We start from the raw sequence: 56,384 nt of genomic DNA on the forward strand, positions 1-56,384 counted from the left end.
ATGGTAAATGGGAGTGTTTCCTTAATTTCTCTTTGAGATTTTTCATCATTAGTGTATAGAAAAGCAAGAGATTTCTGTGCATAAATTTTGTATACTGCAACTTTACCAGATGCATTGATTAGCTCAAGTAGTTTTCTGGTAGCTTCTTTAGAATTCTCTATGTATAGTATCATGTCATCTGCAAACTGACAGTTTTACTTCTTTCCTTATTTGGATTCCTTTTATTTCTTTTTCTTCTCTGATTGCTGTGGCTAAAACTTCCAGTAGTGAGAGTGGGCAACCTTGTCTTGTACCTGATCTTAGAGGAAATGCTTTCAGTTTTTCAGCTTTGAGAATGATGTTTGCTGTGGGTTTTTCTTATATGGTCTTTATTATGTTGAGGTAGGTTCCCTCTATGCCTACTTTCTGGAGAGATTTTTTTTTTAACATAAATGGGTGTTGAATTTTGTCAAAAGCTTTTTCTGCATCTATTGAGATTATCATACAGTTTTTATCCTTCAATTTGTTAATATGGTGTATCACATTGATTGATTTGCATATATTGAAGAATCCTTGCATTCCTGGGATAAACCCCACTTGATCATGGTGTATGATCCTTTTAATGTGCTGTTGGATTCTGTTTGCTAGTATTTTGTTGAGGATTTTTGCATCTATGTTCATCAGTGATATTGGCCTGTAGATTTCTTTTTTTGTGACCTCTTTGTCTGATTTTGGTATCAGGGTGATGGTGGCCTCGTAGAATGAGTTTGGGAGTGTTCTTCCCTCTGCTACATTTTGGAAGAGTTTGAGAAGAATAGGTGTTAGCTCTTCTCTACATGTTTGATAGAATTTGCCTGTGAAGCCATCTGGTCCTGGGCTTTTGTTTATTGGAAGATTTTTAATCACAGTTTCAATTTCAATGCTTGTGATTGGTCTGTTCATTTTTCTATTTTTTTCCTGGTTCAGTCTTGGTAGGTTGTGCTTTTCTAAGAATTTGTCCATTTGTTCCAGGTTGTCCATTTTATCGGCATATAGTTGCTTGTAGTAATCTCTCATGAACCTTTGTATTTCTGCAGTGTCAGTTGTTACTTCTTTTCCATTTCTAATTCTGCTGATTTGAGTCTTGTCCCTTTTTTTCTTGATGAGTCTGGCTAATGGTTTATCAATGTTGTTTGTCTTCTCAAAGAACCACCTTTCAGTTTTATGGATCTTTGTTATTGTTTCCTTCATTTCTTTTTCATTTATTTCTGATCTGATCTTTATAATTTATTTCCTTCTGCTAACTTTGGGGTTTTTTTGTTCTTCTTTCTCTAATTGCTTTAGATGTAAAGTTAGACCGTTTATTTGAGATTTTTCTTGTTTCTTAAGGTAAGGTTGTATTGCTATAAATTTCCTCTTAGATCTGCTTTTGCTGCCTCCATAGGTTTCGGGTCATCATGTTTTCATTGTCATTTGTTTCTAAGTATTTTTTTATTTCCTCTTTGATTTCTTCAGTGATCTCTTGGTTATTTAGTAGCATATAGTTTAGCCTCCATGTGTTTGTATTTTTTAGTTTTTTTCCTGTACTTGATATCTAGTCTCATAGCGTTGTGGTCAGAAAAGATACTTGATATGATTTCAATTTTCTTAAATTTACCAAGGATTCATTTGTGACCCAAGATATGATCTATCCTGGAGCATGTTCCCTGAGCACTTGAGAAGGAAGTGTATTCTGCTGTTTTGGGATGGCATGTCCTATAAATATCAATTAAGTCCATCTTATCTAATGTGTCATTTAAAGCTTGTGTTTCCTTATTTATTTTCATTTTGGATGATCTGTCCACTGGTGAAAGGGGGGTGTTAAAGTCCCCTACTATGATTGTGTTACTGTCGATTTCCCCTTTTATGGCTGTTAGCATTTGCCTCATATATTGAGGTGCTCCTATGCTGGATGCATAAATATTTACATTTGTTATATCTTCTTCTTGGATTGATCCCTTGATCATTATGTAGTGTCCTTCTCTGTCTCTTGTAATAGTCTTTATTTTAAAGTGTATTTTGTCTGATATGAGAATTACTACTCCAGCTTTCTTTTGGTTTCCATTTGCATGGAATATCTTTTTCCAACCCCTCACTTTGTCTGTATGCATCCCTAGGTCTGAAGTGGGTCTCTTGTAGACAGCATATATATGGGTCTTGTTTTTATATTCATTCAGCCAGTCTATGTGTTTTGGTTGGAGCATTTAATCCATTTACATTTAAGAGAGTTATCGATATGTATGTTCCTATTACCATTTTCTTAATTGTTTTGTGTTTGTTATTGTAGGTCTCTTCCTTCTCTTGTGTTTCTTGCCTAGAGAAGTTTCTTTAGCATTTGTTGTAGAGCTGGTTTGGTGGTGCTGAATTCTCTTAGCTTTTGCTTGTCTGTAAAGGTTTTAATTTCTCTGTCAAATCTGAATGAGATCCTTGTGGGGTAGTCTTGGTTGTAGGTTTTTCCTTTTCATCACTTTAAATATGTCCTGCCACTCCCTTCTGGCTTGCAGAGTTTCTGCTGAAAGATCAGCTGTTAACCTTATGGGGATTCCCTTGTATGTTATTTGTTGCTTTCCCCTTGCTGCTTTTAATGTTTTCTTTGTATTTAATTTTTGATAGTTTGATATGTGTCTTGGCATGTTTCTCCTTGGATTTATGCTGTATGGAACTCTCTGTGCTTCCTGGACTTGATTGACTATTTCCTTTCCCATGTCAGGGAAGTTTTCAACTATAGTCTCTTCAAATATTTTCTCAGTCCCTTTCTTTTTCTCTTCTTCTCCCAGGACCCCTATAATTCAAATGTTGGTGCGTTTAACATTGTTCCAGAGGTCTCTGAGACTCTCAGTTCTTTTCATTCTTTTTTCTTTATTCTGCTGTGCAGCCGTTATTTCCACTATTATATCTTTCAGGTCACTTATCCGTTCTTCTGCCTCAGTTATTCTGCTATTGATTCCTTCTGGAGAATTTTAAATTTCATTTACTGTGTTGTTCATCATTGTTTGTTTGCTCTTTAGTTCTTCTAGGTCCTTGTTAAACGTTTCTTGTGTTTTCTGTATTCTATTTCCAAGATTTTGGATCATCTTTACTAACACTATTCTGAATTCTTTTTCAGGTAGACTGCCTATTACCTCTTCATTTGTTTGGTATGGTGGGTTTTTACCTTGCTCATTCATCTACTGCATATTTCTCTGTCTTCTCATTTTGTTTAACTTACTGTGTTTGGGGTCTCCTTTTTGGAGGCTGCAAGTTCGTAGTTCCCATTGTTTTTGGTGTCTGCCCCCAGTGGTTGAGGCTGGTTCAGTGGCTTGTGTAGTCTTCCTTGTGGAGGGTACTGGTGCTTGTGTTCTGCTAGGTGGGACTGGATCTTGTCTTTCTGGTTGGCAGGGCCATGTCTGGTGGTGTGTTTTGGGGTGTTTGTGAACTTAGTATGATTTTAGGCAGCCTCTCTGCTAATGGGTGTGGTTGTGTTCCTGTCTTGCTAGCTGTTTGGCATGGGGCATCCAGCACTGGAGCCTGCTGGCCATCGGGTGGAGCTCTTAGTTTTGAGACGGAGATCTCTGGGAGAGCTCTTGTTGATTGATATTACGTGGGCTGGGGGGTCTCTGGTGGTCCAATGTCCTGGACTTGGCTCTCCCACCTTGGAAGCTCAGGCCTGACACCAGGCCAGAGCACCAAGACCCTGTCAGCCACACAGCTAAGAAGAAAAGGAAGAAAAATAATAATAAAATAAAGTAAATAAAATAAAATAATTTTTTAAAGAAAAAAAGAGAGCAGCCAAACCGATAAAGAAATCCACCAATGCTAACAAGCATTAAAAACTAAGATAAACATAAAAATCAGAAACAAATTAGTTGCAGACAGCAAACCCCAAGTCTACAGTTGCTCCCAAAATCCACTGCCTCAAATTTGGGAACATTCGTTGTCTATTCAGGTATTCCACAGATGCAGGGTTTATCTAGTTGATTGTGGGGATGTAATCCGCTGCTCCTGAGGCTGCTGGGAGAAATTTCTTTCTCTTCTTTGTTTACACAGCTCCTGGGGTTTAGCTTTTGTTTTGGCCCCACCTCTGCATGTAGGTCACCCTCAGGCATCTGTTCCCTGCCCAGACAGGAGGGGGTTAAAGCAGTGGCTGATCAGGGGGCTCTTGCTCTCTCAGGCCAGAGAGAGGGAGGGGTACGGTAGTCATAATTGGAATGCAGCACAAGCCTGCGGTGGCAGGGGCCAGCGTGACTGTGCAACAGCCTGAGGCGCGCCATGTATTCTCCTGGGGAAGTTGTCCCTGGATCTTGGGACCCTGGCAGTGGCATGCTTCACAGGCTCCTGGGGGTGTGTGTGCATGTGTGTGTGTGTGTAGTGACCTGTACTTGCACACAGGATTCTTTGTGGCAGCGGCAGCAGCGTTAGTGGTTCATGCCCGTCTCTGGGGCCTGAGCTGATAGCCATGGCTCACACCCCTCTGGAGCTTGCTTAGGCAGTGCTCTGCCTTCTGTGGGCACACAGTGCAGGAACCCCCTCTCCTCACGCACCCCAAAACGATGGTCTCTTTCCTCTTCAGCAGGTCCAGACTGTTTCCCAGACTCCCTCCCGGGTAGCTGTGGTACACTAGCCCCCTTCAGGATGTCTTCACACAGCCAACCCCAGTCCTCTTCCTGGGATCTGACCTCCAAAGCCTGAGCCTCAGCTCCCAGCCCCCACCTGCCCCGGTGGGTGAGCAAACCTCTCGGGCTGGTGAGTGCTGGTTGGCACTGATCCTCTGTGCAGGCATCTCTCCGCTTTGCCCCCTGCAGCCCTGCTGCTGCACTCTCCTCTGTGGCTCTGAAGCTTCCCCCCTTTGCCTCCCCCCATCTCCGCCAGTGAAGGGGCTTCCTAGTGTGTGGAAACTTTTCCTCCTTCACAGCTCCCTCCCAGAGGTGCAGGTCCCATCCCTATTCTTTTGTCTCTGTTTTTTTTTCTTTTGCCCTACCCAGGTACGTGGGGGGTTTCCTGCCTTTTGGGAAGTCTGAGGTCTTCTGCCAGCGTTCAGCAGGTATTCTGTAGGAGTTGTTCCACATGTAGATGTAGTTTGGATGTATTTGTGGGGAGGAAGATGATCTCCACATCTTACTCCTCTGCCATCTTGAAGGTCTCCCCAAGTCTTTGGGTTTTTCAAATGTGCTCTGTACTGCCTCCATCCATTTCCCAATTCCTACCATAACAGTGGAAAATGTAATCTTGATTTTCTCTTTCTGTAACTATAGAAGGTCTGAATGTCGAGGGGGAAAGTCTTTCACTTGATATTCCCGTGGGAAGGAATTTAGGTCCTCACTTCCATAAACGCTGTGAATTCCTCTAATGGAGAACAGGACGATGTGGTGGTACCAAAAAAATGGTCAGACTACTTAACATAATACTGCTTAATAAGATTAGAACTTAAAAAAGGAGGGAGGACAGAGACTAGTTTGATTACTACTAAGACCTTTGAGGAAGCTTCCCTCACCCCATAAATTATATCCTTTCTTTTCTATTAGCTACACAGTATTAGGAATCTAAGGAAACTGACACTCATAATTGAAGTTATGGAATTAAGAGCACTAAGACATCCAGTGCATGCATAACTTGAAATACTTTTGAGCTCATTCGTCCCTTCAATACCTACCTTTACTGGGACCCTCAAAAAGAGGGAAATAAATTATACGGTAATGGCAAAATGGCTAGCTGGTCAAGCAATTGGTTACCCTGTCTTCCCAGGGACATAGTTGGACACATTTCCCAGAATCTCTTCCAGTTAGATAGGCCATACAACTAAGTTTTGTCCAGAGAAACATGGGCAAGGGATATGTACAACTATCCTGGCCTGACCCATACAAATTTTCCATATGCACTTTCCCCTCTTCCCCTACAGGCTCCTTCAACAGAGAAGACGCTGTAAACTGAGAGAACGGCAGAGCTCTCAGGTGGAAGGAGCCTGGGTCTCAGATGACTGTGGAAAACTGTCCATTGACCTGAAACATCCACACTGGACTTTACATGAGAGAGAAATAACCTTGAAAAGTTACACAACTGGGTCCCATTGTCCTTATGTCAAGGACTTTCAACAGTGCCTGATCCAGAGTAAAAGCTCAATAAATATTAGCTTTCATTTTTATGAGAAACAAAGTTTACTTCTTAATTTCCTTCTTTCTCTTGGGCAGAGTGGAGCACAGGGACCACGGGGATTAGTGAAAAGCACTTAGCTGCACTGAACCAGTTACAAAATACTAACTGGTATACTGGTATGTTTAAGTAAAGCAACACTGTAACAGGAACTCAAACAGAAACAACATTTTCTTCTGGATTCCAAGCATTAACTTTTATGACTGGTCTCTTGCTAAAACACTCAAATCTAACAAAAGATGTGAAATATAAAAAGACAGTGATACTCCCTCCTCTCTTTCTCCCCTTGATATCAAACATTTGGAGATATTCTAAAAGTTCTGACAACCACATCATTTCTGTGGTTTCAGATTGACATAAAATTTGTAAAGAATACTTTGTGCTGTTACATTACTTAACTGATACACTTTAATAATAGTCATAATCAACTTTTATTGATTTTACATAAACAGCTTAGAGATGCCTTTGGAAACCATGTTTTCCCAACATATTTATGTTATAACACATGACATTTCTTTATGAAAGTATTTGTTAAATATTTTTGCAGAGGGAGTGGGGAAAAATGAAGAAAGAGGAGGGGAAATAGGATTTCAAAACTAATCTTCAGTGATAGGCCTAAATATTTGGCAATTATTTCCTTTTATAGAAAATCACAGGATTGTAACTTTGAAACATACCAAAAGTGCAGTGCATCAATTTAATTAAAAAAACCAGAGGTGTCTAATATATTATTTGGGCATAAAATTTCCCTTTCTAAATATAATCAGGGTCATATAATTTTACACTTATTAAATAATGGTTGAAAACAATAACCATCAAAATCTTTAAATAATCCCAGATCTGGATTAAATCATGGTAGTATTAATATTTTCTAAAATTCCAATTTATTTGTTCATCAGTAAAATGTAACAGTTGACAATGTCTCCAGAAAATAAGTTTTCTATGTGTAGGAAGACAATAATCTTATAACACCTGCGATTAATCAGGTCACTGAGCTACTAATACATTATATCACGATATTTTTTCACACTGATTTTTCCACTTCAACAAAGTACAAGTAGTTGTTATCATACCAATTCTGAGTACTTAATCACTCCTGAAACAAGAAATCATCTTCATATTAGTACTTCTTTTGTTATGGTGTTTAGTTTTGATATCACTAAGCACAATGAATTTTACTTAATGAATATGGATGAATTAAGGCAAAAGGACATAACCTAGTCCCCTCAATAATTTATCCTCTACCTTTTAAAAAACTTTGTTGAAGCTATACAAATTACAGATCTACTGGCTGGAAAGACACAACTTCTCCCTTAGACCAACATTCAGTATTTTGAGCACGAGGTTAAAGTCATGGTGTTCACGGCATGTTCCCTTGTTCTACCATTATGGTCGTTCCTCACCTGTACCCACAATACTGATTTTCAAATGATACTGTTCACTTGCTATGCGTCCTGGCTGTAGATTATTTTCCTTGATTAAAAATATTTAATAATTGGGCAATAATCTATTCAGTCTTTGTAAACTCTCCATTGAATAATTTTTCATTTTTACAACCACTTACTGCATGGCTGTTGCGCTTTTCTTCTGTCATCTTCTTCACATAATTAAGTGGTCCGTTCCCTTCAAAGGAGGAGGGATTTTTGAATGAGCCTCCAATTCTATCCCACAATGTGAAATACTGTCCATAGTTATAGTCAAAGAGCATGTGGTGGTCTGTATGATGAGCTGAGCCATTAATAAATGGCCTGAAGATATGGGGAACACGAAAATCACCATCATGAATAGAAATTGTCCAGATATTGACCAAGACATACAAACCTAAATAAACTACCTTGTGTAATGGGAAGACAAATGGGTATATGTGGTAAGGTAGACTCTGAAGGAAGCCATCCAGAGGATGAAAAGCATGACTTGCAAATGGAGTTGGAATCTTCCAGATATGATGAGGTTTGTGTAAGTGCTACAGAAGAAAAGAAGACCACATTAATGCCACAGACTTTACCCAGTGCAACAACTGACTTAGCTTTTCATACTCATGGTGTGAGAAATGACCTAACTAAAAAAATCCCTTTGAATTTAGCAAATTACTTTATAAAATTCCCTCCCCTTCTTTACCCCAAGACAGTAAGATTTTAACACAGCCCCTCCAGACCCGTAAAGAAGGATACAAACAAAATGTACCTTGTACCTGTCATGACTAAGGCTACTTAGGTATTTAATAAGTTAGAGGAAATTCTTGAAAATAGAGACAGGATTTATAATTATACATTGCTGAAATGTGTATTTTCTCTCTTCTCCTACAAATGACTCTACCTTATTACCTTATATACAAGTCTATGATGAAGGCCTCTGTGAATCCAGTAGATCAGCATGTCAGTGAAAAAGAGAAAGGACAGTACACTAGCAATGAATCGAAACCAGCCTACAAGAGACAACAGGATACGGCAGGATCAAGATTCAGCTCCCAGGATCAGTTGGTTAATTCAGTACATCACAACCTCCATCTCCCTTGACTCTCTGGGATCTGCTCATTTCCCTCTCATAAAAACCTGAAGTGTCCCACCTACAATATTTCTTCATTAAACTATGAGGATATTTATGAAACAGAAAGAGTAAACCCCTATGGCATCTTTATCATTTAAATGCTGGAGAATAATGCTATTTATTTTTTCTTCATACTAATCATCATAAAACATATCTTTACATATTAACTCCCCTTATTAGAATCTTATTTTCCCTTGAAATACTGTAAGCCTAGCATTTACTCCATAACCCAACCCCTTCTGATCTTTCCAACCTCATATGCTCGTGTACTAACCAGGCTGGTTCACTCAATATCCTCCCAACACCTTCAAAGTCTTACCTCTATACTTTTATTCAAACTATCTAGAATGCCCTCTCTCCTTTTATTTTTATTCATATTTTGATCCATTTTCCAAGGTCGAGCCAATTCAGCACACTGGTGTGTAATTTTTGTTCCCTCCTTTAAATAACTAACCTCTTACTTAGAGAGCAGGGGTGGTGACACCAGCAAGCTTGGATTCCAGTCCCAGATCCACCACTTATTTGTTAAGTGAGCTTGGCAAGTTACTGAAATTCTCTGTACACTTAATTTACTCACCTATAAAAGGAGCATCGTTAATAGTGCCTACCTCATAGAATTAATAGAATAAAATGGATTGGTAACATGTGAAAAGCTTAGAACTGAAGCTGGTACATATCAACAATAAATGTTAACTATGATTCTTACTTTCTAATACTAGATACTAGAAATGTATCTTGATGAAATAATTCCAGAATTTCACAAAATTTTAGTTTAGTCACTGTAGTACTGTTTATAATAGAAAACCAAGAACAATCTAAAGGTCTAAAAATTATGGATCATTTAAATAAACTATGGATATCTATACAATGCAATACTATAAATATATACTGTATAATGTCAATATTTATTGACATGAAAATATGGGCATAAACACTGCTAAGAGAAAAAAATCAGAGTTCAAACCAGTATGCATAGTAAGGGTTTCAATTTTGTAACGTAAATAACGAAGTATTACAGGCATAGAAAAGAGAAAGAATATACATCAAAAGAGTTACAGTTTCCAGGTAGCAGAATGATGGATTTTTTTAAAAAATCGGTTTTCTGATTTTTTATAAATATCATGTACTACTTGAGCTTTTTTTTCAGATGTTTGAATTCAATAAAGATAATAGGAAACAAATTCAAGGCTGTAGCTCTGATCATGCCAGTCTTTCCCTGGGCACAATTTCATCTACAACAAAGACTTTAAAGAAGCAGATTTGGTTCTTTAGAGAAACCCATCTGTTCCCAAATTTACACTATACACTCACCGTATGGAAACTCCTCTATGCTGTCATATAGTTTGCTGTAACCTCTCACCTCTAGCAGGAACACTGAGACCGTGGGGATGCTTATCCATGGCATTGACTGGACAGAATGCATAATCTCTCGATAGACTTGGTTCTGAAAATGAAGTTTCCAATACTTACAAACCATAAAATCTATGGTAAAGAAAACTAGCATAAAATTGTTCTGGATTGGATTTTTAAAATCTCTTTTATATGAAGGAGCTCACCTCCAAATTGCTTCTACTGAAGTGTTACTAAGTGGGCGTGGGTGTGTAAGAAAAACATTTCTTTTGTATGAAGGAAATGCAACAAATATTTTAAATTCTGCAACATTTTTTCCTTCCCACAAAATCTCTATTCCAAAGTTCTATTTACAGAATAATCATTTCTTTCATAGTTAACTTTCATACCTAACCCTCTCTATTTTTTTTAAGTCCTTGTAGTGACTGACAAATACAAATCACTGAAATAGAAAAGTGATTGTAAACAAGTCTGAATCTACTGAGTTTGGATTATCTGGTCAAAAAATATATACATAGTAAAAGCATATTTCAGTTTGTGTAAGTCAAATATCAAAACAATTACACAAATGTATACATTTATTTATTCATCACTATCAGCAAAGAAATTCTTGTCTATGTATCTAGCAAGACCAGGCTTACAGTTAAAAAAAAAAAAAAAAAAAAAAAAAGTAGGGGCTTCCCTGGTGGCGCAGTGGTTAAGAATCCGCCTGCCAATTCACGGGACACAAGTTCGAGCCCTGGTCTGGGAAGATCCCACATGCCGCGGAGCAACTAAGGCCATGCGCCACAACTACTGAGGCTAAGCTCTAGAGCCCGCAAGCCACAACTACTGAGCCCGTGTGCCACAACTACCAAAGCCCACGCACCTAGAGCCCGTGCTCCGCAACAAGAGAAGCCACCACAATGAGAAGCCAGCGCACCGCAACTAACAGTAGCCCCCGCTCACCGCAACTAGAGAAAGCCCGTGCACAGCAACAAAGACCCGATGCAGCCAAAAATAAATAAATTTTTTAAAAAACACCCCCAAAAAAACTTTAAAAAAAATTACAACTTACTTATCTGTTTAAATTAAAGAAAAGAGAGAAGGGATTAGCCTTTCCAAAAATATCTAACCCATTTGGGGCTGTTTTCAGAAACTCTAAAAAGATTAAAACCAGTTTAATCTGAAAATCTCACAAATACATATTGTTATTTTTACTGTAATAATTAAAAAATAGGTAAGAAAATCACTTACCTTTAAAAATTGTGGGTGTTTCATTAATGAATGATCATAGACAAAATAATAACTCAGCGTTGCGAATAAGAAATAAAGGATATAAGCACCGAGATTTGTTATAATCAGGAGACTGACAGCTTGTCGGAAGATGCTGTCCTCTGGCCATGTGGCTGGATATACGTATGGCGTAAAAAAATAATAATCTGCAGCATTGAGTACAAGATCCATCTTAGCCCCTAAAGGATAAACAGGTACAACAATTATTTACCCATGTTGACACTTCTCAAAGCAAAAATTTTCAGGAAAACTATATATGAAGTTCCTGCCTTCATAAGTATATGCAATACAAGTCTGCTGCTACCAGAATTCACTAAATGGCACCTTTAGAGCCAGAAGGATCTTCAATGTCATCTCTAGTTCAGTCTCTTGATATAATACATAGTGACACTGAAGTTCAGTTAGAGAAACTGAGGCCCATGAAGTTTCTTCTCCAAGGTCAAGCTGAAAGGTGGCATAAGTCCAGATCTAATTGCACCTTAGTGTTCTCTTCCACTATGTCCTATTGCCATAGGACATGGCAAGAGTAAACATGGCAAACAGTAAAGATGTGGAACACAGGTCACTAGGTACTCAGGCAAATGGTTTACTCCTTCAGCTGCAAGTTTCAGCAGCATCTTTCTCCTAAAAGGACTCATATTTCAGGGATTTTTGCTTCAATGCTGAGACTTAAGATGAATTCCCAGAAGGTATCTATTCTGTGACTGTAACCAAAGAAGTCAGGGACTATCTACTCTCGTGACTAACCCTAACTCTCATTGACAGAACAAAGGGAGATGTATTCTTGGCAGTGACAACTAGAATACATTTATTCCTCACCTCCCCCTCCTCCTCACCACAGTCAGGGGCTGGCAAACTGTGGCCCATGGGCCAGACCCAGGGCCTGTTTCTGTAAAGAAGCTTTGTTGGAACACAGCTATGTCCAGATGTGTCTATGCTGTCTATGGCTGCTTCTCTGTACTACAAAGTCAAGGCTGAGTCACAGCAATAGACAGCATGGCTCACAAAGCCTAAAACATTTATTATCTAGCCCTTTAAAAGGAAAGTTTGCCAACTCCTGTTCCAGATGCTTAAACTTTGAAAAACTTTAGTCGATTCTATATTCATGATCCTGAGTCTAGTTCAACAACTTCATGGTCAGCTTCTGTGAGCTGACCACTGACTCTATCATTTATGATCTACTTTCTCCTTCTTCACTGCACTGTTTGTAGTGGGAAATGTGTCCTGTATTCCAAACACCTCTCATCTATAATTAAAACCTTTGAACAACAACAACAATAACAAAAAACCAGTCTGAAAATTGCCACTGGGTTTTTAGTCTCTTAAAATCAAATTCTAGAAGCTCTTTATTTATTAGGGTGTTTAGCCCCTTGTTTGTGCTATGAGTTGCAAGCATTTTTTCTCACATTGACATGGAAAGAAATTTTTAATCAACTAATGCAGATATTGACATACATCCTTCATCATATATTGCTAATTCACTCAAACAACAATTAAGTATCAAGCACCGCACTAGGTGATGAGAATACAAAGATTAAAAAGATATAGTCTAAATCCACCTTCAAGGTTAGGCAACTACAGAAATGAATAGTTACATCAATATGACAAGTGCTGTAATAAAGGTATATATATGCAAATTGTGTGAAATCAGAAAAGACAACACAACTACCTCAGCTTACAACAGAAGGCTGTATAGTGAAGAATTTTGATTTGGGCTTTGAAGGACATTACCAGAAAAAAAAAAAAAAAGGTTAGGAATAGCTATTTCAAGTAGAATAACAACTGCAAAGGCATGGAAAGGTCATGGTCCATTCATGGTTCAAGGGATGTGGCCCATTAGGAATATATCGTACTGATGAGAAGCAGGGAGACTAGGTTGCTCCTGAGGTAGACTAACCTTGAGAAGATGACCGCCTGACCTCAGGCAATAGCTGTGAGAATAGACACATTCATCAGAGACTTAGCAAGTAAGATAACCCATGGGACTTGATAACCGATTAGATACTGGAGTGTGAAAGAAGAAAAAATCTAGTGGGAATTTGGCACTAGCAGATGCAAACTATTATATATAGAATGGATAAACAACAAGCTCCTACTGTATAGCACAGGGAACTATATTCAATATCCTGTAATAAACCATAATGGAAAAGAATATGAAAAAGAATATACATATGTATAACTAAATCACTTTGCTATACACCAGAAACTAACAAAACATTGTAAATCAACTATACTTCAATTTAAAAAAAAAAGAAAGAATCTATGTTGATTGTGAGATTTTACCTTGCCTGAATGGATGGTGATGCTATGATAATCAAAATAGGGAATACTGTGGAGCTAGAAGACTTGGGTGCAACAGGGACTTTGGGGATGCGAGGAATGATGGGTTCAGTTTGGGTCTTTTTAAAAATAATTTAATTAATTAATTAATTTTGGCTGAGTTGGGTCTTCGTTGCTGCGCGCAGGCTTTCTTCAGTTGCGGCGAGCGGGAGCTACTCTTCATTGTGGTGCACGGGCTTATCATTGAGGTGGCTTCTCCTGTTGTGGAGCAGGGGCTCCAGGTGCGTGGGCTTCAACAGTTGTGGCACGTGGGCTCAGTAGTTGTGGTGCACAGGCTTAGCTGCTCCGCAGTCTGTGGGATCTTCCCTGACCAGGGCTCGAACCCGTGTCCCATGCATTGGCAGGCGGATCCTTAACCACTGTGCCACCAGGGAAGTCCCTAGTTTGGGTCTTAAGCCTAACTGCTGTGGCTCATCTGGGCTCCTAGGCGAAAGCAGCAGACTACATGCAAATATGAATCTGAAGTTCAAAAGGGAGCCTAGTAGTATCGCAACAGTTGAAGCCATAAAGGATGGAGCAGCAGGTCAAGTACATAAAGTACTACCAGAAACATAAACAATGAAGAAGAACCCAACAATTCAAAAGAATATTGCCATACCACTAAAGGTTGGTAAGAGTTGGTGAACTAGTCTTGCATGTTACCTATAGTGCCAACAGCCATAATTCCATATAGTATTTGGGACAGCACCGTGTAGCCCAAAATCACTCCAGCATTAACCATGAATCTTCTTTCTTCAACCTTTAATATCCGACGTAAGTGAAAACTTCAATAAGATCGCAGTCCTTAATTATAAAAACACTCTTTAATTTTGCTTTTAACTGAAGGCCACGCGAGTTGTGTTGATTTGTATGTGCCCCGTACATAACTGCTGTCACAGTAAACCAGCAGCAGAAGGGAGGAGGGGATGAACCTCCGTCCATCTGAAGGCAGCTGAGGTACTGTGAGATGAAACCCGTTTTTAAGTGTTGTCAGAGTTTGGTTTCAATTAATTCTATTTGTGGGATGCAGTGATGAGGTATTCACAAATATACTGCTGTAATTTCTGACATCTAACATCAAAAAAGTTTGAAATCACTAACAATTACGATCTCAAAACTGCAATTCTATTTTGAAGTTTATATTCAAACCCACATCTGTGAAATGGAGAAAGCGTATCTACTTTATAGAATTGTTCTAAGATTTAATTTTTTTTTTTTTTTTTTTTTTTTTTTTGCGGTACGTGGGCCTCTCACTGCTGTGGCCTCTCCCATTGCGGAGGACAGGCCCCGGACGCGCAGGCTCAGCGGCCATGGCTCACGGGCCCAGCCGCTCCACGACATGTGGGATCTTCCCGGACCGGGGCACGAACCCATGTCCCCTGCATCGGCAGGCAGACTCTCAACCACTGCGCCACCAGGGAAGCCCTGTTCTAAGATTTAGAGATGAAGTACATAGTGGTGTGGTACTATCTGACACGGGGAAGCTCATCAACAAATAGGAGCTATTATTACTACTGTTACAGGAACCAAAGCTAGGCCAAAATCACTTTAACCTATAGTAGAAAAAGATGTCATTTGATGTTTTAAAGAAATAACTGTTCATTTCTAATACCAATATTTACTGTACATGAGGTACTGTAAATATTAACTCATTTAACCCTCTCAAGATATACCCTAAAAGTCAGGTGCTAGTATTATTCTTGTCTTATAAGAAAGCTGGACACAGAAAATTCCCAGACACAGAAAATTCCCAGAGTCATCAAGTAAACAAATGCTGGAGAAGGGATTCAGTCACTCCCTGGCTGGTTGCAAAATCCACAGACTTGAACCAAGTTCTACTGCTTCTTCATTAGTATCTCTTCAGGTCCTTAAATTTTTAAATTCTCAGTGACTCTACAAGCTCACATACTTCTGCACAGAATTTTTTTTTTTTAATTTTTAATTTTTTGGCTGCGTCGGGTCTTCGTTGCTGTGCGTGGGCTTTCTCTAGTTGCGGTTAGCGGGGGCTACTCTTTGTTGCAGTGCTCGGGTTTTGCATTGTGGTGGCTTCTCTTGTGGTTGTGGAGCACGGGCTGTAGGTGCATGGGCTTCAGTAGTTGCAGCATGTGGGCTTAGTAGTTGTGGCACGCAGGCCCTAGAGCGCGCAGGCTTCAGTAGTTGAGGTGCGTGGGCTCAGTAGTTGTGGCTCGTGGGCTCTAGAGCGCGGGCTCACTAGTTGTGGCTCATGGGCTCTAGAGCGCAGGCTCAGCAGTTGTGGCACATGGGCTTAGTTGCTCCACAGTATGTGGGATCTTCTGGGACCAGGGCTCGAACCTGTGTCCCCTGCATTGGCAGGCGGATTCTCAACCACTGCGCCACTAGGGAAGCCCATTTTGCACGTAATTTTAAGGGGTTTATATCCACTAAAGTCAGGGGCTCTACAGACCCTAAGTTAAGTACCCCTAACAAATAGAAACTTACTTTATTTTACTTTGGCTGAAACAAAGAAACCTTTTCTTAAAACAGTTATCAACAAAACACAATTAGGCTTAAAATGACTTGAGTCATTCTGCTGCAATAAAAACTTTTAGGGCTTCCCTGGTGGTGCAGTGGTTGAGAGTCCGCCTGCCGATGCAGGGGACACGGGTTCGTGCCCCGGTCCGGGAGGATCCCACATGCCGCGGAGCGGCTGGGCCCCTGAGCCATGGCCGCTGAGCCTGCGCGTGCGGAGCCTGTGCTCCGCAACGGGAGAGGCCACAACAGTGAGAGGCCCGCGTACCGCAAAAAAAAAAAAAAATTTAAATTAAAAATTTAAAAAATTTTATTTACTTTTTATTGGAGTAGAGTTGATTTACAATGTTGTGTTACTTTCTGCTGTACAGCAAAGTGAATCAGTTATACATATACATATATCCTATATACGAAAGTATAGATAATATACTGTTAGTATAATAGCTAACGTTTATTGAAAACCAGATATTACTTAAAAAGCACTTTTTATGTATCACCTCGCTTGATTCTCACAACTCTATGAGGTAGATACTTCTATAACCCCCATTTTAAAGATAGGGAAAATGAAGGCAGGAATATTTAAATAAGTTGTTAACTAATGTAACAATAACAAATAACAAGTAACAGCTGGGATGTATATTCCAGAGCCTGTTCTCCTAGCTACTACATTGTAATATCTAGGTGTAGGCATGCAGATGGGGAATTCTGATTATCCCATGTTAATTATATTACATAATGAATGGGAAAGCACTCTGTAAATGAGCAAGGGTCATGTATTTATTTTTAGGTGCTTATCATTAGAAACTTAAAAAGAAAAAAAAATCAATGGTGATATAAAGACAGGTAGGTGGTTGGCTGCCACAAACTTTCTAGTTTGGAAACTATCTCCTATACCACCTCCAAATTTGTTCTGCTGTTACACAGGGATGCTAGCAGACATGATTCTTCCTCTTAGGATGCTAAACTAATAGACTGTTTCCCTTTCCTTCTTGTCTTCTCAAACCGTGGATTGTTGTCCCTCCATCCTAATTACACTGCCGTAACTGGGGCTTGCTTCAACCTAATTCCTTTGCTGCTTGAAAGAAAAAAAAAAATCCCCCCAAGAACAGAGGGAAATCCGTCGCAAAATGCTTTATTAGTGTTCAGTGGTCAAACTTGCCTTGGATAAGAGATCCCCCATTTCATTTTTTTCAGGCCCATCCACATGTCTGTTTCTTTCACCTCTCCCTGTGCCCTGACATACCCCGCCTCTGTCCGGGCAGAGGCCCCTAATCTGGAGGTCTCTGGCGGCAACCAGCCTCCCGCCAGCCCCGGCCAGCGCGCGTGCCCTGCGTCCCGCACGCTTCCCATCACAGCCGCCGCCTAGCCGATTGTTTTCAGGACACCCGGCTACCTGGCCGTCTCTGCTAACGGTCAGCGCAGGAGTCCTCAGGTCAAGTTTCGCAGACAGAACCCCAGAGTCTGCCTAGTGCTTTATATCCAGGAGGCAGTCAACGAACGCCTGCGGAAAGCTGAAGAAGGGGGCAGACGCACTCTCAACTTCCCCACCTGGGTCTTGCCTTAGTCTCTCCACCCCCTTTTCCTCCTCTTCTCTCGCTTCCACCTCAGGTGTATTCCCTCCTTTCCCCGCCCCGCTGTCATCCCTACCTAGAGAGGGTCCGCCGCCGGCTGCCAATTCGGTTCCTGCGGAGCCCCGGTTGCTCCAGCTACTATACCGCGTCTGTCAGCAAGCAGGCAAGCTCTGGAAGGGCGTAGCCTGACCCCACGCTCGGGGCGACCGGCGCCGCCAACCAATCAGAGGCCGGCGGCATAAGCCGATATGACGGCAGATCGCGTGACTTGGCTGCGAGGGGCTCTCAGCGGTCACATGGGCGCCGCGCGCTCCGACACGCCCCCTTTGTGCCCAGGGACTGAAGGGAGGAGAGGACCTGATTTAGGTACTAAGGTGGTGGAGGGTGGAGTTTCAGGTTGTATTTGTTTCTTTGCTTTTTCACTGGCGCTGGTGTGTGTAGCTTAAAGTCTTGTACGGAGCAGGTTTACGTTATTTATGCAAACAATCCTTGTTCTGCCTTGAGGGAACTAGGTGATACTTCTTTTGAAATGCATTTTGGAAGCATTTTCTACTTAAGAGAAGGAGGCGCAAATACTTGTTAGACAACTTGGTAATACGTATTTCTCAACCCCAGCCTGCTCTTTTCTATAACACTGAATGGCTAGAATTTGGCTGAACCAGTTTAGGTAGGTGTTGAAATGCCAGAAACCTTTTCGTAGTACAGATAAAGCAGATCTATGCAGACTAAACGGGAGGATCTGTAGATTCCTAGAGGTTTGCTTTTGCGCGCGTGTGTGGTTTTTATTTTTGTCGTTGTTAGCATTTCTAAATATGAATTGCAGCGGTCACACTTGTAAATAAACCTTTCTGGAAGCCTCAGAGGAGTGGTTCTCAAAGTCCAACCAGCAGTGTCTAACAACTTTAGAGTTTCGTGGAAACACAAGTTCTTGGGAGCCACCTCAGACCTGCTAGATTAGAAACTCTGGGAGGACCCCAGGAAGCTGGGTTTAACAAACCCAGGATTGATTCCCATGTTTGATAAAGTTTGGGAACCACAGTTCTAGTGAATTTGACCATCAGAAGAAAATCCGAAGAAAGTCCTTTGATTTTGTTCCCTCTAGAGTGATAGGTAGAAGAAAATCCCGTAAAGTGAGAGATGACTAACTTTAGAAAAGAACATTTGTTTCCTTATAGGATCATCTGAAGTGCTGCAGTGTAAGGAGAGAAATTATTAGACTCTAATCATGAAAACCTTCTATATGAGTATTGTTTTAAATATCTGTGGCTTGCCTCCTACTTTCTTTTTTTAAATTAACATATATTAGTTTCAGATGTACAATATAATGGCTTGATATTTGTATATATTGTAAAATTACCTCCTTTCTAATTCACATTTCTTCACTTTTGTTTCCTTTGTTATTGTTCTTATTTCATCCTTTAATTTTTGAGATTAAGATTTTTACGTTCATTTCTGGGGAAAATTATAATGTGGTTTAAAGGTGTTTACCTAGTACAAAGTTTCCAGATTTGTGATTGCTGTAGGGTAAAGCTTGCCTGTGTGGTTGGTTAGTCTACAAGTATATTTATCCCCTTTACTTGAATTAACTTCAGATTAAAAAAAATAACAGACTTCTCTTGAAAGATTGGGAAATTATGTTACATAAATTATAGATTTATGAAAGGTTGGGAAATTAAATTACATAAATTGATAAAATTTGAGTCTGCCAAGAAAAAGAATTGTTGTTTCTATGAAAAACTAAGAAGAATGCTTCAGAAAGACCAGATAAGGATGAATGCTAATAAAATACACATCAGATTGGGTGTGGGTCAGGTGGTTATAAAAGTCTAGAGAAATTTTTAAAGATATGTGCATTTTGTTGTATATTTATTTCCTTCTCAATTTTAGAAGTGTCTTCGTCACCTTATCCAGGCATGTTTAAATTTTACATTAAGTATTTATCTCCCCCTCCTCAGTAAAATACTTGTTGGTTTTCTGATCGTACTACTACTATTTCCTTTACTAACAGTTAAGATAAACATTCCAGAGTGGTTTTTTGATTAAATATTTAAAAATTATCTCACATGTAAGGGATTGAGAGGTATAAACTATTATGTATAAAATAAGCTACAAGGATATATTGTACAATGCAAGGAATACAGCCAATATTTATAACAACTATAAATGAAGTATAACCTTTAAAAATCACGAATCACAATATTGTACACCTATAACATATAATATTGTACATCAACTGTACTTCAATTAAAAAAATAAAGAAATACATTATATGCATAGAATCACATTAATTATAAGTAACCCAGAACTGTTGACAAGAAATTAATATTAAAATTAACTAAATTTAGACCTTAAAAAATTATCTCCCATAATAGGAATTCTACTGCCTCATAATTTTTAGCATCAGATACACAGAACATATATCTTCTAGTTATCGAAATATCTCATCATATTAGGAAGACATTTCTTGTACGTTTTTTTTTCCCTCTGACTTCTGTTGTCCACAGTGGAGAGTATGCCTCAATTTCGTTTTTTTACTGAAATGTTTTTGCCTAATTAGAAACTGAAACTAGAGAGTTACTTATTGAGTCAATCTTTTTCTCAGGTGTTGTCTTCTTAGATTTTTATTGTCAAAAGCATTCCTTGCATGCCTGCTAAGAAAAGACCTTTGTACTCAATGCTCCGTGAAGTACTACTGCAGAGCATATTGAAAGCTCTGGAATGCTTAGGATAATATGTACCATGGCTTCTCATATTTCTGCGCTGTGGTATCCCTTATGCCTAAGAAGAAGGTGTAAAGGAAGAACAGCGGCAGCAACAACAATTACAGTAATATTAGCAGCAGTAAGCATATGTATAGAATTGTTTAGTACAAAAACATGGATAGAATGATTGGTAAACAAGTAAAGTCAGTGACATTAAGTTTACTTTTGGTTGTGCAAGCTTAGTTTTGATAAGATTTAATCATCCTAATCTAAGAGGAAAAGGAACCATTATTCCCCTGAGAGCCTCCCTATGATGATATTTTTTTCCTAGACCTTCTAGTGTTGTGATGTCAAATATGGTAGAGGCTAGCTATGTGTGGTTAAATTTAAATAAGTTAAAAAATAACAAATTCAGTTTCTCAGTTGCACTAGGCAGATTTCGAGGGCTCACTGGCCACTTGTGGCTCTTGGCTATCATACTGGATCCTGTAGGAATCGAACATTTCCATCATCATTGAAAATTCTATTGGGCAGCACTGTTTATCTTCCATGTCTCTACTTTACCTTTCTTTTGTGTGTGTGTCTGTTATAGTTATAATGACTACTTTAATATTCTTGTTTGCTAATTCTAACCCTTTTGTCAACTCTTTTTTTTTAATTGAGATGCAGTTGATTTATAATATTATAGTGGTTTACATCAGCTCTGCTGGTGTAGTGGTAACATGCAAGAGCCCCAATATTATTATATTAACTTCAGGTATACAACATGACGATTCAAAATTTTTATAGATTATACCCCATTTAAAGTTATGAGAGGGCTTCCCTGGTGGCGCAGTGGTTGAGAGTCCGCCTGCTGATGCAGGGGACACGGGTTCGTGCCCCGGTCTGGGAAGATCCCACATGCCGCGGAGCGGCTGGGCCCCTGAGCCATGGCCATTGAGCCTGCGCGTCTGGAGCCTGTGCTCCGCAACGGGAGAGGCCACAACAGTGAGAGGCCCACATGCCGCAAAAAAAAATAAAATAAAATAAAAAAATAAAGTTATGAGAAATATTGGCTATATTACCTGTGCTGTACAATATATCCCTGTAGCTTCTTTATTTGGTACATAGTATTTTGTACCTCTTAATTCCATACTGCTATCTTGCCCCTCTTTCTTCTCCCCATTGGTAACCACTAGTTTGTTCCCTATAACAGTCTGTTTCTTTTTTTGTGATATCCACTAGTTTGTTTTATTTTTTAGATTCCATATATAAGTGATAACATATAATATTTGTCTTTTTCTGGCTTATTTCATTAAGCATAATACCCTTCAGGTCCATCCATGTTGTTGCAAATGGGAAAATTTCTTTTTTTTATGGCTGAGTAGTATTCCATTGTGTGTGTGTGTGTGTGTGTGTGTGTTTCATATCTTCTTTATCCATTCATCTGTTGATGGACACTTAGATTGCCTCCATATCTTGGCTGTTGTAAATAATGCTTCTGTGAACATTGGGATACATATATTTTTTCTAATTAGTATTTTTGTTTTCTTCAGATTTATACCCAGGAGTAGAATTGCTGGATGGTATGGTGGTTCTATTTCTAGAATAGAATAGAAACTATACTGGTTTCCAAGTGGCTGCACCAATTTACATTCCTGCCAGCAGTGCACAAGTGTTCCCTTTCTCTACATCCTTGCCAACATTTGTTATTTGTGGTCTTTTTGATGATAGCCATTCTGAGAGGTGTGAGGTGATATCTCACTGTGGTTTTGATTTGCATTTCTCTGATGATTAGCAACGTTAAGCATCTTTTCATGTGCCTGTTGGCCATCTGTATGCCTTTTTGGGAAAAATGTCTATTCAGGGTCTTCTGTTCTTTTTTTAACCAGATTTTTTGTTTTTGACATTGAGTTGTTTGAGCTGTATATATATTTTGGATATTAACCCCTTACTGGCTGTATCATTTGCAAATATTTTCTCCCATTCAGGAGGTTTTCTTTTCATTTTGTTGATGGTTTCCTTTGCTGTGCAAAATCTTTTAAGTTTAATTAGGTCCCGTTTGTTTATTTCTGCTTTTGTCTCCTTTGCCTTAGGAGACAGATCCAAAAAAATATTGCTACGATTTATGTCAAAGAGTGTTCTAACAATGTTTTCTTCTAGGAGTTTTATGGTTTCTGGTCTTACATTTAGGGATTTAATCCATTTTGAGTTTATTTTTGTATATAGTGTTAGAGAATGCTCTAATTTCATTCTTTTACATGTAGCTGTCCAGTTTTCCCAGCACCACTTACTGAAGAGGCTGGCTTTCCTCCATTGTATGTTCTTTCCTCCTTTGTCATGTATTAATTGACCACTGGTGTGTGGGTTTATTTCTGTGCTCTCTATTCTGTTCCATTGATCTATGTGTCTGTTTTTGTGCCAGTATTATATGGTTTTGATTACTATAGCTTTGTGGTATAGCCTGAAGTCAAGGAGCATGATACCTCCAGCTCTGTTCTTTTTTCTCAAGATTGTTTTGGCTATTTGGGGTCTTCTGTGTTTCCACACGAATTTTGAAATTATTTGTTCTAGTTCTTTGAAAAATGCCATTAGTATTTTGATAGAGATTGCACTGAATTTGTAGATTACCTTGAGTAGTATTATTAATACTACAATATTAATTCTTCTAATCCATGAACACAGTATATCTTTCCATCTGTTTGTGTGATCTTCAATTTCTTTCATCAGCATTGTGTAGTTTGCCAAGTACAGGTCTTTTACCTCATTAGTTAGATTTATTCCTAGATGTTTTATTCTTTTTGATGTGGTTGTAAATGGGATTGTTTCCTTAATTTCTCTTTCTGATAGTTTGTTGTTAGTGTATAGAGATGCAACAGATTTCTGTACATTAATTTTGTTTTCTGCAACTGTACCGAATTCACTGATGAGCAGACTAGAGAACTGTTTAAAAGCCTTCAAATCTAGTACTAGTCTGCATTCAATCTGCTTTGCAAGAGTCTTTATTTGTCACCACTTTGAACAAAATGAAACTGGAAATCCGATGCAAAGCACTAGAGGTACAATCTATACAAGAAAGACTACTCAGAACTCCAGTCAGAAGAACCATACTCAAAAGAAAGGCTTTAATGACTGGGGAATAAATATTTAGGTTAAAAATAAAATTCTTAAGTATACATATTGATAAGAATGTAGGCTAGGTGCCATGTGACAGACAGCCAAAATATTAGCGATTTACTCCAGAGAAAAGTTTATTTTCCTTTCACATAAAGGTGTAAATTAGCATAGTTATCTATGGTAGCAAATAAACCCTCAAACTGTAATGACTCAGACACAATGGAAATTTATTTTTCACTCACGTAACAGGTCAAATGGATGATCCTGGTCAGTGGGTAGCCCTCCTCCACATGGTGATTCAGGAATCTAGGCTTTTCCGTCTTGTAGCTCTGTCATTATCATAACTTTCTGCATATTAAATAGAGAAATAGGAAAGAGGGTATGAAGCATGCATAGCTTTTCAAAGACCCAGTCTAAAAACTTCACGCGTTACCTCTCACACATTCTGTTGGCTACAGCTCAGTCACATGACCACATATAACTATTAGGGAGGCTGAGAAATGTAGTCTTTATTCTGGTAGTATATTTGTTCAGCTAAAGTCAGAGTTTCCATTTCTGTAATAGTTACCTATTACTTTGTAATAAATTACCCCAAAACATAAGGGCATGGAACAATAACCATTTGCTTCACAATTTCTGTGGGTTGAGAATCTGGTTGCAGACTAGCTGGAGCCTCTGGCTCTGGATCTCTCAGAGGTTACAGTCAAGGTATCAGCCAGGGCTGCCGTCATCTCAAGGCTGTATTTGGGGAGGATTCCTTCCAAACTCACTCAGTTGACTGTCAGCAACCTCAAAAGTTCTGCTTCTAAGCTCACCCACACCACCATTTGCAGCTGCTAGGTTCTCATTGGCTATTGTCAGAGAGATTGGTTTCTTGCCACGTGGGTGGTGAGAGATGCTCTTTGTTCTTCTTTCTTTACAAAAGAAACAAAAGGCTCAAGTTTGAGTCACTTGCCCTAAAACTGCAAACCAAGAAAGAATTGCTGTTGCAGCCCTTCCCAGGAGTGGAATTTTAAACCAATCAGTCTGGAATTTCCTGGTCAGCACTGGTGAGCAAATCTGCCTAAGACCCACCCCCCCTTCCTTCCCCTAAGGGAAGGTCATCTTGCCTGAAAAATCCCACTCTTTTAACTTCCTTGTCCCACCCTCTTTCTGCCTATAAAAACCTTCCATTTTGGTTTTTTTGTTCTTGTTGTTTTTTTACAGTCTAGTGTTTATTTTATGTTATGGCAGTTACACTTGAATTTCAAAAATTTAAAACATAAAAAGTGGTTAGGGACTGCCGGCTTAAAAAAAATGCACAACGTGAGAGTTGTGAGTTAAGTTTTATTTGGGGCAAAATGAGGACTATAGCCCGGGAGACAGCATCTCAGATAGCTCTGAGAAACTGCTCCAGAGAGGTAGGGGGGAAGGTCAGTATACATGTGATTTTGGTCAATCAGGAGTACATGCAAACAAGCACATATTTTTTTGCAAAAAGTTTCTGCTAGTCTTGTGATAGTACTGCTGCTCATGAGGAGCAGACGTGACCAGGAAGGATGTTAGTGCTTTTCTAGACATGAGGAGATACAAGAATCGGGCTCATGAAATCATCTCCTGAAAATATCTATCTGAAGATCTGTTCTGCCAGTTTTTCCCAGAGCACAGAAATGCCTCATTTCTGCTCTCCACCCTGAACTCCTTTCGGGGGGTATTGAAAGTCAGCCGCTGCAGCAGCACATGATTTAATCCTTGTAGAGGTAGATGGCACCTGCCAATTTGTATTTGACAGGGCTAACATTTGTATCAACAGTTGATAAATGTCTAAGATTGTTTATTATACAGGGTACAATGGTAGTGCTAATGCCAACAGGGCACTATGGAAATTAGTCTAAAAATTATCATTTATCTTTATACAAGCAACAACACTTGCTGCTGTTTTAGAATTTGGGGATATAGTCTGCTTCTAATGCTAAGCAGTCCTTGAACATTTTTAATGTTATACAGTGTTATAGTAATTAGTTTGGCAAATGTTTCAAAATAAAGTAGAAATATATTCATAACATGACAGAAATGCACATCCTGTTTTGTTTTCAATAATAACCATAATAGGTACAGGTCAGAACTCTTACCTATGTGAAATAATTTACACATGGATGAGTGCTATAATACCACCATCTAAAATAATCACTAAATAGGGGCTTCCCAGGTGGTGCAGTGGTTAAGAATCTGCCTGCCAATGCAGGGAGCATGGGTTTGATCCCTGGCCTGGGAAGATCCCACATGCCGCGGAGCAACTAAGCCCCTGCACCACAACTACTGAGCCTGTGCTCTAGAGCCCGTGAGCCACAACTACTGAGCCTGTGCACCTAGAGCCCATGCTCCTCAACAAGAGAAGCCACTGCAAGAAGCCCATGCACCACAACGAAGAGTAGCCCCCCCCCGCCACAACTAGAGAAAGCCTGCGCTCAGCAACAAAGACCCAACACAGCCAAAAATAAAAACAAATAAATTTATATTTTTAAAAACTTATTAAAAAATAAAATAATCACTAAACACAATTCTTTTTCAGAAATAAGCAAAGGAAAAACCTTCCATTTTGTACAACTCCTGCGAGTATCTCTCAGCTGGCCAGATGAGATGCTGCCCAAATTCATGAATTGTTTAATAAGCCAATTGGATCTTCAAATTTACCAGGTTGAATTTTGTTTTTTAACAAGGTAGTAGTTGAAGGAGCAGTATCCATAAAGAACCCTGTGAATTACAGGGAATGGAAGCAATGCTGCTTCAAAACCAGGTCATAAAACGAGGCTGTTGCAAAGGAAGAGATCTTCCTCTATCCTTCTAGGTTCCTTTGGCTGGTCTAAGAATTAAAGTGACATGAAACAGATTAGCAGGGAAAAATCAAACAAAAGTCTAATAACATGTACACATGGGAGAGACCCAGGAAATCTGAATAACTCACCAAAATGGCCAAGTCCTCACCTTAAGTACCATCCTCAGCCAAAGACAAAAGATGTTAGAGGTAGTGGTTTTAGGACTGCAAAGGAGAGGAAGGCAATTCACATGGACATGAAAAAGCAAATGTTAGGTAAACAAATGCCTGCTAGGCCATGCCACAGCAGAACATAACATCACACCCATAAGTTCCCAGAAATAACTAAGAGAGACTTTGGGTGAGACCTGCGGTAAAGGAGCAAATAATCTGTGACATTTGAACTATTCATGTTGAGGTGTTGGCGTTCATAACCGTGGACTGGTGGGCGTGAGGAAATTTGAATTGTAAGTACAAAATTTGACTAAATAGAATTGGAGCACAGAGAGAATATTGACTTTGTCTAAGGAACTCAAAGCAGCTTCACAGCTCAAGTTAAGACTTTAAGGAGAAATGGGAGTCAACCTGTGTCAGGTGATAGATGTGACTAGAAGGTCAGAGGAGCTGCCTCTGCAATGGGTGACAAATCAAAGCATGTAGCATGTTCTGGGATGAGAAAATGGGACTATAGTGTGGCTAAAGCTGAGCATCGTTTTATAAACGAGACAGAAGGAGGATGGGCTGCGTGAGTTCTATTTGTTGGAATTCTTTGAGGTCTGAGATGAATTTCTCCATGGGGGAATTTAATTTGCTTCTGTCAGGCTTCTGGGGATTCTGCTAATCCAAGATCACTCTAACTTCAACTCTCATTTTGAAGTGTTTAATACCACCAAGATGACAAGGATTTGGCCTGAGAGCTGGCTTTCAGTTCTAAATTCTCACCAGTGATTCCCTCCCTTTGCTGCACTCACATATGAGTGTGATTCTTTCCTTTGGAGTCCCCTGGGGCTGGAGGTGAGGGGTGGGAGGTGGGGAGAGATATTTTCATGAAAAAGTTTACCCAGATACCTAGGTCACCAGATAATCAGAAACAGAAGGAAAGTCATCTTTCTGATGAAAGAGGCTGGCATTTTATTTACCGGCATTTTTCTCTACTGAGAAAACTATTTCCAAAATCTTTGCTTTAGAAAATGTTGGGTAAAGGAAGGAACATGGAATGGCTGGTCCAAATGTCAGAGAGCTGGGTTTTTTTTCCCAAACATCTTTTATTTACTCACCGCTTTGCTTGTCACTGATGGACTTTAAATGCCAGAGCTAATTTTTAGTCTGGTCCCTAGTTCAGTGACATAGAACTTCAGTTGCCTCCTATGTAAAAACAGAACACTAATGCATACTGTATTCATTTTCAACGGCTGTCCTAACAAAGTACCATGCATTGGGTGGCTTAAAGCAATAGAAATGTATTGTCTGACAGTTCTGGAGGCTAGAAGTCCACAGGTGCTGGCAGGGCCATGCTCCCCCTGAAACCTTTAGGGAGGAGCCTTCCATGCCTCTTCCTAGCTTCGGGTGGTGGCCATCAATCCTGGGTGTTGCTTGCCTTGCAGTTGCCTCACTCCACCATCTGCCTCTGGTATTACATGGTGCTCTCCCTTGTGTCTGCCCCAATTCCCCTTTTCTTATTAAGGACATCAGTCATATGGAATTAAGCACCCACCCTACTCCAGCATGACCTCATTTTATCAATAGTTAACATTTATCTACAACAACCCTATTTCCAGAAAAGGTCCCATTCTGAAATACTAGGAGTTAGGACTCTGCCTATCTTTTTTGGGAACTCAATTCAACTCATAACACATGCCTTTTAGGTCACTCCCTTCTGTCTTCCTCAATACACACCATGCATATCTTATATGCCTCAGTTATAGCACTTGTCATTGTTTAAAATAAACTTATTGACATATAGCATACATACAGATGAAAACATACAAACTACAAATGTACATCTTGAGGAACAATCACAAAATTAACACACACATGCTACCATCATCCAGATAAAAAAGAGGACATTACCAGCACCCCAGAACCCTCCTCATGCCCCCTCTGAGTTACATTCCTTCCTAACCAAAGGTAGTCATCCTGATTTCTAATATTATAGATTTGTTTTGCCTGTTTTTGAAGTTTACATGATTAGAATAATTTTGTTCCTATTCTGTCTTTTGTGTCGTTTATTTGATGGTATGTTTGTGGGTTAATGCAAATTGTCAGTGTAGCAATCCTTTCTTTTTTTGTGTGTGGTATGCGGGCCTCTCACTGTTGTGGCCTCTCCCGTTGCGGAGCACAGGCTCCGGATGCGCAGGCTCAGCGGCCATGGCTCATGGGCCCAGCCCCTCGGCGACATGTGGGATCCTCCCGGACCGGGGCACGAACCAGTGTCCCCGGCATCGGCAGGCGGACTCTCAACCACTGCGCCACCAGGGAAACCCTATTTTCTTTTCTGCATAGTAGTCCATTGTATGACTATATCATATTTATTTATCCATTACACTGTTGATAAACATTTAGGTTGTTTTCAGTTTGCACTGTTACAAATAATGTTGTCAAGGACTTTCTTACATATATCTTTTATACATGTAAGTATGCATTTCTGTTTTGTATATCTGTAGGAGTAAATAGCTGGATCTTAGATTTTACATATGTTTGGCTTGAGTACATTACTGTCAAACAAGTTTTCAATGTTTGTAGCAATTTACATTTCCTCCAGAGGTATACATTTGTCTATCCTCGTGCCGACAACAGTAGCATATAAAAGTTTCAGTTGCTCCAGATTCTTTTGCAGTACCCAACATGGGATACTATCAGTTTGTTAAGTTATAACTATTCTTTGGGTATGTAATGGTATTTTACACAGATACTGGTTTTAATTTAAACTGCCTCATTGACAAATGTTTTCATGTTTATTGGCCATTTGAATATCTACTTTTTTGATGTGCCTCTTCTGACATTTCACCCCTATATTTACCTACTGAATTGTCTACATTAAAAAAAATTACTTTGTAGCCAATCTTTATACATTCTGGGTATATACTTTTTCAATTGTATGTATTGCAGGTATCTTCTCCCAAACTGTAGCTTGAATTTTATTTGTCTTAGTGACATCTTTTGATATACATCTTTTGTTCAATTTATTCCTAGGTATTTGATTTTTATGCTATTTCAAATGATATGTTGCTCAGTTTTTTTTTCTTTTTTAAAAATTCAAGTATAGTTGATTTACAATGTTGTGTTAGTCCGCTGTTAACTCAGCACTACCCTCACCCCTTTCTATCCTTTCCTCTTTAAGGGGCTGGAAGGATAATGACATTGCCAAGAATTCCTTGCCAATAAGGTTCCAATTTACAGGCAATTAGGAAGATGGAAGAGAAGTATAAACTATCATTATAAACTATCATTTCTCCTCTCAAGAAGGTAGATGTACTGGCAAAAGGCAGGTGCGAAGTTTGCAACAGCTTTTGGGTGAACTTCTGCAAATCACCCAATTCAGTGTTACGGGCAGCTGAGATCACTGGCAACTGTTATCATGATTCTCTACTTTCTGAGTGGCTGAAAGGCAGCACCAGCTCTCCCTTGACTCTCACTTCCCCTCCCGCTTCGATGATTTTATAAGCATCAATTCACTGTACTAAAGCCCTTACTATTAAAATATCTAGAATGGTTTGTGTTTTCCTGAATGAACTGGGACATATATATGCAATAAAACATCCATGCTATATATACATACATAACAATCATAATACCTGACTAAAGGTAGTTAACAGCAGACAGTATGACACCGTCCAACCATTGGGTTACTCAACATTCTTACAACCTCTCCTGTCCATGTTTATCTTCCATACAAAAGTAATAACAAAGCATCCCATTTCTGCCTAATATGATGCAGTTATCACTTCTTCAAACAAAAACATCCACCCTCTTCCCCCAAAAGTGAAGTCTCAGCGTTCCATGAGTCACTAGCTATATCTGGGTAATAATCATTCTTTTCTAATACAATCACAATCATCCTTTGATATGTAACTGCAAATTAAAATTTTAATATTCAATTTAATATGACATATAGAAGAGAAGTAAAAGGGAGAGAGGGAAAAAATTATACTCTGGCTGTGGGAGAAACAGTATTATAGACTGTTGCTGGTTTAGAGCATATACCATATTTTGTAGGAGGGCATGTCAACCCCTCATGATGTTGTCACTGAACCTGAACTGAGTTGAATTTATTTGGCTATAATTGAGTCTTCAACAGGCCATTCTACTGTTCTGTACTGCCAGTTGCTTTGTGTTGATGGGATACATGGTAAAGTAAGCGAACCCTGTGGGTACGATCACTTCTTTTACTGTAAAATGAAATCCATTGTCAGAAGCTGTGTTGCGTGAGATACCATGATGGTGAATCATCGTTTGGAAGTTTGTGCGTGGTGTTGCTATCCTGTCATCTGCAAACAGTGATGGTTTTACTTCTTCCTTTCCAAGTTGATGTCTCTAATTTCTTCTCCTTTTCTGGTTGATAAGTCTAGGACTTCCAATACCATGTTGGAACAAAAGTGGTGAGAGTGGGCATCCTTGTCTTGTTCCTGATCTTAGAGGAAATGCTTTTAGCTTTTGACAGTTGAATATGATATCAGCTGTGGGCTTGTCATATATGGCCTTTACTGTGTTGAGGTATGTTCCCTCTATACCCACTTTGTGGAGAGGTCTTATCAATAGAATAAATGGACATTGAATTTTGTCAGAAGCTTTTTCTATTGAGATGATCATATGATTTTTATTTTTCAGTTTGTTAATGTGGTGTATCACATTGATTGATTTGCAAATATTGAACCATACTTGCACCCCTGGGTTAAATCCCAGTTGATCATGGTGAATGACCCTTTTAATGTATTGTTGAATTTGGTTTGCTAATATTTTGTTGAGGATTTGTGCACCTGTGTTCATCGGTGATATTGGCCTGAAATTTTCTTCTTTTGTGGTGCTTTTGTCTGGTTTTGGTATACAGGTGATGCTGGCTTTATTGTGTTATGTCAATTTCTCCCTTTATGTTTGTTAATACTTGCTGTATGTATTTAGGTGATCCTAGGTTGGGTGCATATATATTTACAATTGTTGTATATTCTTGTTGGAGTGATCCCTTTATCATTATGTAATGTCTTTGTCACCTATTATAGTCTTTGTTTGAAAGTCTATTTTGTCTAAGTATTGCTACCCCAGCTTTCATTTTGTTTCCATTTGCACGGATACCTTTTTCCATCCCCCCCACTTTCAGTATGTGTGTTTCTGTACATCTCAAGCAAGTTTCTTGTAGGCAGCATATATATGGGTGTTGTTTTTGTATCCATTCAGTCACTCTGTGTTTTGATTGGAGCATTTGGTCCATTTACATTTAAAGTAATTATTGATATGTATGTACTTATTACCATTTTGTTAATTGTTTTCTGTTTGTTTTGTATTCCTTTTTTCTTCTTACGTTCTTTTCCGTTGTGATCTGATGACTGTCTTTAGTGTTATGTTTGGATTCCTCTTTCTTTTTTTGTGTGTATCTATTATATGTTGTTGGTTTGTGGTTACCATGTGGTTTATATACAAGAATTTTTTTTTAAGTTGATCTCTTAAATTCAAATGCATTAAAAAAAAACCTTGCATGTTTACTCTCTCCCACCACCAAGTTTAATGTTTTTGACTTCATATTTTACATTTTTGTTTTGTGTATATCTTAACTACTTATTGTGGCTGTAGATGATTTTACTACTTTTGTCTTTTAATTTTTATTTTAACCTTTAAACTTTAAAAGTGGCTCATCTATTACATTTACCATATATTTGCCTTTACCAATGAGATTTTTCCTTTTGTAATTTTCATATTTCATATTTCTAGTTGTAGTCTTTTCTTGTCCACTTAGAGAAGTCCCTTTAACATTTCTTGTAAAGCCAATTTAGTGGTGCTGGACTCTCAGCTTTCGCTTGCCTGTAAAACTCTATCTCTCCTTCATCTGAATGATAGCCTTGCCAAGTATTCTTGGCTGTAGGTTTTTTCCTTTCATCACTCTAATTATATCATGTCACTCCCTTCTGACCTGCAAAGTTTTTACTGAAACTTTCTACTGAAAGTCAGTGATAGTCTTATGGGAGTTCCCTTTTATGTAACTGGTTGCTTTTCCCTTACTGCTTTTAAGATTCTCTTTTGATCTTTAAGTTTTGCCATTTTAATTACAGTGTGTCTTGGTGCATTCCTTTTGGGATTGATCTTGTTTGGAATTCTTTGTGCTTCCTGGACCTGGATGCCTGTTTCCATTCCCAGGATAGGAAAGTTTTCAGCTTTTATCTTTTCAAATAAATTCTCTGCCCCTTTCTCTCTCTCTTTTGCTTCTGAGACCCCTGTAATGTGAATGTTAGTATGCTTGATGGTGTCATAGAAGTCTCTTAAACTATGCTCATTTAGAACAATTTCTTTTTTTTTCTGCTTCGCTTGGGTAATTTCGACTACTCTGTCTTCCAGTTCACTGATTTGTTCCCCTGTATCATCTAATCTTTTGATTCCTTCTAGTGTAATTTTTCAGTCATTGTACTCTTCAGCTCTGTTTGGTTCTTCTTGTTTATATTTTCTAAGTCTTTGTAAAACTTCTCACTGTGTACATCTTTTCTTCTCCCAGGCTTGTTGAGCATCTTTATGATTATTATCTTGAACTTGTTATTGGGTAGATTGCTTATCTTCACTTTGCTTAGTTCTTCTGGGATTTTATCTGGTTCGTTTGTTTGTAACATATTCCTATGTTGCCTCATTTTACCTAATTCTCTGTGTTTATTTGTAGGTATTGCATAGGTTGGTTACATTTCCTGATCTTGGAGAAGTGGGTTTATGCAGATGTCCTATGGGGTCCAGCAGCACACACCCTTCTGGTCCCTTGAGCTATGTGCTCTAGGAGTGCCCCCTATGTGGGCTGCATGTGCCCTTCTGATATGGTGGAGCCAACTACTATGGACACACTGGTAAGTGAGGCTGGTCCCTGGCCCAGTTGGCTGCCAAGCCCTGCCTGGTTTGGAGCCTGCCAGCTGCGGGTGGATGGGGCCAGGTCTTGGTGTGGCTGGTTGTGCAGCCTGGGGGTGTCCCAGTACTGGTGCCAACTGTCTGGTGGGCAGGGAATCCCCTGGCACTAAGGCTAGAGGGAGGACTCCAAAATGGCACTTGCCAGCACCAACGTCCTGTGGTAGAGTGACCTCCCCAAAATGGCTGCTGCCAGCATCTGTGTCCCCACGGGGAGTCCCAGTTGCCTCCTGTTTCTCCAGGAAGCTCTCCAAGATCAGCAAGTGGGTCTGACCTAGGCGTCTTTCAAATAACTGCCTCCGTACTGGGTCTCAGAGCATATGAGTTTTTGCATGAGCCTTTTAAGAGTGGAGTTTGTTTCTTACAGCTCTTCAACTCGCCCACATGCAAGCCTTCAAAGCTAGATGTTCTGGGGGCTCCTCTTCCTGATGAAGGACCTCAACTTGTCCTGGATATTCAACTTCTGCAGTTACAGTCACTCCAGGTGCTACCAGTCCCCCAACACACTGCTACCTCATGACAAGTTGAGGATCTTGGGCGTGAGAGGCAGGTTGTCTACCCCCAGCCCCTGGCCACTGCACCTAGGCCCCACTCATCACCCACTGACCCACTCATTGCTCCGAAGCTGGTCCAGGCCTTTCTGCCCTGTTTTAAATGAATTGAATATTCTTTGGAATTCCATTTTACCTTCTCTAGCTATTCCTATTTGAGGAATTTTTTTAGTGGTGTTTTAAAGATTACAATATACATCTTTGACTTACCATAGTTTATTTTTAAATAGTATTATACTACTTTGTGAGCAATATAAGAACCTTACAACAATATGGTTCTATTTATCTCCTCTTCCTTTGTGCTCTGTCATGTGTTTTACTTCTACATACGCTATAAACACCATAAAACATTGTTACTGTTTTTGCTTTAAGTAGCCCATAGTCTTTTTTTTTAATTAATTAATTAATTAATTTATTTATTTATTTTTGGCTGTCTTGGGTCTTCATTGCTCTGCATGGACTTTCTCTAGCTGTGGGGGGCAGGGGCCACTCTTTGTTGCGGTGCGCAGGCCTCTCACTGCAGTGGCCCTCCCTTTTGCGGAGCACGGGCTCTAGGCACGCAGCCTTCAGTAGATGTGGCTCGCGGGCTCCAGAGCGCAGGCTCAGTAGCCGTGGCGCCCCAGCCCAGATGCTCCATGGTATGTGGGATCCTCCCAGACCAGGGCTCAAACTGGTGTCCCCTGCATTGGCAGGCGTATTCCCAACCACTGCGCCACCAGGGAAGCCCGCCCATAGTCTTTTAAAGCAGTTTAGATATAAGTGTATGTCTATCTCTTAAACATAATGAAATTGGTCTTTTTTTATTTACCCACATACTTTTCTTGTGTTCTTCATTCCTTCCTTCAGCTCTAAATTTCCATTTGGCATCATTTCTCTTTAGCCTGAGTAACTCTTTTAGCATTTCTTGTAGTGCAGCTCTTCTGGAGATGAAATTGCTTCACTTTTGTCAATCTGAAAATGTCTTTATTTTATGTTTGCTTTTGCAGGATATATTTTGCTGCATGTAGAATTCTAGGTTGCCTTTTTTTTCTTCAAGTGCTTAAAAGTTGTCTTTTCATTGTCTCTGGCCCACCTTGTTTCTAATAAGAAGTCAGCAATCATTCTTATTGTTGTTTCCTTGTATGTAATATATAATGGCTGCTACTGAGATTTCCTCTTTATCTTGGTTTTCAGCAGTTTGAGTCTGATGTGCCTAGGTGTGTGGTGTTCTGTGTGTGTGTGTGTGTGTGTGTGTGCACGCACACACATGCTCAGAGTTTGCTAATCGAAATCTTTAAAAAATTTTGGAAAATTCTCAGCCATCATCTCTTCAATGGTTTCTTCGGCCCCATTCTCTCTCCTTTTCATGTCATACTCTAATTATTACATCTATGTGTCCCATAGATCTCAGATACTTTATTGTATTTTCTCTCATTTTTATTTTTTCATTTTAGCTTATATAATTTCTACTGTCTTTAACTTTATAGATCTTTTTCTTCCTTTGTGTCCAGGCTGCTTCTAATTCCATCAAATAAATTCTTCACTTATAATAGCGTATTTTTCATTTCTAGCACTTCCATGTGATCCATTTTTATCATTTCCATCTCTCTGCTGACATTCCCCATATGTTTGTGAATGTTCTCCAGCTTTTCTAGTAGGTCCTCTAACACATTTTTGTAGTTATTTTAAAGTCCCTCTCTCATAATTCCAATATCTGATTCATCTCCCAGTCTGCTTCTTTCCTCCCATGATCATGGGGTCCATTTCCTTGCTTCTTTGTGTGTCTCATAGTCTTAAATATACATTGCACATAGTGTATAAAAGAGCATTAGTGGCTGAAATAAATAATATTTCCTCCAGAAAATCGCTCATCCCTTATTCTGTCAGGATGCTAAGAATCCCTAGCCCTGTAGAAGCACCAAATAAGTACCAGTAAGACATCAGATGTTTCTTTGTTAATTTACAGCTTTCTGAACCATGAGTGATTTCTCTCTCTGCTTAACAGTCTGAATTCTAGCTTTTCAAGTCACTGGAAATATCTCTTTGTCCTTCAGTTCCATCCCTACCTTTATGTACCTAAAGAGATCTCTCTATGCTCTACTGTCCTGCTTTCAGTCTGGCAGTTACTGCTTTGCACTCAATAAAAGCCCAAGTGCTGCAGAGGGATTTCTCATCTCCTCTTTCTGCCTTGCTACTTCTCTGTAATGGGCCATTGTCTCAACTCGGAAAAGGTCTGAGCACCTTATATGGGATCTCTCTAAGCTCTTTTGCTCTCCTTTCAGCCTTCAGCGTACTATCTATGTGCCCTTGATGAAGGCCTGTGGGAAATAGTGGCAGGTAGGTGCATACTCTTTCTGTGGTTGGGGTTCCTTGGGATTCTAATGCATCATGGTAGCTCACATGCAGTCTTTACAAATTCATTAAAATATGGCTGGTTTCTCTTTATCACCTACTATGATGTATTCTGTCTTCTTTCAGTTGCTCTGCTAGAATGAAAACACCTATAGGTCTCTACTCTTAAAGAAAGGCCTCTTTACTTTCTATATTTTCATTTGGTTAGATTCAGTTCTATCATCAGATCTCTGGTGGGTTTAAAAAATTATGATTTTGTAGCTTATCTGGTTTGTTGTTATTGTTAGGGTAGTAGCAACTACCCTTGTGACTTGAACTGAGAAGGCCTTGGCTTTTAATGGCCTCTAATGAATAGGTGACAAAGTCTGGATCCAAAGAAGGGTAGGAAGTAGAATCCAAGATTCTAGCATAAGCCAGAACTCTAAGAAGGGTTGATGTAGAAAATAATGTTTCAAAGGGAAGTTTGTCTGTTTGCGTGTGGCTCTAGGATAAGCAGGGAAAGAAAGAAAGAAAGAAAGAAAGAAAGAAAGAAAGAAAGAAAGAAAGAAAGAAAGAAAGAAAGAAAGAAAGAAAGAAAGAAAGGAAGAGGGAAGGAAGGAAGGAAGGGAAAGGAAGGAAGGGAGAGAGAGAGAAGGAAAGAAAGAAAGAAAGAAAAAGAAAGAAAGAAAGAAGAAAGAAAAAGAAAGAAAGAAAAGAAAAGAAAGCTCACACTCGTGCTGATTTGGGGACATAATTCATGCTACCTACGTGGTCTGAATACCAGATGCCTGGCACTAGGGGTTCAAATCTTCCCTGTGTAATTCATGTGAAACATTGATTTCAGCTCTTCCTATGCCTAGGATAGTCATGACCTACGGTCCTGAAGTACACAGCAGTTCCAAATCACTCGATGCTGGACATCCTAGCTGATGTTTTTGCCATTCATGCATCAACTGGGCCCTCTCATCATTTTACTAAGGAAGGGACTCAAGTGTATCAGTACAGGAGAGAAAGTAAAGAAGATCTGCACACCATGGTTCCTTAAGATTGAGGGCAGGCTGCACACTGATATAAGCTACCCTGCCAGTTTCATGGGTGTCATCAACATTGACAGGAGTGGTGGGAATTTCCATCTGATCTGTGACCCAAGTTGTTCATCAAATTGTGCCTGAGGAGGCCAAGTATAAGTTCTGTGAAGTGAGGAGGATCTTTGTGGGCACCATCCGGATGGACATCTTCTGGATTGATTTGGACCTTGGCCAAATCAATTAGCCATTTCATCAAGTTCTGCTAACCCATGTACATTGATGGAAAGTGCTAACCTGGGACAGATTGATGGTATCACCAACACACACACACATACACACACACACACTCACAGAAAGAGAGAGAACCTGACTCTTGACCTGAGTCATGTGTAGGAAGCCAATAGCAATAGCTTTGCCACCAGGCTTTCCCAACATATTCATCATTGGAGAAAACAGCAAACAATGGATTTCCTGCACCAAAGAAAGAGTACTTGCCTCAGTATTGCTGAAGACAGAGACAAAGACTATTAGCCAGACAGAGCAATGGGTGAGATGATTTCCAGAGGAGAGACGTAGAGAGCTTCTTTGGCTAATTAAAGATGTATTAGCATGGAGGAGAAAACAAAAAGAAAACATTATTTTCAGAGAATTACCACCAAAGGAACATGCACTCACAATTTTTAAAAAAATTACTAAAACACATGAAGAAACAAGCCCAAATAAACAAAAGTCAGCAGAAAAAATATAAGAAACTAAAGTGTCAGACTCCCAAGATTGATATTGGAATTAGACTACACAGCAAGAACATTTAATCTGTCTTAAGTTTTAGCTGCATGAATGAAAATGAGAATCTTAAAATCATAGCGCTGAATGAAAATAAAAGCAAGTCCCAAATCAGTAAAATGGGTAAATGAATTTTAATCCATTTATACCACACAATATCATAGAGCAGTTTTTAAAAATGCACTAGAAATATGCATATCAAGATGAGGGAATCTCAGAAATAGAAAGATGAGTGAGAAAAATGTTAAAAAATACATATGAGTTCTTTATATAAGTTTCAAGACCTGTAAAAATTAAATATTATATTATTTAGGGATACGTAATAAAACTTTTTTAAAGTAGCTAGTAATTTATAATTCAGAATGCTGGTTTCATATGGATGAAAAGGGGAGAGGGAAGCTCAGAGAGGGGGCATGGTGGGCTTAAAAGATTTATTGGGTTGTGTTTTATTGCTTAAGCCAGGAGGTTTAACATAGAGGTATTTGTTTTTAGTAACATCACTTAAGTATATGAGTACAGTTTATCATTATTTTGTATGAATGAATTGTTTATTTTTTAAAAAACTCAAATAAATCTTGTGTTAAGGTCAGTGGCCTAAATCCTTGCTAGGAAGACCTTACTGAATAAAAAAACCATTCTCTTTCTTGGAAGACAAAATATCAAATAGGTCCATCTAGTGGTGAATTAGAGAATCTCAAATACAGGGATACTCCAGCTGAAGGAATACACTGGGATGTAAGGCATTTACTCAAAAATAGCCCATTCAGCGAACATTGGGGTGCATGTATGGTTTTTTTTTGGCCACACCGCGCGGCCCCGACCAGGGATCAAACCTGCACCCCCTGCGTTGGAAGCACGGAATCTTAGCCACTGAACCGCCAGGGAAGTCCCTGCATCTTTTCAAATTACGGTTTTCCCCAGATATTAGAAAAAAAAATAGCCCATTCAAAAACTACGTACACAAATAGAAAAAAAAAATCTTGATTGATTGAGTGAAGAACTCTTTGTCTTCAGACACGTGGTAAAATTCTTTGGTTTGTCTCTAACTGGTTGAAAGACTAAAACTCAACCTCAGGTAATTTGTGAGACCCCAGCCTCCTTTATCTGCATCACTTTTGCCCCTTGTTGGCAGGTTTCCCCCCTCACTTCAGGTGCTGCGGTGCTTTCCTCCAGACCTCCTGTTAGTAACGGCATCTCCCCTTCCTGAGCATTGGATGACTCCTTCCTACCCCATTCTTCATCTGAGCTCAGTGCTGCTCGCACCTCTGCTTTAGAGTCACGGGCTGTACTCAGGCAGCTATTCAAGATTTAGGTCCCTCTCTATATGTACGAACATATCGTGAAATGAAATTGGGCAGGGGACAGAACTGCACGTAGCATGTGTTCCCCTTCATATTTTTTAAAAGGATGTATATGTTGTCACATATATAGAATATCTGGGGAAGGACATATAAGAAACTGATAAACCTTTAGGGAAGGGCACTCTGGGGAAATTAAGTGAGAAGGAAACTTACATTTGGTTTTTTACTATTTATTGATGCTGACTGAGTTTTGTTACAATGTGCATGTATGACTTCATACAAATTTTAAAGAGAAAATAGTGTGTTCTATATATGTAGATGCTATCACACTGATAAATAAGCTTCCTACAGATAAAGAGCATTGATGCTTTCTAATGGATGTTATGTCTTAGTGGTTATAAATCAACGCTGTGGTATAAGGCAGCCTTAGATTGTCAGGGGAATGGTCTTGCCTGGATTGAAAGCATCTCTCTTGCATGTCTTTGGATGTATTCATTGCCCTTAATACTTAGCTGCACCTTTAGCTTTAAATGATTTATCTGACAACTGACATGTTTTTCCAATTAGGTTGAAAAAAATCAGTTTATGCTTTTTATTGATGTTCGAGCCTTGATACTTTATAAATTGCCTGAAATCTAACAGCGATTTCTGACCGGCACTCTTGACCTTTGCATGATCTACTTCGGACTCTAATTGGAAGAAACACTATAATTCCTTTTGTATAGCAAACTTCCAAATGAACATGCAATCAAGTGTTACTTCAGCAAAAGCATGAGTGTTTTCTGAGCAGATCTTTTGTAGTGGGTGGCATGCTTGTTTCCTCAACATTCCTTCTCCCTTTCCATTGTGTGGCAGCAATGAGCTTTGAGGAAGTGAGCTGAGCTCCATTGGTGGGCTCTGGTCAGGAAGCCAGGGATTACTTCAAGGACCTAGCCCTACCATTGTGTGAGGGGATGTAAACTGGCCCCCAAAGGCTGAAGATAAAGACTTTCCATTTGTTGTCTTAGGGAGAGCAATTTCTCTCATCTGCTGGATGTAAATAAAGAAGTCAGCGGGCCTTACTGTAACCAGCAGCTGTCCTACAACCCAGAGGGGAACCAGTCACCCATCGTAGAATGATACAAACCCTGTGATTACAGAGCAAAGAGATAGAACCTATGTTCTTGATGACACAAGTGAGTTGCTCAAACAACCAACCCTGGAAGCTGCTCCATCTCTGGACTTTGTGTAAATGCCAGCTGGTCAGTTTTTTAGTGTTTGAGTCAAATGCGCTTGGTTGGTTTTTCTATTTCTTCCAACTGGAAGCATCGGGGAGCATATTTCAATAGAACAGTAAGAAAAACCCTCATTATATAAATTACACAATGTCTAGGCTAGATCTTGAATACCCTTCTCCGGATGAATTTCTTGAATATTTTAATTATAGAAGTGTAAATATATTTTAGAGTATGGATATTCATAAGAAGGATTGGATTTTACATTCTCATATTAGTATGGTAGAGTGTCTTTATCTGTTCAGGCTGCTAGAACAGAATACCACAGACTGTGTGGCTTAAGCAACAAACATGTGTTTCTCATGGTTCTGGAGGCTGGAAGTCCAACTTGTCAACATGGTCAAGTTCTTGGTGAGAGCCTTCTTCCTGGTTTGCAATGGCCACCTTTTTGCTGTATCCTCTCATGGCAGAGAGAGAGAGATAATCTCTCATGTTTCTTTTTATAAGAGCACTAATCTCATTCATGAGAGCTCCATCCTCATGACCTAATTACTTCCCAGAGGCCCTACCTCCAAATATCATCACAGTGAGGATTAGGGCTTCAACATATGAATTTGGGAAAGACAAACTTTCAGTGCATAGAATGGAGTATAACATGAACAGTATTAAACACTAATCTAGATAAATCTTCTATTGTTAGAGAAAGAACCCTAGATTAACCATTAAGCAAAATAAGCACATGTTCAGCTGTTGTAGTTCATTTGTGCTGTTATGACAAAAATACCATAAACTGGTTGGCTTATAAACAACAAACATTTATTTCTCACAGTTCTGGAGGCTGGGAATCCAGGATCAAGGCTCCGGCAGATTCATTGTCTGGTGAGACAGACATGGAAGACATGCACTTCCTAGCATGTAGATGGCCATCTTTTTTTGCTGTATCCTCACACAGAGAAAGAGGTAAGGGATCTCTCTGGGGCCTTTTATATAAGGACACTAATTCCATTCATGAGGGCTCCACCCTCATGACGTAAACACGTCCCCCCAAATCACTCCTTTTACTATCATCACATTAGGGTTTAACATATGAATTTGGGAGGGGGCACAAATATCCAGTTTATAGCATTAGGGCACTAGAGAAAGAGGAGCATCACAGGGCTCCTTCAAATTTTAATAAAATCAATCTTATATCAGGTTTCATTATGTCCTGATCCTTAATTTAGAAACTAACACAGTGACTCAGAAGCTACATATAAGTTCGTTGGCTTTTTACTTATGTATTATCTATCTACTCTGCTGATTGTAGATTGTAAACTCCTAATTCAATTCCTTTCATGGTTTTAGATTCATTGAAATTTTCCATTTTTCCTTAAGTCAGTTTTAGTCAGTAACATTTGTGTTGCAGGAAATTGTCTATGTTTTCTAACTTAAGGGCAGAAAGTTGTCCACAATATTGTTTTATTTTAAAAATCCCTGGTGCACTTGTTATATCCTTTTGTATTCCAACAATTTTCTACTTTCTCCCTGACTTTTTCTTTACCAGTCATGATGTCAGGGATTTTATTTTCTCTCACTTTACTAGTCTTACTAAGCAACCATCTTTATTTATTTATAAATTTATTTATTTATTTTTAGCTGCGTTTGGTCTTCGTTGCTGCATGCAGGCTTTCTCTAGCTGAGCTGGGGCTACTCTTCGGACTGGCTGATAAATCAACTATATTAAAATTAAGAATGTGTATTCCTTACAAAAACAGTAGAGTAAAAACAGATCACAAATTGGGAGAAGATATTTTCAACATATGTAATCATAAAGATTAGAGTCCAGAATATAAAAGAATTCTATGAATCAATAAGAATGACAGTTTATCAGGGCTTCCCTGGTGGTACAGTGGTTGAGAGTCTGCCTGCCCATGCAGGGGACACGGGTTCGTGCCCCGGTCCGGGAAGACCCCACATGCCGCGGAGCGGCTGGGCCCGTGAGCCATGGCCGCTGAGCCTGCGCGTCTGGAGCCTGTGCTCTGCAACGGGAGAGGCCACAACAGTGAGAGGCCGCGTACTGCAAAAAAAAAAAAAAAAAGAATGACAATTTATCAGAAAAAATTGAGCAAAAGACATAAACAGACGGCACAGAAGAAGAAACAAAAATGACTCATAAAGCCATGTAAAGATACTTAACCTTAATAGTAATCTAGACAATTTAAATAAGAAATACGATACACTGTTTCACACTCAAAAGATTGGCAAAAATAAAAAAAGATTTACAAAACCAGCTTTGGTCAAGGAAGCCAAGCAATGTCAACTCTCATGCATGAGGTTCAGAGAACAAATGGATACAATCACTTTGGGAGACTGTTAGCATTACTTTGTAAAGTTGAACATCCCCTGTAACCCAGCAAATTCACTCCTGGATATATACCTTGGGAAGGAAAAATGTGCATGGTAGCGCTGTTGATAACAACAGTAGAAGAAACATGATGCAATTCAAATGTCCTTCTATAATAGAATAGTAAATAAATTGTGGGTTATTCCTATAATGGAGTACTACAGTTGGCCCTCCGTATCCTTGGCTTCTACATTTGCAGATTCAATCAATCACCGATTGAAAATATTTTGGGAGAAAAAAATTCCAGAAAGGTCCAAAAGGCAACACTTGAATTTGCTGTGGACTGGTGACCGTTTACACAGCATTTACATTGTATTCACAACTGTTTACATAGTATTTACATTGTATTGGGTATTTATTATAAGTAATCTAGAGGTGATTTAGCGGAAGGACATGTGTAGGCTTTATGCAAATACTATGCCATTTTATATAAGGGACTTGAGCATCTGTAGATTTTGGTATCTGAGGTCGGTCCTGGAACCAATCCCCTGAGGATATCAAGGACGACTGTATACAAAAGTAAAAATGAATGAACTAGACCTACACACATTAGCATGGATGAATCTCAAAAATGATGGCGTTGAGTGAAAAAAGCAAGTCAGTAAATACATACAGTATGATCCATTTTATATACAATTTGAACAGAGGAAAAGGGAAGTCATTTATTGTTTGGGGTTACATATATAGGTGATAAAATTAAAAGGAGAAAATATGAATAATTTAAAAGATAATGATTACCTTGAGGAGGGTTACGTGCATAGATTTGATTGGGGAGAGTCATTCACGGAGGTTTCAAGGTATTTATTGGTAATATTCTATTTTGTGACCTATGTGGTTGGTACATGGGTGTTCAGCTTATTATGATTGTTTATCTTTATACACTCTCTTGTATATATATAACCTACTTCACAACAAAAATTTTAATTAAACATTTACAATTCTGCAAAGTGAACATTTGGACATTTTCTTTCATTATTTACAAACATGTGTCTCAAAGCCTTTTAATAAATTAGAAATCACATTCATAAGTAAAAATAACATTAACACTAGAAAACCCAATTAATTTGCTGCTATGTGCCTGATGATTATAGAATTCTGGCTAAGTATCGAAAATTTTCAAGGATAATGAAGCTTATTCTGTACTTTGCTCCTACTAAGATATCCCTACATAATAATTACTTAAAACCTCATCTTTAAAAAATATGCTTTATAATATACATAATATATTAGTAAACTAGTACCTATATCTAACTTGTATATAAGCATAAATATTATATTGGAGCGTGCTCAAAAAATTTCTTACTGAGTGGGCAATCAAAACATTTGAAGACCACTGCTCAAGAAACCGTTTGCCAGCCCCTCTGTAACCAAGGGTGCCTACGAGTCACCTGAGCACATGTTTAAAATGCTGTCTCCTGGACATACCCCCAGGATTCTGTTAAGTTAGTATGGAGAGGGCCCCGGAACATGCATTTTTAATACACACTCCAGGCTGTTCTGATATAAGTAGTTCCCCTGCCGCAATTTTGCTCTAAGTTTAGACAACAGTCAAGCCACATCTTTAGAGAGCTGTGTCCCCAGACTGTGCAGAATGGCTTTGACTGAATTGAACTTTGGCATGATGCCATTGAGGGGCTCTGGCAGAAGGAAATGGCCTTTTAAAATTCATGCCAGCAACTGGGATGAAGCTATAACTGATGATATAATGTATGGAGAGGGCAGATCATAAAGCCCAGCACAGAGTGCATGCTCAATAAATGGTCACTTCTTATGTTATAATTCTGTCTTATGTGTTAATTATCCTTATGAGAGCACTTAGGAGCAAGTTCTTTCTGCTCTAAGTATAGGGAATAATTATGCTATTCTTTATAATACAGCAATTTGATGGTCTCCTTCTTAGTTCAATTTATTTTGATACTGGGTTTAAATGGCTGTCATAGTGACAAAAGATACCTCCCACAAATATGTAGATCCCAACAGAAAAATGAGTCATTGGTTGGACTTACTAAATGATTATACCTATTTACTTATCCTAAGTAGTCTGTTTTTATACTATAGACACTCCATTGAGTGACTTTGCATTGTTTCCTAGGCAGCTTAGAACCAGATTAGTGGCTCTTCCTTAGCATCTATGTAGAATTTCATGACATGCAAAAAAACATATAATTTTTTATACTATTTTATGTTCTTACCCCTTTTTCTCACCTACTTCTAAATAAGGCATTTGGGGGTTACTTCTATATTCCTGTAATGCCTTAAAGAGTTGTTGGAGTAGAGCCAGAGGAAGGGAAAGAAGACGGTGTGAGTGAGTAGGGACATGGATGAGAAGAGGAAGAAAAGTGAGCAGCTAGAAGGGACCAAGGCATCTAGGTCAGTTCAAGCTCATTCATGCCCTGGGGCAATAATCAGAATTAGGGTTCAAGTCGCCAGTTCATATTCCGTGGATATTTCTCTTTCTCTTTCATGCATATTTATCCACTAGTTCTATATTTATCCACTAGTTCTATAATACTAACAAATTAATTAGCTCTTTTATAGAGAATTACCTGTTATTTTTGCTTATAGACTGGTCTCCATTGCATCGTATAAGACAGTGGTCCCCAACCTTTTAGGCACCAGGGACCAGTCTCGTGGAAGACAATTTTTCCACAGACAGAGGGATGGGGGGGTAGGGGGCATGTTTCAGGCGGTAATGGGAGCGATGGGGGGCAGCAGATGAAGCTTTGCTTGCTCTCCTGCCGCCCGCCGCTCACCTCCTGCTGTGCGGCCCCATACTGGTCCATGGCCCGGGGGATGGGGACACCTGGTAAAGTTTGAGGTGCATCTTTTTAATTAATTGGGGGAAATTTCCAAGTGTTCAATTTGGAGGATGATAGAGGAGCAGTCCTTCTTCAATTTTTCTTGGATTCTTAGAAAATTTATTTTAATCTTTACATTTTCATTGGTTGAATTCTCATAGGCTAATGGCATTGTTATCAGTCTAACTAGCCTTAATAGGACTTTGTGAGGATCACTATTTTGAAAAGAAGTTTCTATTTTTAAGTGCTAGTTAAGAGCAATTTTTCAACTTATATTTCTACCTGCTGATAACATTTAGGAAAAATATCCAAGTGCAATAATAATGGGTCTGAAATGAGTATGTTTACATAATTTTTAATAAATGAAAACTGCTCATTTTCTTTTCATTAATGCTTCACTGTTTTTTTTTTTGTTTGTTTGTTTGTTTTTTTGCAGTACGCGGGCCTCTCACTGTTGTGGCCTCTCCCGTTGCGGAGCACAGGCTCCGGACACGCAGGTTCAGTGGCCATGGCTCACGGGCCTAGCCACTCCGTGGCATGTGGGATCTTCCCGGACCGGGGCACGAACCCGTGTCCCCTGCATCGGCAGGCGGACTCTCAACCACTGCGCCACCAGGGAAGCCCTGCTTCACTGTTTTTAATAGCTTTTAATGTCTCATACCTTTTTGGAAAGCCTGCATGCTCGATAATTTTCCCTTTTAGACAGAACTTCAGCATTCAGAAACACCAGCAAGCTTTTTGGAGAACATTCCAATAAGAGGTATCTATATGAATGCTTTTACAGGAAGTGGGCTAGTATTCTTAAGAGGTTAATAACTTTGCTGATTTGGTCCCTCTGCAGGTTAAAAGCAATTGGGAAAAAGAAACCACTCAAATACTTTACAGGACAGACAAAGGGTATTAGGGAATGGTAAACAAATAAAACAGGTTTTAAAGTAATTCATGGTATACTCTCTCACCGACACTGAAAAGCAGTGTTTTACTACAAGAAGAAATTTATTCTTATACCTTTTTAATGATTTGTAATGTCAATAAGGAAAGAGAAATAGTAAAAGGCAGTTTAATTGGCATTCTTAGAAACACGGTCCTCTGCTAACTTCTCTTCCATACAGTACAACGACAAAGATGGCACTGAGATAATGAAGACTGAAAAAAAAAAAGCCTGCTGTATACTTATTGTACACAGAGCCCCATGCTAAGTGGCTTAGATTTGTCATTTCACTAAGTACTTCGAAAAAACATAGAGAATAAGTAGTATTATTCCTATTTTATAGATTTGGTAGGTTCTCAGAAAGATTAAATAACTTGCCTGTATCTTCTTACACTCAACACGATTGGCCACTCTCTCCTGCTTGAAATACTCTCTTTCCTTGGTATCAGTCACACTTCCTCTTGAGTTTTGTTGGCTTTTCCTGGCTATTCCTCAGTTTCCTTTGGTCACTCCTCCCTCTCTTCCTAACCTCTAAATGTTGATCCTGCAGATTCTCAGGCTCCCTGAAAGTGGGGCCCCTTCTCTCTCTCTCTAATTCTGTCCTCTGCTTAAATGCCATCTAAATGTATAGGATTCCTATATATGGCTTATCACCACCCCAGACTAGTCTGACAAGCTCCTGTCGTATATCTTCCTGCCTACGTGACACCTCTGCTTGGATCTCTTACAGACATTGCATGCTCAACATGGACCAAACTGAACAGTTGATTTTCTCCCTGACACTATTTCTCACTCTTTTTCTATCTCAGTAAATGACATCATCATCCATCCTGCTGTACAAATCAGAAACAGTTTTGATTTCTATCTTTCCCCTATCTTCAAATCCCATGTATGACTTAGTCTCATAGCTTCTTCCTTCAAAACATAGCTCGAAGTCATCTATTTCTTCCTAAGTCCCTGGGCTTTTGCCAACCACCCAGCCCTGTACAAGAGTCACTTGTTCTTCCTGCTTCCTCTCTTTCTCTCTACAAATCCATTCTCCATATAGCATTTAGAGTTATTTTTTAATGTAAATTGGTAGGAATAAATGGGCAGAGCACAGAGGGTTTTCAGGGCAATGAAAGTATTCTGTATGATACTATAATGGTGGGTACATGTCATCATACTTTTGTCAAAACCCATAGAGCGTACATCACCAAGAGTGAAGCCTAGTGTAAACTATGGGCTCTGGATGATGATGTGTCAGTGCAGGTTCATTGATTGTAACAAATGCACGGCTTGGTGTAAGATGTTGATGGTGGGGGAAGCTATGCATGTGTGTGGGCAGGGAGGGGATATTTGGGAAATCTGTGTAACTTCTGCTCAATTTTGCTGTGAACCAAAAACTCTAAAAAATAAAGTATTTCTTAAAAAGTAAATTGGATGATACCACTCTCCTACTAACAGTCTTCTAGTGGCTTACAATTGCCCTTGACATAGAATTCAGATTTTTTATGGCTGAAAAGGCCCCTGCCTACCTCTCCAGCCATAGCGTGTGGCAACCCACAACCGCTCTCCTCTTCCCTGCAAATGCCATTCTCAAGCCTCAGGGCCTTACCCTTGCTCTGGCTTCTGTCTGAACCCCCTCCTTCATGCTTGCTTGGTTCCTTCTTTTCCCTTAAATCTCAGCTGAAATGGTACCACTCAGAAGGCCTACTTGACCACTGTATCTAAATGAATTTTCTATCCCCATTTCCCCCCATAGCATCCTATTTGCTTTTCTCATAGGACTTTTCTCCTTTGGAAATTACATCTTTATCAGTTTTCATTTACTGCTGTAGACCAATACCTGGTACAAGGGAAGCAATCAATAAATATTTGAAAAATGAATGAATGAATGAAATGTATCTGGCTAGTAAGTGGTGAAACCAGGACTCAAACCCAGAATCTGTCTGACTCCAGAATCTGTGTTCTGAACTCTTATGCTAGGAGTAAAATCAATTCATGTTTAGTGGAATTTTAGAGTAAAATTAATTTTAGCATAAAAATCTAGAATTCTTTTAAAATGTGATAATCCACATGATAACCCTCCAAGGACAACAGAGTACTTGATTGACCTCTCTCTTAGTGATGCTGGATAACATAAAGTATCCAGCAGTATACAGTATGACTTTATGGATAACCTGTCCTATTTGGCATTTTATTTACTAGGATGCCCAGACAAGATCCCTTGCAATAATTCTTTCAACTTTGTCAAATATTCTGGGAAGTCAAATAAAATGACTTTGGGCAAGTTACTTAACTTCTTTAGACCAGCATCTATAAAATAGGAAAATAATGATTTCATAGCATTATTTAGGAGGAATAAAGGAAATAGATGAAAAGTCCTCACCACAGGGTTGGTATACGGTAAGTAAATAATAACTGTGGTTCTTTAAAAAAAGTCTTAATTCTTTGGTTGTTTTAAAAAGTCTAATCTTCAGGGTTAACTAAACAGGGCTCCTTTTAAAACTATTTCTCAATTCTGACATGATTTGGATGAGCTGGATTGACATGCCAAGTCATCAAAGACTAATGATAGCTGGAAAAAATAAGCAGGAGAATTGCCTCTTCAGGGGGACCCGAGAAATCCACAGGCAGCTTCTAAATCTCGACGAGCTGACTTCTAAATTTCCATTGAGTTTACACTTTATTGCAGAGGACAGCTACAGTCCGGATTTGAAGTCAGTGCCATTCTTGGAATTTGTGTCTGCTTCATGAGCTTACATTTCCGACAAAGTTTTGAGAAATATACAAGAAAAAGGGAGCAACATATATGTTTTTCCAAATTACTTTTAAAAAGAAGTTTGATTCCGTTCATTGATTCTGCCTAAAACAACAACAACAAAGTAAAACAAACACACACTGATATTTAGGGATAGGAATTTTTCTTTTCCTTTTTTTTTTTTTTTTTTTGCCTCAGGGGACTTTGCTTTCCAGTATTTGCCAAGTGCTCTATTTCACATGGTGTAATGAGAGTCTTGGGTCCCAATTTTTTTTTTTTTGAGATCAGTTTGAGAGGACCATATGTCTTTCATAAGAAAAAACTTCAGAATTTCTTTTCTGTCTCTCAGGTTTTGGATGTTATCGTGACAAAACTAGACAAGCTGGCAGAGGGAGCCATGGAAATTTTTGAGAATCTGAAAACATAACAAATGGAGGTGAATGGATTTTGAACAATAGATTCCACATGTATCTCAGGAGAAATTAAATAGAACTTTTGCTAAATATTTCACATTTTAGAGAAGAAAAACTCAGAGCTAAATACTACAAATTTTAAGACTCATCCTAATGAGAGTCTTTTCTTACAACTCATCCTGGAGTCTTACATTTACATGCACACACACACACACACCTGTAGAAGTAAATGGAACCTTAGCTGTCCTTGATGCCTGGGACTTAGGCAAAAGAGAATGGCCAAGGAACCAGTTTTACAACATCCTAGGGGGAAATTATTGTTATTTCTTATGTATCTTATGAACTGGACTTAATATTTATTTACTTGTTGTGCTACGTAATCAGTTTAGTGTTGTTTTAAAATATGCATTTGTTCAGAAGGTAATTGTATCAAGACACTTTGTTCTTTCCTTTATGTGGCTTAGTGTCTACAAGGAATATTTTATTAAATTCAAACTTTCTTCCTCAGGGTAATCCAGTCTTTACATTTCATTTCTTGGATCTGGATTCCATTAGATTTTTACTCACTGAATTAAATCTGAGGGTCTTAAGAGTATTTCCAAACATCTCAGAAAGAGAATTAGATAATTTTCTCCTACCTTTTAACGAAATCTGCTTAGGAGTTTTAGCAAGAGAGAACTTTCCTTTTCTTATCATTTTTGGAAGGGGAAGTTAGTTACCTTTGATGGCATCTGGTCAACCTAGCTCTCTCGAGGTCCCATGAGAAGTAAGGGCCAACCCCGATCCATCTGCGTTCTCTCTACTGTCCTCAGCTGCACTTTCTTACGTGTTGGAGTGAAATCTTCTTGTCCTACCTTCACAAAACTGAAAGGTTATGCCACTCTCATTTTTCCAGCCTGTGTACATTTACATTCTTCTGGTGAGAAGGAAAAACCCAGAATAGGATTGGAATAAATAATGTAGGAATTTGTGAAAATGCTTGCATTTTCAGTTGTTTATAAAAATAAAGCTGCCATAGGAGCATGCATTGTCAGTGATCACTTAATGTTTTGGAAGTAGCATTTAAAGAACCCACTTCTAGGATTAGACTAAAAGATGAGGCATTGTGCTGTTTCTGTAATATTCAAGCACCTCAGGATGACACTTTTTGGTGGAAGACTTACATTCCACAACATTTTATTATGGGAAATTTCAACCACCATCCAATTTTAAGTTCTGTAGTTTCAAGCTGCCAACACAGTATGGAAAACTCCAAGGGAGAGGAAATATAAAGAGTTCATACTGCTGTAGCTGTGAGGTCTCCTGGCTTCTAGGACTCACGGGTGCCTCTTTGGGGGTCTACCCAGGAAAGTTGACTTTTGATGAATTTGTGTTTTTAGAGTATAATACCTGGGAACACAACAAAGTCCTCATTTGTTGTGACTGTCGTAAACTGCTCTTCCTAAAATTAAAAGTGTTTAGAGTTGTATGTGGAGATGTGTTTCCCTAGGATTTAGGCCACCTGTGCTTTCAGGGCAATTTGCCTAAATAGTGTGCATTTAAACTGATTGCAGTCATTTGCTAAATTGTTCACTATGGTCCAAGGTGGTGGTGGGTTTTTAAGATAAATGTGGTAAGATTTCTCTCCCTCTGTTGACTGAGTTCTTGATTTCCACTTAAAGTTAACTAGTGAAAGTAATTGTTTATGAAAAGGGCCAAAAGGGCAAAAGTACAACTAATAAATGTTAACACATGGGAGATGTGAATATAGACTCTGCTAATCTGGAATTAATATTTAGAATATTTCCACTCCTGTCTTAGAGGTTCAGAGTAAGCATTTAGAATCTGTGGCTTTTTTAGAGCAAAAAAAAAAAAAAAAAAATGTGTTCTGTGCTGCCCACAGTTCTCACTTTATGCCTTTAATATTCTGCTACAACACCTAGACACTTTCACATTTTATGTTCATTTATCATTCATCATTTTCCCTTGTTGAATTAGTTTGCCAAATTACTTTCTGATCAGGACTCTTCAAGAGAGAGAATTCCTCTTTTGCAGGGATGCAGGTATTTCTTAACAGCATTATGCAGTCGTGAATTCAGAGACTCATGGAGAACATCATTGAATATACACTTGTAACTCCTTGATTTGAATGATCCACGTAGATATTTAAACTACATTCAAGGACTAGGACGGCTGGTTGCATTGAGAATGTTTGTGGCAGGAAAGAGGAAATAAAGGAGCCATGCATTTTTGTCTTTGATTAACATATAATTAACTTAATAGCATATATCTATGTGAATAGAGTATTTAAATCAGAAAAATGTTGTGAGTTCTAGATAGATCCAATGCAAAGATTTTCAAGACCTAAAGTACAATAATAAATGTTGTCCTTTTCAGTAAAATCATATATTTTTGCCCAACTAAAAATAGGGTAATATCAGTGGATTATTGTACCCTAAACTATTCCCCAAAGAAATTCAGGAGTTAGTGGGGGAAATCAAGAATGGTATGTCATGGTTTGTTTGTTTTTAAAAGTCACAAAGGGCTGAAAAGACTGCTTTCATTCTCATATGTCTCATTAGAAGCTGGAAATTACTCAATAAACCTATAAGCACAAGCACACATATATGAGTGGGTTTGCATTTTTCCTTAGCTAGTACTTTAAGCCATTGTAACTTCAACCTAACGCTTTCCCTCTGATTTCTCTGTCAAAATGCAGCATGATTTAGGATTGAATAATAGTAAATACGGGTGGGAAAGCATTTGTTATGAAAGATGCTCCATGAGCATAAGGTATTGTTATTTCATCTGATGAGAGAATGTCTAAGTTTCAAAACAATTTCGTCATCAATATTTTATGCTAATGAATGAAACAACAGCTAAGCCAGAGGCCACATGCAAACAGAAACACACTGCAAAATGTACAAAGAACATTCTTCCTCCATTTGTTTCCTTAGAAAATAGAATTTGATTACCGAGTTCTTCATGGAACGATGAGTCTTTGTGTTTTATTTCTGACTATAGACAGAGATCTGTCCCTCTGCCACGGAGATGTTGTCTTATATGAGAGTCATATTTCAGCAAACATAATTAAACCATCACAAACAGAGTCTTCCATTAGTCAGACCAGAGTTATGGTGGTTGTGCTTTAGATTCATAAGAAAGTATTTCACGTTCTGCTGGGGGAAAAGAAAGACCGCTAAATATTTCATGGCTTTTCTTGATCACATTGTTTATTTCTTAGCATTTTAAAGAGATACTTAATTTTTCTTGACAGCTATTTTTGTCCACACGTTAGAGAGATAGATATTAAGGGCAAAATTTGCATGGGATGCCAAGAGCTGGTATTTTCCTGGAATGATGCTTACTGGGTGTATAAGAATAAATCTCATGCTGTTCTCCAGAAATGTCCTTGGCATTTGATGTGTTCTCTAAAGCTATATTCTGGTAATGTTCCACATCTAAGGTTTCGAGGAGGGGGAGAAATCATATTTTGATTGGTGTCGTTCAATATACGTTTGGGGTTTCATGCAAAAATAAAACGCGGGCACTAGAGGGTGCTGTTTGATTTTCTTTTTCACTGAGTTGTGCTGCAGATTCCGGTGAATCAGGGCCCTGAAAAATGCCATCGTGTTCTCCTAACCAGGACCAAACTGCACTGCTGTACAGGAGGTAGAAATCCCCTGAGTTCAAGGAGAGAGGCTGGAAGGTTCAAAATGGGGTAGATGCTAAATTAATTCAGAATTAGTAAAGAAGTAATTCTTTATTACTTTAAACCTGTATGATTGTCATTTTTTGATAATTACTTAATTTCCTTGGTTGAAAGAAGTTTTATTAGATTTCAAGCTCTCACTAAATGTCAAATGGTTGTAAAAATAGCTAGAACATTAGACAATGTGAAACAATTCGTGCTTTCAAGTTTTGGCACTAGGATTTTGAGCAGAGCACATACTTACTACTGGTTAAGAAACTAATTATAGAATTCTCAATTGTCAGAAATGCCAGACCCCGAGATGTTGTTTCTTTTTGATATCAGAGAAACACCAAGTTAATAAGATTCCCAATTAACTTCCTTTTTCACCTTCACTAAACATGTGCTTCCCCCTCACCCCAGCCCCCCATCCCCCCACCCCGCTTCCTTGAAGCAAATCTTTTTGAGTGGCAGGAGAAGGCAGTGTTCTGGAGTTCTCTAAATATATGATATCATATGGTTTATGTTTGTATCGTGTCATTTCCTAACCTAAGAATATTTTTTAAAAAGCTTAAAGTTCTCGTTTTATAGAGAGGAAAGTTAAGGTATTGTGATCTCCGATGATTTATTTCAAGCTGAGAATTAAATTAGTAGAAGGGTCAGGATCATCTCCCAGTTCTTCTGCCTTGCAGACAGTCAGCTACGGGACCTGTTTGTTTTTAGTTCTGTAGATGTGTTTGTCTTTAATACAGATAGGCATGACTGGCTCAGAGACTACTTGGCAGCCATCACCCCAGATTTCCAGTTCTCCTCCCTCCCAGGTTCATGGGAAGTTCGCAATTCCCCCTCTCTGAAAGTTAGTTCCAGCCATGTACCTTGCTTTGGCCAGTGAAATGGTAACAGAAGTGTGTGTGTCCCTTCTGGGGTGTGACCCCTTGCTGAGGTGAGCCCCAGAGCCTCGTGTTGAGCTGGCAACATCAAAAGATAATGAAGTGTCAAGAAATAACAAGTGCTGAGGAGGACTTGGGAAAAGGGAATCCCTCATTGGTGGGGATGTAAATGGGTGCAGCCACTGTGGAGAACAGTATGGAGGTGCCTCCATAAATTAAAAATAGAACTACCATACAATCCAGCAATTCCACTTCTGGGCATGTATCCAAAGGAGATGAAAACACTGACTCAACAGGATACCTGCACCCCCGTGTTCACAGCAGCATTAGTTACAATAGCCAAGATGCGGAAACAACCTAAGTATCCATCGATGGGTGAATGAATAAAGAAGATATGGTCTATATATACAATGGAATATTACTGAGCCATAAAAAAGGAAGAAATTCTGCCATTTGCAATAACATGGAGGAACCTTGAGGGCATTATGCTAAATGAAATAAGTCAGGGAAAGACACACATAGTATGTTCTTACTTATATGGGGGAATCTAAAAACAAAACAAAACAAAAAGCATAGAATGGATTGGTGGTTGCCAGAGGCATGGTAAAATGGGTGAAGAGGATCAAAATATACACACTTCCAGTTATAAAATAGATACATCCTCGGGATGTAATGTACAGCATGGTGAGTATAGCTAATAATACCTATTGCATATTTGGAAGCTGCTAAAAGAATAGATCTTAAAAGTTCTCATCACAGGAGAAAAAATTGTACCTGTGTATGGTGATGGATGTGAACTAGACTTTTGTGATGATCATCTCCTAGTGTGTATATATATATCAAATCATTATGTCATATACCCGAAACTGATGTAATGCTATATGTCAATTATATCTCAATAATAATGTGATTCAGGGCTTCCCTAGTGGCACAGGGAAGCACGGGTTCGTGCCCCAGTCCGGGAAGATCCCACATGCCGCGGAGCAGCTGGGCCCGTGAGCCATGGCTGCTGAGCCTGCGCGTCTGGAGCCTGTGCTCCGCAGCAGGAGAGGCCACAACAGTGAGAGGCCCGTGTACCGCAAAAAAAATAATAAATTAAAATAAATAAATAAATAAATAAATAATAATAATGTGATTCTGACACAGGAACAGACAAAGAAGCCAATGGAAGAGAGTCAAGAGCTCACAAACAGAACCACAGAGGTTGAAACTTGATATATGATAAAGGTGGTACTGAAGTCCCATGGGGAAAGGATAATTGTTCAATAAATTCTGTTGAGAGAAAAAAAAGATAATAAAGTCTCATCAACCTCCCTCCCAGGATGGAAGTAAGGATCAGAGACCCCTGATGTGAGAAAGAGAGAAATCTTTAAGCCACTGAGATTCTGGGGTGTTCTAATATGGCTCTACACCTAGCTTATCCTGATGACAGACAAAGATGTCAAACAAGTGAGAAAACCAAAGGCCAAGAACTAAAGTGGGGTAAGAAAGGATTTAATTAAAAATCTAAAAACCAATTATAGTGTTTAATTTAGAAATTTCTAGTGACTTTGATCTGAAAATCAATAAAGAGAAGTTATTAAATATGAAAACATTTCCTCCTTGTATGTCTTCAGTTAAAATTCATCTAAGGAAATCAAGTAAAAAAAATAAATGAGATATTATTGTGTTCAACTCAGAATCTGATTGTGAAAACCTAAACCTTAGACTATGAAAATGAGAATGGAGCTCTGAATCTGCTGATCTTGAAGTGGGGGAAAGCCTGGAGTTGAGGATTTTCACGTGAAAAAAAAATGTGCATAACATCAGTTTCCATCATGGTGAGGAAGAGATACTGTGTCTCTTCTAGAACAGATGGTTTGATTCCTTAATCCAGCTCAATGTTCAGCATTTTCCCAAAAGATCCTAAGATGTCTAAGTTGAAGCAGATGCATATTTTTCTCCATCAATACTGGTTGTCCTCTTGGCCGCATAGCATCTATGACTGCCAAGCTAGACCTTGTGGACCCTCCC

The 56,384-nt window shown here is 38.9% G+C and overlaps 1 protein-coding gene and 1 long non-coding RNA gene across 4 annotated transcripts; one reads left to right on the forward strand and one right to left on the reverse strand.

The window, feature by feature from the left end:
* Positions 1–6,530: 6,530 nt before the first annotated feature.
* SC5D (sterol-C5-desaturase) lies at positions 6,531–17,841 on the reverse strand. Its single transcript, XM_081238617.1, has 5 exons — positions 17,752–17,841; positions 11,257–11,474; positions 9,982–10,114; positions 8,448–8,548; positions 6,531–8,086 (listed from the first exon to the last, which is right to left on the reverse strand). Exons 2-5 carry the CDS (start codon positions 11,464–11,466, stop codon positions 7,631–7,633), a joined length of 900 nt encoding a protein of 299 aa, XP_081094743.1. The 5' UTR covers positions 11,467–11,474; positions 17,752–17,841; the 3' UTR covers positions 6,531–7,630.
* Positions 17,842–17,995: 154 nt separating this feature from the next.
* Positions 17,996–42,623, forward strand: LOC308620403. Of its 3 annotated transcripts, none has more exons than XR_014016316.1 (3): positions 17,996–18,041; positions 41,373–41,503; positions 42,179–42,623. It is a non-coding gene; the product is annotated as an uncharacterized lncRNA (long non-coding RNA). The 3 variants fall into 3 exon arrangements; XR_014016317.1 differs by lacking the exon at positions 17,996–18,041 and adding an exon at positions 24,436–24,522; XR_014016318.1 differs by lacking the exon at positions 17,996–18,041 and adding an exon at positions 40,318–40,504.
* Positions 42,624–56,384: the final 13,761 nt, after the last annotated feature.

Source organism: Mesoplodon bidens, assembly GCF_964165515.1.
Source record: "Mesoplodon bidens genome assembly, chromosome: 7".
NCBI classification, from domain to species: domain Eukaryota; kingdom Metazoa; phylum Chordata; class Mammalia; order Artiodactyla; family Ziphiidae; genus Mesoplodon; species Mesoplodon bidens.

Excerpts from the sequence above, each read along its gene's own strand:
- SC5D (XM_081238617.1), bottom strand. The coding sequence starts at position 11,466 with ATGGATCTTGTACTCAATGCTGCAGATTATTATTTTTTTACGCCATAC. Across the intron at positions 8,549-9,981 it reads CATAGAGGAGTTTCCATACG|GCTGGTTTCGATTCATTGCT; the intron begins GTGAGTGTATAG and ends TGTCTCTTGTAG. Across the intron at positions 8,087-8,447 it reads ATCATAGACTTGTATATAAG|CACTTACACAAACCTCATCA; the intron begins GTAATAAGGTAG and ends TTTCTTCTGTAG.